This window comes from Pyrus communis, chromosome 6 (assembly GCF_963583255.1).
Source record: "Pyrus communis chromosome 6, drPyrComm1.1, whole genome shotgun sequence".
Lineage (NCBI taxonomy): Eukaryota > Viridiplantae > Streptophyta > Magnoliopsida > Rosales > Rosaceae > Pyrus > Pyrus communis.
In genome coordinates this window covers 16,150,994-16,208,669 of record NC_084808.1, presented here as the reverse complement: position 1 = coordinate 16,208,669, position 57,676 = coordinate 16,150,994, and the positions used below count along the sequence as shown (strand labels likewise).

Below are 57,676 nucleotides of genomic sequence, written 5' to 3'. Positions count from 1 at the left end.
AAAAGGCCATACGCTTACTCCCACATTTATACGTAGTTTGACATCTTACTACTTCCATTTGGAGTCAAGTTCTTGGAAAAACATATTAGTTGTCGCCAACCTCTTCTCCCTAAAATGTTATTTCATGCATAGAGTTTGTAAAAATTTGATCACTCTATTATAACGTATGACCTCATTTTAATCCACAGCATTCTAATTTTTACAAATGGTTGCGATACATCATCCAAGAAAATTTTATTATGGTGATCTCGTATATTCTATGGATCAATATTGTTGGGTTTAAATCTTGGTCATTGGATCTTTGATCAAGAATCTAACAATAAAAAACTGTATTAAATACCTCTAAGCCTGCAACGGGTTCCTACCCCCCCTCTACCTATCTCATTTATTCTACATATCACAAGATGATTGAGATTGGTACGAACCCAGAATATGTAAGTTTACTTCACATTGAGACGCATATACATCTATATATATGTGTGCGTGTGTGTGTGTGTATATTTATGTAGTTGAAAGTTGACAACTTTCGTTTGGAAAACTCTATTCAGGGCCACTTTATCCAATATTTTGTGTAGCTTTTATATCCACGCAGATCAATGCCGCAGTATAGCGATAACGATTGACATAGCCAAAAGAATCCTTGGACTCTCTGTGTAATTTCAGTTGATACAATTCATAGTTTCAACTGCAGAGTGCTCTTCATGTACACACAAAAATATCCAAGGTAAAAATTTCAGAATAGCTATTGTGGATGCAAATATTTTCCTTCTTGTTCTTGAACGAAAATGCACCTACAAAAACAATTAACACCTTAAGTCAAGGCCAAGAGCCTCATGTGCCCACGATGAATTGGAGGGGGGCGGCTTTGGCCAAAGAACCTCCGATGCCAAAGTTAGAATTTTGAGGCAAAAATATTTAAAGAATTTTACAAGAGGATGCAACTTAAGTTTTTAGAGAAAATGAGGTCGTATTTATAGGGGTGTGGCCGGCCCTATTAGGAGAATGGAGACCGGCCACATTTGGTGTTAATTACAATCAATTAGCTAATTAATAAATTAATTGAGTGATAAATCAATTAATTAACTAATTAATATAATTTGGAAGAAATAATTTTGGGAGTTACCTTGTAAGGAAGATTTAATGAGAATGGATGAAATAGGATTTGAATAAATACCTATTTTGATCACTTTTGACCTTGATTGAGCCATGATTGTCTGCTACTTGCACGTAAAAGCTTAGGTATGTTTCGAGGGTAATTTTGTCTTTTTCATCCTAGATACCACGTGTCATCTCTGTATTTTTCTCAATTATTTATGACTCCACAACTATGTACATAAGACTTCCGGCAGATCTTATCACTCTTGATTTTGCAAGAGAAAATTCAAACCAAGTCGAAATTATAAATTCCGAAAACTACAAGCCTAACATTCGTTTTCTCTTTACCTTTTTTTCTCAAATCTTCTTCAGACGGAATATTGCCACTGCCCTTTGAGGCAGCAGACCACCATGCCCTCAGCTCGTCCAGCGATATATGAGGAGGTGAAATCAGCAAGAAAATAGAACATCGGTGACAAGAAAGTTTCTAACATCTTTATGTGCACTTGCCAGGATTACGGTGAATCGATGATCGTGATCTTGTTATGACAAAACCCTAGTTAATAGTTGTAGAGTAGACCATACGTGAGAAGTCCAAAAGAAAGTGACACAATCTCATAAACCATAAAGTCCGAACACAAGCAAGGGCTACAAGGACAACCCAAAATATAGAACGTTTTAAGAAAGGGTCCTCCTCATTAATATCAATGAAATAGAAGACCAAAAAAAAACCCTAAAAGTGGGAATGCATCACACACTCATAGTTGAATTAAGTCGAAACTCGTCGCGAGTCAGATTATAATTACCTGGAAATCGTTGTTGGATGCATACTTGCTCTTAAACCACATATCTGATCCCACCGACACCCACCCACCACCACCCCGACACCACCACCCCCCCACACACCAAAATCAACAATAGCTACGGAGTCTTTTCACATTCTGTGGACAACTCTCTTTCTGAGAGCCTGTGGACCCCAGAAATAAAAATGAACAAAAAAGAAACAACCAATAAAAGAGAAAGGACATGTGTCATTTACTCTAAAGCTGGGTTCAGTTTTTTGTCGAAACCAAAAACCAAACCAAATGTATCGTTCGATTTGGTTTGGTTTAGTTTGTTTTCGTTTCATTTGGTTCCGTTTAGTTTCGGTTCAATTCGGTTTTTTCATTTTTTATTTTTTATTTTTATTTTAGAAATTAGTCATTTGAAAAGAAAAGAAAGGAAAACACATAGAGATTTGATAAATGTGCTCCGAATTCCACATATCAATATTCTGATTTACAATTATTTTGCAGATTCCTTGTCTTTGATACTTTATATTTGTTAACAGTGTATATGTTTTAGGGGATTGGGCAATGCTTGCTTTAGATAATATATATATATATATATATATGTTTAATTATTGATACGTCTTTACACAAAATTTTCAATGTTCTAATTTATGTGAAGTTTGCAGTGGGGTCTATACAAAATTCCAATTCAGGGAGTTGGATGCAAAAATCTCACAAGATCTTTCTCATGGAGTTCACTAGTTTTTTTTTTAATTTTTTTTTTATGACGTTGGCCGAGCTGCTCTAAGGGTAGCAGAACAAGGCGAGCATCTAGCAAAGCAAAAGGGTAAACATAGCGCTAGGAAGGGAAATGTGCAAGCAAGAACTCCTATGAGACGATCAGAAAGAGGGAACACATCAAGAAGTGTGTCCTAGAATTAAATTAAACATACAATGGTGTCATTTTATAGTGTTTCGGTTTGGTTTTAGAATCCTTGAAACAGAAACCGAATCAACAATAGTAGAAAAAATAGCTTGCATGACGAAAAAAATATATTGGTCACGCAAAAATGGCAGGATAAGAAAAAAAAAAAAAAACTTTATGCGATGAAAATATTCGTCGCGTAAGAATACTTTGCGTGATGAGCACGTGTGGTCGTCGCGCAAGAAAAAGTGGGAAATTATTTTTTTCAACCAAATGTTTGCGCGACAAAAATTTCCACATATTTGTCACGCAAAGTTTCATTAAATGGTTAGATACCCTTCAACCACTCCCATTTAGTGTGCATTTATAACACATTTTGCGCGACGAAGTGGTTCGTTGCACAAAGTGTTACAGGTTCTATATAAACACAAGTTTAGATATGACAAAATGTGTGTTGCGAATAGAGAGGTATCGTCGCAAGCTAGTGCTCGACTTTGAAGACAAAAGTATGGTTGATGCGTATGCTGAAATTGGGTTTGATATTGGGGGTTTGGTGCGGAGCCAATGTTTTATAGAGTTTAAGTCTTGAAAAATGGTGCTTGAGGAGTTGAAGAAATCCATGGTGGGGGAGTTATCGGTAAGTTTGTATTAAAGAAAGTATAATTATTTTTGTTAAAAAGTAGTATTTTTAAATTACTAATTTATTATTATTGGCATTGATATAGGTTCATTGGGATGTAGATGAAACCGACGAGAAGCAGCGGAAGTATCTGGATGACATTTTCAAGATGCATTTCCGGCAGTGGAAGTTTGATGTGCTGTGGGATATGGAGCATGGGGGAGTTCTTGATGCCCCTGCTGATGCCCTGGAGGAGGAGGATTGAAGTTTATTTGTGTATTTTTTTTTTTTATGAAATAAGATTTATTTCGACGTTATATTTGACTTTCATTAATAAATTTAAGTTATATGGATTACTATTAATATTCATATAAGTTATAATATGTATTTGGGATAATAAAATAGTTTTATTAAATATTTTGGTAATGTTTAATTAGGTTTGACTTTTTTTTATTTAGATTGAAATAAAATTTTACATTAGTTAAAAAGAAAACGGAAAAAATGAATTTTTTTTTTAAAAAAATATGCATGTTGCTCGACCAATGGAGTATTCGTCGCACAACTTGTTACATTAATAGATTATAAAGCAAAAAAAAAAAAAAAAAAAAAATGTAAACTTGCGCAACAAATAATACAGTAGTTGCAAATATACTTTGTGCGACGAACACTATATTCGTCGCACAAAATCATTCATGCAAAAGTAATCTTTATAATCTGGATTCAACTGCAGAGGCAAAAACTGCAGTAAAACTACAGAATCCACCTATGCACCTCCTCCCCCTTCGTTTTTCTTCAATCCGTAATCCGTCACTTCCATTTTCTCTCAATTTCATTATCTAATACTCCCTCCATCTTTTTCTCTAGGTTGATCGAGCTATCTCGGTGTGTCTGGTAAGCGTTTTTTTTTTGTTAGGGTAAAAGTTTTTATGTAAATTCATACTAACACCATCAAATTCGTTATCTATGGGGATATTGTGTGTGATTAGCGATTAGTGGAGAATGATTTAGAAGGTGTTTTCTTTGTTTTATTTTTAAAAAATATATAATTAATTAAATTATGTGTTGTCATGTACAAAGTTAATTATAATTAACTTCCTACTTATTTATTTATTTTTTTATTTTTATAGTAAAACTTAGTTTCCTGTTTGAGGATTAGTTGGATTTCGCGCATGGATGCGAAAGCATGACTGCGGTCCAATTGATTCTTGAATTGTCCCATTATTTGGACAGTTTAGGAATGCACAGTTATGGCGCATAGTTTATGGTTGAAGGATTAGGTTTCGGTTGTGGAGATTTCGGTGTCATCTCTGTACGTTCTTCGGGTGGCACATAGGTATTTCATATCTACGTCGTCCATGTGAAGAACTGTACCAAGATGCTGTTGAAATTCCTCCATGTCAAAATCTAATCTGATGTAGCCGTAAATTACATGACATAACTTTGCATTCCTGAATGGGATAGGGTTCTTATTGGAGGCATAAGGTGACAATATCATTTGTATGAAGTTGTTGTGATTATTGTACTATTATTGTGGTTGCAGGAATTATGGACAGAACGTGGATACAGAACCCGAATAGATGTGCGGACGAATACTCGGATGGAATCGAGGATTTTATTGACTTTGCATGTACACACATCCCGGGTGCAATTACAATCTGGTGTCCATGTAGGAGGTGTAACAACACGTTAAAGAACACAATTGAAAATGTTCGATTTCATTTAGTAAGGAATGGAATGGTGGGGAACAATTAGACAATGCTTCGTCTTCAAACGCCACAAGAGTGGGCAATGTTGAACCTAATGTGGACCCTAATGAACAAGTCATGGATATTATAAATGATGTTTTTCCATTTACATCGACAAACACCAATCAGGAAGAGGAAGAAGACGTGCCTACACCAATGGACAGTGCAAAGTTCAAACAATATGAAAAACTATTAAAAAATGCCAACCAAGAGTTATACCTGGGGTGCGAGAGCTTTTTAGTTCTCATGGCCATTGTGGAACTAATGCACGGAAAAATAAAGTATCGTATGTCAAACCAGTGTTTCGATTACTTTTTAGGGGTTTTCAAGAGAATGTTCCAAAGGACAATTGTTTGCCGAAAGACCATAGACATGTGCAAAAGGTGTTGAATGGTTTGGATTGGGTAATGAAAAAATTCACGCTTGCAAAAACAATTGTATTTTATTCTACAAAGAAAATAAAGCATTGGATAAATGCTCAGTATGCAATGAGTCGAGGTTCAAAATGACATCTCAGAATATAACGACTAAGATCCCACAAAAGTTCATGCGTTATTTGCCTTTGAAACCTAGGTTGCAATGATTGTATATGTTGATGCATACAGCCACCAACATGAGATGGAATAAGGAAAAACGGGTAGACGACGATGTGATGAGGCATCTTGCAGATGGGGAGGCATGGAAAAGTTCGATTGAACGTTCCTTGAGTTTGCTGCTGATCTCTGGTATGTTAGATTGGGACTCGCCACTGACGGATTCAATCCATTCGGGGTTCTAAACCAACACCATAACACTTGGCCGATTTTTGTATTTCCATATAATTTGCCGCCTTGGAAATGCATGAAAAAAGAATACATGATGATCACTCTTTTGATAACTGAGGATCCTAGTAGGTCAATCGACGTTTACTTAAGGTTGTTGGTTGATGAGCTAAAGGATTTATGGACAAATGGTGTGTGCATGTACAATAAGTGTATTAGGAAGAAGTTCACTTTACGGGCAGCAGCTATGTGGACTATGATCTATTTTCCCGCATATGTAATGGTTTTTGGGTGGAGCACTATAGGTTATATGGCATGCTTTGTATGCAAAGATGATGTAACATCTGGTTGGCACGCCAGAAAAATTTGTTACCTTGGTCATCGGAGATGGTTGCCATGGGACCATGAGTGGCGGGAAAAGGATAAAGAGTTTGATGGGAAAACAGAGCCTAGCCTCAGACCTAGAGAATGGCCGGGTGATCAGATTTTGGAACAACTTAACTGTTTGGATTTTGCTCCGTACGGGAAAACAATGAGTAGGACTAGACCTTCTACACATATGAACTAGACACACAAGTCTATGTTTTTTAAGCTCTCGTATTGGTCGAAACTAAAATTGAGACATAACCTCGACGTTATGCGTGTTGAGAAAAATGTATTTGACACATTAGTGGGCACCATTCTAGACATCGAGGGCAAGACAAATGACATGATCAAAGCTCATGTTGATTTGGAATGAATGGGAATACGAAGGGGAATGCTTCTAATATCGCGCTTTGCGTGAATGTTGATGGGGGTAAATTTGTTGGACTAAAGAGCCATGACTACCATGTGGTTATGCAACACTTACTTTTTGTGGGTATTCGACCCCTATTGCCAGAAGATGTAGTGAAGCCAATCATGTTGTTGTCAAGATTTTTTTCCTAACTGACGTCAAGAACTTTGCAAAAAATGGACGTGAATCAGTTGCGCCATGAATTGTCCAAGTCTTATGCAAGTTTGAGATGATATTTCCTTCAGCTTTCTTCACAAGTATGATCCACGTGATGGTTCGCTTGTCGGAAGAGGCATTGCCTGATGGTCCTGTCAACTATCGTTGAATGTATCCAATAGAAAGGTATATAATCCTCATCATTTGTTTATTCATCATTAATGACGCTTACTAATTTGTATCGTATCATTTTATTTTGGCAAGCTTCTCGGGAAGTTGAAAAAAAGTGTACGTGACAGGGCGAAGCCTGAAGGATTAATTATAGAAGCTGAGGTTCAATATGAGTCACTTACATTTTGTGGAATGTATTTAAAATATGTGGAGACGAATTTCAATCGTCCTCAACGCAATAATGACCGAGGTGTGAGAAATGAGTAACTTTCTATTTTTGCCCCAAACGCAAGACCCTTTGGAGATCCTGTATAAGGCGAGTTGGTTTCCAAAAATGACATGAGGTAGCGCATTGGTTTGTACTAAACAATTGTGACGAGACAATATCATACCAAGTTGAGCATGAAGAGATGATGAAGTGAGAACATCCATCACATTTGTATGCCAAGAAACATCATGAATTGTTTCCACAGTGGTTTCTCGAATATGTAAGTTATAAGTGTTTTGTATTTGACATATATACTGTAGTATTTAATTTTCTCAAACTAATAGGTGTAAGTTTTTGTATAATGTTAGGTGAATCAATTGAAAGCATCGAATTCCCCCACTTACAGTAAAGAGTTATATAACTTGGCGTTCAGACTGATTCGCCCTGATTTGTTCTCGGGTTGCCATGTTAATGGCATCAAATTTTTGGGGGTTGCATGAGATGACAAGTTGTGTACACAAAACAGCGATGTCCAATGTCCCAGGTGGAGGCGAAAGTATAGACATTAATTTCTATGGCAAACTAACAAGTGTCGTGTAATTGCTTTATAAAGACCGATGCCATGTGATCATGTTTAAGTGTTGATGGTTTGATACAAACCCAAATAGGCAGGGAAGTGTTAAAATTGACCATGGCTTACTATTTGTGACACTAACAGAATTGGGTACGATGATGACCCTTAAATTTTGGCAAACATGGCAAAACAGATTGTGTATCTAGATGACCCTAAAGTCGGGAGAGGTTGGAAAGTTGTTCAAAAGATGGATCAGAGGAATGTGTATGCTATACCAGAATAAGACCCTACTGACGATGACGTTGACAACGTTGCTGACCAACGTTTAGAATCTTCAATAGAAAATGATGCGGAAACACTTCGAGATACAAATCTTATCCAAGAACCGTTTCAGATACAAGGAGTGGCTTCAATCGAAATACTGATTCAGTCAATTACAATTGACCTCGATAATCTTCCGCGATACGATGTTGTAGTGGGCCCGAATGACGATGGTGACGTACCTATCGAAGAGGAGGAATGGGAGACTGAAAATGATGATAGCAACGATTGTGAAAGTTATTATAGTTCAGATGATGAATAATGCAATTTATTTGTGGCTTGCTTTGTAAAGCATATTAAATGATATTTTTTGTAATTTATTTATCTTATGTTATAAATAATTTGTTTTTATTTGAATAAATTTAAATTAAAAAAAAATGACCCGGGTAAATTAAATTTTCAGCTCATTGCGTGGTAAACAAAAAGGTATTCGTCGCGCAAATGTTCTTTACATGACGACTACATTCTTTTTCATCGCGCAAGGAGGTGAAAATTTGACTTTTTGGGCAGGCACGAAAATAATTTCGTGAAAATTTGAATTTTTTGCACGACGAATGCCTTTCTATTCGTTGTGCAAGACCCTCGAGATTTAACTGAAGTCGCAAACACTTTCCCCTTAGCTCTTCCTCTCTGTAAACTCTCTCTCATGTAACCTTTCTCTCCTATCTCCCTCCGACAACCCTTACTCTTCCTCCTCCGACAACCCTCTCTCTGAGGTAATTTTTCAATTTACTTAATCTAGTAAAGTTAGGAATTAGGGTTCTAGAAAATTTTAGGAATTTGTAATTTTAGGATTATTTCATGCGTTGATAGTTGCTTTATAATTAGAGTTCTAATATGCTTTGATTCTTATAATTAATTACTTTCTGGTCGCTCGAAATCTAATGCTTTGATAATTGCTTGTTAGTTGTTTGCAATTTTTGGTAACACCCGATGCCCTCAACATATTGGATAGCTTCTGTGATTCTAAAACATTTGAGGGTGAGATTTACATAATCATTTAAATTTGCGGGTTTAGCTTTTTTTTCAATTTTAAAATGTTAAAATTTGAACTTTTTTTGGCCGTAAAATTTTAATTATCTTATGTTGTGAGTTGTGAAGAGAGATTGAATTGGGTTTGGGAGTTTTGATTTAATGAGAGCAGGTGGTTTTTTTCAATGTGTAGAATTTGACAAATGAGTAGGTAGGTAGGAGATTAATTTGATTGCATCAGAATTTGTGATCTGGGATTGTTGATGTGTGTATGCGTGTGTTTTTTATTTATTATTTATTTATTTATTTTTTGTTATTATAACTTGTTCATGGTAGGAGGGAGGGTAGTAGAACATGTCTTGCAGGTTTGCAGCCTTGTAGCCTTGCCGGTGTGGTGTTGTGGAACATGTCTTCTAAGTTCATATAACTTATTCATGCTAGGAGGGAGAGGGTAGTATTACAAATTCAGTTATGAAAATAAACACTTGAAATACACTAAGAACACATTGATAAACCACAACATAAGTAGTTTATATGTTGAAAATAAAATCTTGAAATACACTAAGTAGTTTATATGTTTTTAGCTATTTTTATCCTGTTTTTGACAATTTTGTGCTATGGTTTTTGAGCTTTGTTATTTACCCTTTCATATTTTTGGTTGTACATCTTGGATAGTTTATGTGCTTATAAAACATTTGAGGGTAATATTCGCATGGTTATTTAAATCTGTGGATTTTCTTTCTTCGATTTTAAAATGGAAAAAAATTAATTAACTTTTTTTCTTTTTTTACTGCAAATTTTAATTAGAATATGTTGTGAGTTGTGATGAGGAATTGAATCGGGTTTGATGGTTTTCTTGTAATGAGAGAAGGAACCAGTAGAGAAGGAGGTAGATGATGAGGACATGATTAGGATAGGTTCTATCACCGCTTTCATTTGGTTGATCACTGATCTTTTTTGGATCCATTTTTTGTAATCTGATTTCTAACTTCGTTGTGTCATAATTATTTCAATCTATTGTTTAACATGTTTAGTTTTTTTTTTCAGGGAATTGTCGCTGCACATTTTAACTACTACATGTATACATTGTGACAGTATGGCCGCGCAATCAAGGGCCAAAAGTCATGTCTACAATGGCAAGTCACGACACATCAAGCGTCAGCATAATACTCTTAAGAATTTGCTCTCTAGTGGAATAATATTCATTGATTATGTAAAGTCAAAGGAAAATATAGATGATCCTTTGACAAAAGGCCTACCAAGAGAGCAAATATTATTTACATCGAGGAGAATGGGTCTTAAGACAATTCAAAGAATCGGACTGGGCTGAAACCTAACCTAGTTGATTGAAAATCCCATGGTCTAGGTTCAATAGGAAAACTGGTTGAGTTTGATTCAAAAGTTAAACACACAACTTACCCATTCTTATGATAAAATGTGTGTTGTCTGTTGAAGTTCGAGGGGTTATGTTTTATACATTTAATAACATTAATATCTTGTTATCAAAAGGAATATGGCAGACTATTCTTAATTAATGTAACATATATAGGAGTAAATGAGACCGCATTTAGAGAATTGAAATGGCTAAATTCTCTAAAGTTAATACGAAATCTAGGTATGTTCAGGGCCAAAATTAACATAATTGTATGAATTGATGTGTGGCAGACATGATATGTGTGTAGCATATTATCTCGGTTTACTACTACGGTGAACAGTTCAAGATGTTCCACTGCGTCACCAAGTAAACCCGATATGTTTTCACTAGGGTAAGTTCAAGTCCAAAAGACACTTCACTCGATGCATATCATGCCTATTCTCTTTCAGTTTTAGGCAACCTAGTCATACATTTGCATTTACATTTGCATTCAATGTGGGGTGTTATAAGTAAATTGGTGGTGGTTGAATGAAATTTCAACTCAAATGTGGGGTATTGTTGAAATTTTTGACTAGAAATTTCATTGTCCCACATTGTTTACTACCAAAAGGTTCCCTCACTTTATAAGGCTTTGTCTATTATAAAAAGTGATTAGAGTGATAGACCATGAGGAATAAAATTGAGCTCAACTTTGGAGTTGAGCTTTGAGATGTACTAATTAATTGATAATTAATATATAATTAATTACCAAAAGATGGACCTTGGGCCTTAAGGCTCTTGGACTCAGACTCCAATAATTAAATTCTTTAATTAATTATTTATTTATTATATCAAGACTCATCTTTTCAGATGAAGTTTGAAGTGATGAAAGAACATCAGAAAGCAAAGCACCCTTCTGAGAAGATGTCTTCCAACAGATGCATCTCATTCTCAAACCTGTTGCGAACATCTATAAACCTATTATATATACATCCATCTGCTTGACATTTAGAACACAGAAAAATAAAATTCTTCTTCTACAATCTCAAACATTCTTACTAAGAGAACCACAAAGAAATTAGTCAAGTTTTCCAGTGCTGGAATTCTGACTTAGATCCTTGAATCCTGGTGAAGCAGACATTCGTAGAACTACAAACACTGAGTAGGGACAAAATTTATGTTTCAAGGACATTGCAGTATGCAAACCTCGATCTTCAATTTGTTTGTTTAATATTATTTCGTTTTGTTCATACTCTGTTAAATTATTTATTCGTATTTATTATTTATTAGCATATATAAATTTATCGTTTTGTTCATACTCCGTTGGCTATGCATATATACTAGTGTATTGCTTTACTTCTCACTTAATGAAAAACCATTTCAGCTTCTATTCTCTCTCTCAGAGCCCCTTTTCTCTCTGTCTCTCTGTTTCTCTTTCAATCTTTCTCTACAAGGTTTAATCTTTCGTTGAGATTCATCGATGGCATCATTCCAATTCTGTTAGTAGGGAGAACCATCAACTTAGTTATCAAAGAAGTACACTAAACTACACAGTTATTTATGGTAAAGCTAATAAACAAGCATGATTTAATTCTCGTCATACCAGTTAAGCAAGATACATAGTATGCAGTTCCCCCAAGTCCTTTTTCTCACTTCCAAGCCGCAGGCGCAGGAAAAACCCCTCGAGTTGTGAGAGTGACGTGCGGAAATCCATCCATCTGATTCCAGAAAATACAAATTACACATGAGAACAAGTTAAACAAGGATACAGCTGCTTAAATATTCCTTTTAGTTGGACCGAGTTATCTGTATTTGATTCTTGGTCAGATTTCCCGAAGGTTCATGATCGTATGAGAATATCCAATTGAAGATTTATTTGAACATACGTAGTTTGCATGCTATGTCGATATCTACAGTATATTCATGAAATTTCTTCTTAAAATATTTGACAAGAAAATAAAAATTACTACTGAGAGGCTAGTTGGTACATTGCTTGTCAAAATACAAATGAACAGATGATATATTTTTTAGTATCCCTCCACTTGTATAATTGAAAAATTTCTCCTCTACATCACTCAAAAAAGATGCTAGCAAATTTCTCGAACAATTTAAGGAAGTAATTAGGTTAGTCCCTCCGTAAAATATTGTACCTTTATTTCTTTACTTATCAACATTTCCATTGATCGATTCCGGCCAACGGGACAACCTCATCTGGGGTATTTGTTCGTGCTGATAAGGCCATATATTTACTCCCACATTTATAAGTAGTTTGACATCTTACTATTTCCATTTGGAGTCGAGTTCTTGGAAAAATATATTAGTTGTCACCGCTCAAAACGCCAACCTCTTCTCCCCAAAATGCTATTCCATGCATTGAGTTTGTAAAATTTGATCACTCCATTATAACGTATGATCTCATTTTAATCTACAGCATTTTAATTTTGACAAATGGTTGCAATACATCATCCACAAAAATTCTACCATGGCCTCGTATATTATATACACCAATTTTGTTGACTTTAAATCTTAGTCACTGGATCCTTGACCAAGAATCTAACAATAAAAACTGAGTGTATTAAGCACCCTAAAAGCCTGCAATGGGTCCCTACCCCCTCTACCTATCTCATTTATCTCCTGTTCCTCACGTGACTATATATTACGGGAGGATTGAGATAGGAATGAACCCGGAATATGTAAGCTTTCACACTGGAGGCATTTGGAAGTCGACAACTTTCGTTTGAAAACCCTATCCAAGGCCACTTATGTAATAATTTGTGTACATTTAAGTATCCACACAGATCAATGCCGACGGAATAGCGACACTGATTGACATAGCCAAAAGAATCCTTAAACTTATAATTTCAGTTGAATACTATTTCATAGTTTAAACTGCAGAATGCTCTTCATGTACACAAAAAAATATCCAAGGCAAAAATTTCAGAATAACTATGTACAGAAGACTTCCGGCAGATCTTATCACTCTTGATTTTGCAAGAGAAAGTTCAAACCAAGTCGAAATTTATAAATACCGAAACAACTACAAGCCTAACATTCGTTTTCTCTTTACCTTTTCTCTCAAATCTTCTTCACACGGAATCTTGCCACTGCTTTTTGAGGCAGCAGACCACCATGCCCTCAGCTCGTCCTGCGATATATGAGGAGGTGAAATCAGCAAGAAAATAGAACTTCGGTGACAAGAAAGTTTCTAACATCTTTATGTGGTGAATCGATGATAGTGATCTTGTTATGACAAAACCCTAGTTAATTGTTGTAGAGTAGGGCATAAGTGAAAGTCCAAAAGAAAGTGACACAATCTCATAAACCATATAGTCCTAGCACTACTAAGGGCTATACGGACAACCCAAAATAGAAACCCTAATAGTGGGAATGCATCACACACACAGTTGAATCAAGTCGTAACTCGTTAGCAAGTCAGATTATAATTACCTCGTGGAAATCGTTGTTGGATACATGCTTGCTCTTAACCATACATCTTATCCCCCCAACAATAACAGCTATAGAGTCTTTCATATTCTGTGGACAACTCTCTTTCTGAGAGCCTGTGGACAACGGAAATAAAAATGAACAAAAAAGAACTAAGGAGAAACATCAACTTAGTTATCAAGGGAAGTTTTTAGGCAAAGCTAATAAACAAGCATGGTTTAATTCTGGTCATACCAGTTATGCAAGACACATAGTATCCAGTTCCCCCAAGTCCTTCTTCCCACTTCCCAAGCCGCAGGCGGAGGAAAAACCCCTCGAGTTGTGAGAGTGACATGCGGGAATCCATCCATCTAATTCCGGAAAATACAAATTACACATAAGAACAAGTTACACGAGGATAAAGCTGCTTAAATATTCCTTTTAGTTGTACCTAGTTATCTGTATTTGACTCTTGATCAGATTTTCTGATGGTTCATGATCGTATGAGAATATCCAATTCAAGATTTATATAAACATACCTAGTTTGCATGCTATGTTGATATCTACAGTGTATTCAAGAAAATTTGTTCTTAAAATATTTGACAAGAAAATAAAAATTACTACTAAGAGGCTAGTTGGTATGCTCAACTTACTTCTGAACATCTGTGCGAGACAAGCGAAGCCCTTTCACAGATTCGATGATTCCTTTCGGTATATTTGGAATCTGCATATTGACAAACTGTGACGAGGGCATGATCTGATTTTCTTTCAACTTATTTTCCACAGAGCTTGAAGCACTGTTTTGCATAACTGAATTTGAACGATATGATATTTTCTTAGAGGCTCTCATCTCATTAGCATTCCAGCTCATATTGATACCTGTCTCCATTCTTGAAGTGTCCTCATTAAAACATTTATGAGCAACAGAAGCATCGAACTGACTCTCCTTACCAGTTAGGAGCTTCATATCTCCATCAATTCTTGAATTCAGCTTCGTTTCACTCTGACTGCAACAATAATCTAAACAAGAAACGTTACATTCAATTTGAGGTGGTCCCGTTGAGGGTGCATTAGGTCATGCAACCGCCCAATGACTCTGTTGTAAACATCTAATGCAATAAGGCAGATTTTATGCTCCATTATAGGACTTAATATTACTTAATAATTCCTGAATCTGTCTCTTATCTGTGAACACTCTTGTAAATGGTGACCTTTTATGCCACAAAACAAACACGTCATGATTTCATAGGAAGCATTACCTGATGCACTGGATGGGGTGATGTTCTTAAGGGCATCCAATCTCCTAGCAAAAACAGAAGCCACTTCCGAACTTCTGACTTCAGAGGAAGGTAAGATAGGGCTGAATTCGGACATGGACGCTTGACCATTCTGACCTTTATTTCTATTGAAAGCAGATGAGCCCTCATTGTCAGCTGCACAGTTTTGCAGATTGTTACCAATGACAATAACTAAATCACCAGCGGACTGTTCCTTGTCCCCCACATGTTTGTGGTCGTTGGAGCACTCAAGAACTCCATCAGCACCCTTGTTGTAATGATCTGTGATTAAAGATGGACTGGGTGTTTTTGGAGTGAACCGAGTTATCCACAAGCTTCCCATCAGGTCCCTTCTATAACCAAATTCATCAGTCGTCTTCCCTTTAAATTGTGAGCTAGATTCAACATCCTCGACCCTCCCTTTCTTGAGTTTACACAGAGAAGAATTAGGGCTAACTCTATCTTTCCGTTTATAAAACGGAAAGTTGCATGGATTCTTTTTCTCCTCGGAGCCAGTATGGCCTTTCCCCTGACTGCCTGCTGAACGCACTTCATGTCCTGATGAAGATTTGTTGAACTTTTCAACTGGCAGCATAAATCCTCTGCCTAAATTAATATTCTCCCCATGACAGACTTTTGGAGAAGTAGCTGGCTCGAGTTCAGTTGATATATCTACTAATTTATGATTGTTACTCAATATCTGTGCTTCTTGGCGCTCTGCAGTTGGGCAATACAAGGACTGAAAAATTGTCTGGAAACCGATACTTTTTACCGCATCACCTTGGTTCAAATTGCATGTGATAAGTTTATTATCAGGATTCTCATCTCCATGATCAGGATGTGCAAGGGTAAGTGCAAGAGGCGGTGCCTCATCTTGTATTGATTTTGAAAACCCTTTCACCATGCTTGATATCCAAACCATGAAGGAGCTATCTTGTCTACTAGAGGATGCGCAGATCGGAGTTTCTAGAATTTGCTTTCTGAATCTTTTACTCCCGACAATGAACTCTTCTTCGGAGTTCCATCTCTTCTTGCCCGACGAAAACAATCCTACACTATTACAGCTCTCAACACTTTCATGGCTATCATCCTTATCTTTTGTCATTCTTCCATTATGATCTTCATCAGATAACGCTTTTTCTTTGCCTTTCCTTCGATGCATATGGATGCTGCTGTTAGTAGGAGAGTGTTTGTCAAGAACAGATTTGTTTCCAGGAAGCATCTCCTGACCTTGTTCGAACCTGTCCTTAACCCCTGGGGAAGATTCTGATCCTAAAAACTGACTTGCTGCAGCATAAGCATGTTCATCTTTAAGGTTCATTAAATCATTCTCAGCTGTTGCCTCCAGTATATCTAAAGGCCTACTGCCTTGTACCTTTTTATTCATCACTGGAGCATCTGAAGCTTCACTTTCGTTCACTGGGTGAACTTTGGAGGTCAAAACAAGTTGCATTTTCTGATCCCCAACATCAGCATGTCTGTCCTGACCAACAGAATCCTCCAATAATGGTTCAGTTTGTTCCACAAAAGGTATCTTTTGATCTGATTCGACAAATAAGATATCAGCCCCTTCTCTGTCACCGTTACCTGTGTGAGTACCATCAAATCAATAACTTGTAATGCAGAAAAAAGAAAAAAAGTCAGTTGTTGGCAAGGCAACATATACTTGAAAAACAGCCCTCAGAACAATTTTTCTGTATTTTGAGCATAAGCTGCAGGGAGATTTCTAAATTTCATCTACCGAATTAAATGTGCAACACTGAAAATGTGAATAGCAGGATTCACCTGACAATCTTGTAATGAAATTTTCTCTTGTCTCAGATATTTGAGGTATTTCATGTACTTCGACATTGGCTTGACTGCAATTGCCCTCCTGGTTATGTGGAACAGATACTTCCACAGCCACTTTCACTTCCTCCACATTACTACCATTTCCTGCAAAGAGGAGATCCTCAACAATTCCGGCAACAATTTTCTCAGGAAATATATAAACAAACAACATAACAAACCTATACTACAAATTCATTGTCCTACAACTCAAAGACTCTTCATTTTATACTTAATTAACAAAGTTCTAAGAATAAGGCCTCACCCGTCTCATGGCTTGACCTGCATATTAGCATGACGCCAGCATCGCTTGTGGGAGACATAGTCATTTCTTTACTTGCAACTTCTCTCGTTAGATGAACTGTTGTCTGTGCTGTTAGAAAGTCCACGTCATCAGTAAGCCTGTCAGTAGTAGACCTGCCTATATTGCTTTGTGGCGGTGAAAGAGTGACATTACTTGGACCTGCAACCCAAGAAAAGTAAGATTTTCTGTTTGAAAAGACAGAATCAGCTCATTTTAGCCACAACCTTTATCTTTATCCCAAACTAATTCTGACAGGGGCTCAGGAGCCACGAATGCCCTGTGTATCCTTGAACCTGCATTTGCACCTGCACCTAAATCACCGTTCAATTTTCTCCGAATGCATTGATTCAAATATCCCAGAAGTAGTCCCAAATCAGTCACAGGCTCTATGTTCTCATTGTCTGCATCCATTTTCTGCATGACAAACATGCAAATTGTTCCTACAAGAAAGATAACACTCACTTTCCATTGAAAATCCAGGCTTTTTAATAAAAGATATGTGATGAGTCCCCCTTATCTTCTATTTTGAAAACTGTGGGGACAATAATTATCCAACAAAGGGGTTTGAAAATCTAATGCCCAGAGAAAAGAAGGCACCCTATCATGAGAAAGTAACTATAAATTTTTTTTTTTTTGGGAGGATACAACAAACCAACTGGGACAAAAGAAAGTAGCACATCACAAGGCGCATCAGTCACATTATATCAACTATGAATCCTTTGCTATGAGATAGATGCAACCTACACATTCAGCTGGATCGGCAATGAGGATATTTAACCGCAAATCAGAGGGGTTGGCAGTTGAAATCCATAGAATTCTATTACCTGTGATATTAATACCATCTTCAATCAGGTTTCAAAACTTCATTGATATATAGAGTTTTTGAGGTACTTGATTAGATTCTTCTGTTATTTCTTTTATTTGAATTAAATTAACAAAATACTGTTAGACAACACTGAACTTGAAAAGCTTAAGCTGTAAACGGAATTGACCTACAGCGTAAATCAAGCTAACACCCTCCCTCACATGTAGCCTTATCCTGCACGTGGAGGAGAGGAAGAGAAATACAGACAGAGTGCATCCCCACCCTCTACCGTGTAAACCGACAAAGAAGTGGGGAATGACGACTGGAGTTTTTGAACCCAAGACCTCCTGAAAACCATAGCTTCAATACCATGTTAGACATTGTACCCCAAAAGCTTAAACTGTTAGGGAATGGACTAACAATGTATATAAAGCTAGCAAATTTATCACAGTGCAGGTAAGAGCCATGGGAAACATACGGTGTAAAATGAAAACGCGCCATGATTTAGTATTGTGCAAGAATTTGAGAATTAGACTGAGAAGTTCATTCGGGATTGATAAGTAAAAATGTTCAGATACTAAAACTGTACACCACCAACAGCGATCTTGATGCATGAGCATACTGAAGTTCCAAAGGTTTATAGTCCGTCTAACGGCCCACACCTAAACAACATTAATATTGTCCCCAACTTAACCACAAGTACAATTCAATAGATAGTGAAACCATTCAATATAAACGGGATTTAACTTTATCAGGTTTTAAAAATCATGCATGCAAGAATAAAATTTTATGCCAAAGACAAAAAAATAAAAAATAAAAAAATCAACTACCCTATTGTTATCAGGACCAATTTTTCTAGGCTCATATTATCTGAAAATATAACTAAAGATTGAGATAGAATTTTGGAAAAAAACATGATTTTTTTTTTCAATACAAATTGAACAGACTTCTTCATTTTTCAGGAAAAAACTTCAAAAGAAGTTCCCTTTTGCTGCATGGGTTACAAAAGGGGTGTTCATATGTTCAATAGTTTCTAATCAGCAATTTTAGAAAATAATAATCTCAACGTTTTATCTGTTAACTTAGACAAATCAAACATGAATATATATAAATAAAAAAAGGAAATATACCAAGTTCAAATATACAATAGCATATGTGATCAGAAAATTGCAAAAATAAAAACTTGGGGTTAAAGAATTGAAGCAGCATAAAAAGGCAACAATTTGAATTTGAGAAATGCCCATTACAGAAAAAGCATTTATTGTGAAGACCCATGTACCTGTTGTCCTTTGACTCCATTGATTCTTCTCAAATAAACACCAAGAGAGAGAGAGAGAGAGAGAGAGAGAGAGAGAGACAAGAAGAAGAAGAAGAAGAAGAAGAAGAAGAAGAAGAGAGAGGATGAACGAGAGTTTGAGTTTCAAGTAAATGTTAACAGACAGAGAGAAAGGAGAGAGGAGAAGGAGAAGGGGTTGCAGTTGCAGCTAGAGAGTGCGTGCCAGGCGTCCTTGAAGAAGCAAAGTTCACGTGGAGGCTACTTCCCTTGGCATTTGCTCAGATTCCGAGGTATGAGGTTCAGGGGCTGCCACGTTGACGCAGTGCATGCCAACAACACAGCGTGATGAGTTTAGTAGTTATCTATTCAGTTCATGGTCAATCGCAAGGGCGGCATAAACTTGTTATGGCATACAGTCCACATCTTTGATACTCTCATGCGTAAGAAAAGCACATGTTTTAAGGCCAAACATTTTGATAATAGAATGACTTATATAATACTATTATTGGTGAATTTTATATTAATAATAATGATTCTATGTAAAAAAAAGCACATATTTTAAGTTAAATATTTTGTAAAAGAATGATTTATATGCCATAAATATACTGTTATTTTAGCATTTTATATTAACTTATAATAATGAGTGTATACGTGTCTTTTTGCATTTTCTATTTTTAGTACAAAACCGTATGATTTTCTGTGTGTGTCAGTATCTGCTTTCCTTTTAAAGATATAGTGTATGTTAATTTACAAGAAAAAATCCCTCAAAAAGAAATTTAAAAAGTTACGGCGGTAAAATTCAAAAGGGAAAGTGGGGGATAAGCTCATTTAAAAAAACAAAACTACTTCAGCTGAAATGCGAAAATAAGCTCGTTTTTGCTATTTCACTTTTTTAGCTTTTTTTATCCAAAATTGTGAAAATAAATTATTTTTAAGTGTTTACCAAACACTTTTTTGAGCTTAGATTTGTTTGATACTCACTTTTTATAAAAACACCTCAGTGCCAAACCAATACTTAGATTTTTGCTATATGGCAACTGCGGCCTTATCTGACTTTGAGTTAAAGGACAAAAACAAGAGTCCATTTCAATTTCTTTTTTATTTAAATTATTTTTTCCTTTTCTCTTTTCACTAAAAGTAAACTGGAAGGCTTGATTAGGAGAAATTTTTCTATGTTCCGATAATACTAGCTGAGCCGGTGTTCCTCACAAATAATAACTGGACACATATTCACCACTAATCATCATTTGACGTGTGGCAAAAAACAACACTCCCTGGAGTTAATGCACTTCGGTTTCTAGAAAATATAATCAATGCATTTGTTAATGAACTCCCTTCATTATCCCTAATATTCATTGTTTCATTTCTCAGAAAAGAATTAGATTAAAAAAAAACAAAAACATAAAAAAATCCCAGATTTCTCTTCACACTCCACCACTTCCACTGCCACACCCCTCGCCCCAACCCACCCATCCCTTCCTTCTTCCTCACTTTTCTCTCTCACCTTTCTCTCTCACCTTCTCTCTCTCTTCCACTTTTCCTTTCTCCTCCTCTCTTTCGCCAGGGACAGACAAAAGGGAACGCCGGTGAGTCGGTGAACTCACCAACTCTTGAGTTGTCATCGACCATTCATCGGGTTGATTTTGAAGTAAGAGTGGGATAAATAGAGGGAAGAGGAGATAGAATAATGAGATAGAGTCTCCAGTGATGGAGGTGGATGGTCGCTCTGTGATGGGAGCTCGGCATCAATGGCGTGGTAGGGGTTGGTGGTGAATTTTCTGTATTTTCTTTCGCAGTAGGTTAGGGGTAAATTAGGAAGCTTCAATTCAAAAAGAATCTAGTTGACAATTTTTAACCTGAATAAAATAAAATAAACATGTGTCAAGCCTTTATTTGTTAGGAACACCAACTCAGCTAGTGTTCCCGGAACCCAGAAAAATTTCTCCTTGATTAGGGCATTATATGTGTTGCTTCGCCACTAAAAGTAACGAATGATTATGTATCTTTACGGAGATAGGGAAGCGGACACATCACCATAACCACTCGAGAGGGTAACGAGGTTCAACGGGATGGTCACGTTTTTCGAGAATGGTTTTCTCTTATATTTGAGAGATTTTGAGGAATTTTAAAATTAATAGATTTTGATGAATTTTAAAATTCATGGATTTTGATGGATTTTAATTTTTTTTTTTATGGATGTTGATGGAGTTTAGTTGGTCTGTAAAGATTTTATGTAAATTTTGATTCAATTTATTCGAATTCTGAAAGGGATATGTGAGATTTGTAATGTTTAAAATACACTCTGAATTCTCTTTAATTCTCTCAAATTACTCAACATTTTTAAATTCTTTAAAATCTGTAAAGAATTCAATAATTGTGTATGAATTCATTGATATCTAATAATTCAATATAGAGGCCTATTTACATGTACAATGGTCAATTAATATCCTACAATTATACATATACAAGTTGTTCTTTATTTTATACATCTATATGAAAGGAAAGGAATCAGTCTAGGTGATTGATATCAGATCCATATCATATCATGTTAAATAAGCCTTAATAGGCTTTACTTTCCTCAACACTCCCTCTCAAGTTGGAATGTATGTTAATGATTCCCAACTTGCCAAGTAAAGCTGTGAACTAGAGAAGACTCAATGACTTAGTGAAGATATCAACTGGCTGCTGTAATGTGCGTATGTGTGCTGTTTCGATTATTCCACCTTGAACCTTTTCTTGTGTCAAGTGGCATTCAATCTCTATGTGTTTAGTTCGCTTATGGAACACTGGGTTTGAAGCGATGTGGAGTGTTGCTTGATTGTCACAAAACAATTTAACAGGATTTGAATGTAGAATGCCCAAGTCTCCCAAAATGTATTTCAACCAAGTGATCTCGCAACATGTTGTAACCGTAGACCGGTATTCAGCTTCAGTGCTTGATCGCAACACGATGGTTAGTTTCTTGGTTTTCCAAGACACTAATGACTTTCCCAGGAAAATACAATATCTGGTGATGGATCGTCGAGTATCACGACATCAAGCCTAATCCGCATCAGAAAATGCATTTAATTGAACTAAGCTGTTTGCAGGGAGAAAAAGGCTTTCTCTTGGTGTGTGTTTGACATAACATAATACTCGATAAGCTGCGTCTAAATGTGGAGTTCTTGGTTTATCCATGAATTAGCTTAAAATGTGAACATCATAAACCAAGTCTGGTCGTGTGATGGTCAAGTAGATTAATCTACCAACAAGCCTTCGATAAGAAGAAGGGTCATTGATGTAGTCATCATCATCTTTGCTTAAGGAAAAATTTTGTTCCATGGGAGAAGAAGTTCCAAGAAAACCAGCATCTTCAAGTATTTCAAGAGCATACTTCCGTTGTGAAAATGTGATGCCTTTGGTGGAACGAGCAATCTCTATGCCAAGAAAATACTTCAATTGACCATGGTCTTTTAACTTGAATTTCTGCATAAGAAATGACTTTGTATCTTTAATGTCTTGTAGATTATTTCCTGCCAAAATGATGTCATCTACATAAGCAAAAAGAGCAGTAAATTTTCCAACTTGGTTTCAGACAAACAATGAATAATCTGCCTTGGATTGTCTATATCCAGCTTGTTTGAGGGCAGAAGAGAGTTTAAGAAACCATTGGCGAGAAGCTCGTTTGAGTCCATACAACGATTTATGAAGCTTACATACTCGTGTCTCCCCCGTTCATCCAAAACCAAGAGGTAAGGACATGTAAACATCTTCATCAAGAACCCCATGAAAAAAAGCATTATTAACATCAAGTTGATGGAGATGCCAATTTTTGGTAGGAGCTACAACAAGGAGAAGACACACAGTAACATGTTTTGCTACTGGGGCAAAAGTCTCTGGAAAATGAAACACTATTTCATGAAACAAAACATCACGGGAGATGAAAATTTTACCCGTAGTGAGATCATATAACCGATAATCTTTTGTGCCGTATGGATATCCGAGAAAATACAACATGTGGCCCTTGCATCAAATTTGGTGGGACGGTGATGATGTGAAGAGGCAAAACATAAACACCCAAAAACCTTTATGTGATCATAAGTGGGTTGTTTATGAAAGAGCACTTCATATGGTTTTTTCCCCTTAAGAACTGAGGTGGAATTCGATTAATAAGGTAAGTGGCGGTTAAAATGGCATCACCCCAAAATTTCTTAGGAAGGTTGGCCTGAAACAATAAGGCTCGTGCTACATTGAGTAGGTAACAATGTTTTATCTTGGCTACGCCATTTTGTTGTGGGGTAGAAACACAACTAGTTTGATGAAAAACCCCTTTATCTGAATAAAATTGTGTCATCATGAATTCTGGTCCATTGTCACTTTGAATTGTTTTAACCCTGGAAGAAAAATGTGTTTCAACAAGATTGATGAAGGAAGTAAGATATTGGCATTTATCTGATTTATGGTGCATAAGATAGACTCACGTGCATTGTGAATAAACATTGACGATTGTTAAAAAATATTGTGCCTCAATAATTGTAGGAATATGATAACCTCCCCAAATGTCAACATGAATTAACTCAAAAGGAGCATGTGTATTAATTGAACTTAATGGAAATGAAACACGAGTTTGTTTAGCTAATGGACAAATCACACAACCACCAATATCATAAAATTGCATGTTTTTAACTAAATGAGAGAGAGCACGAAGGCTTTTATTTGAAAGATGACCAAGGCATTGATGCCAAAGCTGAGAAGAAATAGTGGTGATAGCTAAAACAAAATTGCATCCAATCCTCTTCGCAGTATCAAGGTAATAAAGTCTTTCTCGTTCAATTCCCGTCCTAATCATCTTCCCTGATCGTTGGTCCTGAAGCATGCAAAGCGAATCAGTGAATATGGCAAAGCTAGAAGAAGATTTAGCAAGTTTGCTACAAAGCACATTATGTAGAACACGATCATTCGAGAAACGAATGGTTCCAATGTGAGTCGCATTAGCAAGTGCATGATTGGGAAGATGCACTTGTCGATTCGAAATCAAAATTCATGTGGTCATCAAATAAGGTGAGCAAACAATGTGGTCTATAACCCCAATGTCGAAGATCCAACTTGTTTCTTCACTAAAAACTGAAGCACATAAAGCTTTACCTGAGAGATCATTTATGCTCGACACAGAACTGACATGATTTGCCATGTGGTTTAACTTGTTCTTGTCAAGAAGAGCAAGAAGATGATGATATTATTCTGCAGTGAGGCCATATGATGAAGGAGGCACTACTGGACATATTGGATTTGTGTCAACATGGTTTGCCTTTGAAGTGAACCCCTTTCGATCTTAGTAGTCAGCCTTCTCGTTGTAGGAATTTGCCTTCTTTAGCTTGTAGCACTGATCAACAGTATGGCCTTTCCACTCATAATATTTGCATTTGAGATGCGCTCGACATGTCTCTGAGGTGTGCCTTATGGTGTTGCAGTGGTCACAATTAAGATGAGGGTTCTTAGGTGTGAAGTTCCTACCAGAATTCCTTGAATTATCTTGCACTGCAAAGGCTACTACATCGGTGATTGAGGCTTTGATAGATCGTGATTTGAAATTGCTTTTTACTCTCATCTTGTATGATAAGTGAGTAGGCTTTGTTAATGGCAGCAAGGGGATCTATAAGCAAGATTTGTCCCCTGACTGCAGCGTAGGCATCATTAAGACCTATCAGGAATTTCATGGTCTTTTGACTTTGCTGAAACTACAACACTTCCTTCACAATCCTAAATGTACAGTTTGGAATAGAGCACAGTGCATCGTGCTCATCCCAGAAACCTTTCAATTTGGTATAGTAAGCATTGATATTCATATTGCCTTAAATGCAACCATGTATCTCTGTTCAATATGAAAGAGATGTACACTATTCACATGTGAAAAACGTTCCTTCAAATCATTCCAAATCTCATGAGCAATGTCACTATAGATCACACTCGCCCTGATATCTTGGGAAATCGAGTTAAGAAGCCATGATTTGACAAGATTATTGCAGCGAATTGAAATTTTACAGTGGAAGCGCATTCCGGCTTTTTTATGGTCTCGTCAATGAAGCCTTCTTTATTTTTAGCATTAAGAACCATGGACATGGCACGACTCTAGGTGGAATAGTTTTCTTCATTTAGTTGTTGAGTAACCAGGATGGCTCCAGGCTGATCGGAGTGGTGAAGGTAAAGGGGATCACTGGGATCGTCATACTTGTTCATCTCAGGCTTGGCTGAGGATTTTGTTACGACGGGATCTTCAAGCGCCAAGGATGTCGACAAGAAGAGATACAGTTGGTAGGGTTTCTTGCTATGTTGGAACGGCAAAAAGGTTTTGGTTATCAGAGGCCCAGTAGCTCTAGTACCATGTAAGAATTCAATAATTGTGTATAAATTCATTGATAACTAATAATTCAATACAGAGTTCTTTATACATATACAATGATCAATTAAGATCCCACAATTATGCCTATACAAGTTGTTCCTTATTTTACATGTCTATATGAAAGGAAAGGAATCAGTCTAGGTGATTGATATCATATCGATATCATATCACATTAAATAAGCCTTAATAGGCTTTACTTTCCTTAACAAAATCAATTTCTAATTCAATACACCCGAAATATTATAATCTCTTAAAAATGCTAATTGTACATTCGTATTTTTAAGAATTTTAATATCCTATGTAGTTTTACCTGCAAAAGTAGGGATAAAAACAGTTAAAATACTTGCAAGAGTACACGGTAACTGTAGTAAGAATGCTCATACAAGGTCCTTTTCATAGAGTTTGGATGAATAATTTGTACTTAAAACTAATTCCTAAATAATTATTGAGAACAAAATTTAGAAAAGATTTTATGACTTAAAATAAGAAATACAACTTTTAATAAAAAGAATTTTTTTTTTTTTAAAGGACAAAAGGAAATTAAACTAAAGAACATAGTTTTTGAAAATCAAGTTGTAAAAGCATTAGGGTTACGTCGTCACTTTAATAATCCTATGTAGTTTTACCAATTACATAAGTTTACACATGCAACTTTGAAGATTGTGTTTTCCTTATGCATATTCTCCTTGTAATATTCAAGTAAGAACGTATATCTAACATGCAATCCGTTTGTGATATTCATATCAAATATGAGCATGCAAGACTCATTAAACTTTGTGAAAACCTTTTCAAAACATACAACCCTTAAGAGCATGATATTCGCCTTATGTGAATTATAATTAATCACATGAAGCCCTACTCAATTCTCTAGTGGTATTCCGACCGTATTGCATCCAATTACTTACATAAACATCATATTAATGATTGTGAAGCACTAAGACGTAATGACAGTTTAGACATAGTGATTAATAGTTCAAAGTATGCATGCATAATATCATAAGCAATTCAATAAAAACTACATATTTATGCTAAGACTCGTGACCTCGCCCCAGCCAAAAGGATTAGTTATGCATTTTCATTAATAAAAAAAAGCAAAATATTACTAAAAGCATAGATAGAAAGCACCTTGTATATAAATAAATTTGGATCATAAACTCTCTAAACCGAGTTCTCCAAAATAGTGTGTAGAGAACCCTAATGACCAAATACGCCTTATTTATACTACTATAAATCCTTCCTAAAGAAGGTATCTAGGAAACAAAATAAGTTAAAATAAACTAAGAAGCAAAATCCTAATCCCCCTTCAAAGATTAAAGCAATTGCATTAATGAAAAACAGAAGACCTAATACTAAATCTCAGCTCACTAGAAGTCGATCTATCAGATGAATAGATGAATCTAGCCGAGAAAAGCAGCATTAGTGGCACATCTAGACCATATCAAAAACCTAGAGGAAAGGCTAGGCTGCTCAACATCCTCGGATATTGGAGAAATTTTATAGCATGTGAATTATGGTTACGATGAAAGATTGCTTCAAGGCACGTATAAATAAGTTATCCTTTCATATTCTATTCATTACCACATCTAGTGTAGAAATGGGAATATCGAGCTTTAATAAAAAAAGCTTGGGCCAACTTTTTCTTAACAAAAAGCCATGCTAAATTTTTATTTAATAAAAATGACTTAAAATTTAATGTAAAAAGACAAGTAATCAGACTCACTTAGAAATAATTGTGTCAAGGTGCCCACACCTCCCATAGGCTTTTGACATCTTTCACCTATGTGCGTGTGCTACCCACGCACCAACACTGACTTTTTATTTTCCCCATGTAGCAGCTTCTTGTGGCGCCCACCTCTCTCTTTCCCTCTCTCCCCTCTCTTATGTCATCCCCTCTCCCTAGTCCCTAATTGATAAACAAGCAGATTTTTTATTTTTTTTTTTATTTGCGTGGCATCTTTTAAGTTGTCCCTATCCCCACATCTCCCTCCCTCACATCACTTCGTCTCTCTACAGAACCAACTTCTTGTTTGTTTTGTGTTTTTCCTTTTATGTTGTTTAAAAGTCATAAATTAGTGCATGAAACTTAATTATATATATGGATTCACCTTTCTATTATTATTTTTCACTCTATTACGCATTTCATATGGTTTATTATCACATTTTTTACAAGACATACTAACATGATTTATTAATCACATACCAAAAAACAAATAAAATTGTTTTCAACAAAATTTTAAGGAAAAATAAATAAATAATACAACCATGCATCATTTAAAGAAAAAAAAAAGAGTTAATAATATTACAATCCAAAGAAATGAAGAAAACCTTTATTTTGAGTTATACAGGCAGTGCTTATTTTAATTTTGGAAACAATGATTTTAACTTTAGTTTGGGCAAATTTTTTAGTTTGTGTCATATCATCTAAGTTAAACAATACAACCATGCATCATTGAGAACAAACTAAATAATAATATTACAATCGAAAAACAAAAAAAGAAAAAAAACTGACGATATTTAGAACTGAACACTGACAATTTGTAAAACTGAAAAACAGGTACTATTACTATTTCTTGAATTGAAAAGTAGTACTATCACTATTTTTAAACTGAACATTTCTTAATCTGAACAATAGTACTATCACTGTTTTTTAAATTGAACACTGACTATTTCTTAAATTGAACACTAGTACTACAATTATTTCTTAAAATGAACACTATACTATCACTATTTCTTAAACTGAACACTACTAGTATCATTATTTCTTAAACTGAACACTAGTACTATCACTATTTCTTTAACTAAACACCATTACTATCGTTATTCCTTAAACTGAACATTGACTATTTCTTAAACTCAACACTGAATATTTCTATAACTGAACAGGGGTACTATTACTATTTCTTAAACTGAATACTGATGCTATAACTATTTCTTAAAGTGAAAATTGACTATTTTTTAAACTGAACATTAACTATTTCTTAAAGTGAACACTAACTACTTCTAAAACTAAATATGTATACTATCATTATTTCTTACATTGAGTATTTTTAATTTACATGAAATAAAAACACAATTTCAGGGCACCCGCAGATGCAACCCATAGAACTTCATTCACAAATCCATAACTTTATAGAATTTCATTCACTTAGATCTTCCCTAATACATATCCAAGTTTGAAATTTGAATTGTCTTCCCGTTACTCAATCACGAAGGACTTGAGTAGATACACATTTTATGTGTATGGTTTTGCGCATGACTTGTATCAACGACGTATCTCAACCATATTGACAGTATATTGCCGATATACTTTTTACATTAAGGCACATTATCATTACACTATCTACTTGAATTATGCGCATTACACTATCTTCTTGAATTATGCGCACAACCCAGGGGATGGGCAAACTCTTCCTCCTCCATGTATGGTATAAATATTATGACTGGAATGATCAGTCAAGTAAAAAAGATAAAAAGAAAAAGAAAAAGAGGACAACTTGGCATAGGATGATGATATTGGCGCTAAAGAAAGGAGAGATTTTTCGGTGTGATCGTCATACGGGATGATACATTACGTGTTGCTATATAAATACTAGGATATATGTGTTAAAAAGTTAATAACTTAAATAATAAAATTTCACACCAGTTGCATAAAAACACATGGTGTACCACTTGTATTCCTATCACAACTAAAAATCTCTTCAAAGAAAGGGGAAAGCTCCCCCATTTTCCCGCTGAATAAATTAGTCCCATTTCACGACCAAAAAGAAATAGCCTCATTTAAGGATTGATTTTGCACGCGTTTTTAGTTAGTTTTTTTATCCTTCTTTTTTGCTCGTCTTTATTATTAAATAAAATTATATAATTTTTTATTAAAATTCAAAATTTCAAGTTTTTTTCATTAATTTCTCTATAGGAATATGAGAAAGAGGCATGTGAATACAATGAAGCTTAGCAACTGGCTATTGTCGATCTGCGTCTTGCGGTTACGAAAATCAACCCAACACCGAAAGAAGACTTTCAAGAAACTCGAGAATTCTAGTAGCTAACACTGCAGTTTAATGGTTTCCAGATTTGTATTATAAAACTACAAGATAATAATGGAGGTTTTGCTTATATACGAAAAGAAAGAGTGAAAACATATATTCAAAATATGCAGTAATTAACCTCTATTTATAGAAGTTGATGTCCCTCTTCAAATGGGTACTCGTTCGGTTTAATCAATCACAACTGTTACTCTGCACAAATACAAATGGTGGCTGCTGTTAGTTTTTTTAATTCAAAAGATACCAATTGTTTTGGTAACACAAACCAAAACTTCCGTCTTATCTTCCAATCCCTTATCAAAGCAAATACTTAGTATCATGAAAATATTTCTTCTTCTTCTTCTTTTTATGAGTAATGGTGTTGCGAAAAGAATAAGACCAGGCAAGAGGAATGGAAATTCTAAAGAGTTAATTAGACACTACATGATCAACCAGTTTTCCATTGAAGACGTAGGACAACTGTTCTTTCAAACTTAGTAGGCTGCCAACTCTTATTCAAAGCCCAGCTCTAAAATAAACACAGAAGGATGATGCCAAATTATAGGACTTTGTTCACATGAAAGTGACCATAAATATACACCACTTTATGGAATGAGCCCCCTTTTGACATTGACTTGGAATGAGCCCCTATATATTGTCAAAGTTGAAGATTACTGGAGAAAAAATTTCTTTAGGATTGATTGATTGGAAAGCTTGGGCAGTATCCCTACTAATCACACAGAAAGGTAGGACTTAAATGGACAATTTTTTTTTCATGGGTAACCTTCAACTTAGAAAAAATAAAAAAGTTGTTTCCATTTCTTCTTTTAAAATGCCTTCAATATATATAGTCAATAATCATATCCAAACCAATTATCTTTAACGTTGGAGTTCTAAATTTTTAGCTTATTTTTCTTCCATCATCGTATCTGTTCTTACCACTGAGTTAATATGGAATTTATTTATTATTACAAAGTATTTTATTTTATTTTGAGCTTTTTTTTTTCAAAGTTATTGAACAAGTATTTAAATTCACCAAATAGAAAGTAGTTTTGCTCACCAATCACCACCTAAGCGTGGTGATGTAGCTTACTAGTAACTATATGTTGTATTGAGTACTGTTAGATGAGTTTAAATTTTAAAATTTATAAGTAAATAAATTAAATCCCTCTCATCTACGGAGAAATCAATATAATATCAATATCTGACATTGGTGACCCAAAGCCAATCCTTCAGCAAATCCAATACCATATGTGAGAAGACAAGAACCAGTTACCAAATTCACACTTCCTACTGGTGGGTGGTTAAGGCTTTAATTAGCATGAATAAAGTGTGCCATTTGGTAATACGGATGAGACGTTGAACCAAAAAAATTATTAAAAAACTATACATTTATCATCACAGGTAGGCTCCAAAATTCTCTAAAAATTTTCATTTTTAATATAAATTTTAAGTTAGAGTTAGGGTGCTTGGCCGGGCCTGCCAACCACCAGCTTCCAGTTAAGAAAGTGGGATATCGATGGATGGTCTATCTCTTTCAACCTTGTACATCCATTGAGACAGTGCATGAGGACATGTTGTAGAATAGTCCACAGTACCAGTTTCTTTGACAAAAAAAAGTTATCGATGATATTAGGGTTTCAGGAATGGCACTGACAATGACCATTTTCAATATTGCACTGGTCTGAAATCCTGGATTTGGTCCTTAAATCCTGAATTTGAGCCGAGTTGGTTGACAGTCTAGAAAGGAGGCTGCTAGTCTCAACCCAATGGTGAAGCACTGGTGGTTTGGCTGAGTCCTAGGCAGAGTAGAATTGCTTAAAACTCAGGATTGGTTTCTGGCGAGGCCGGGTCCTAGACGAAGTAGGATTGTCTAAAGATCAAGATGAGTTTCTGATAATAATCGTACAATAAAACTGTTAGATATTTGATACACTGTATTCTTATTAATCTTGTGGTGGACCTCTTGGTAATGGTGGTGGTTGTGAGGTTTCTATGGCAGAAACAAAATGATTATAACTTGAAATTGTCATAAATTATTTAGATCCATTAAAACGTGAAAGATTTGAATGAGAAAAAAAAAAAAAAACGTGAACGATTTGAGAGATTGAGACTAATCAACAAACCTGCCACTGATTAGTTAGCAAACCTAAAGTTCGTTATAGTTAGAACATGTAAATCTCTGTGACTGAGCATCACAGTTTAATTAATGTGATATCATGTATGAATTTTCTTTTTGCCATTTTTTTAATCCAAATTTGAATTGTTTTAGTTTTATTCTGTTTATTTGTAAGAATCAACTTATATCTTGTCTTACATCAAACTCGTTTACTTTGTCGATCTCAATTTCTCCCTGATTATGGCACTTGGGCCTCAATGACCCAACACTGCTCAATTATTGGCTTAATAATTATGACTTGATCATGCACGTACAGCTAGTTTAGTTGCAACCATCTTTATCATTTTTTTTTTCTTTGTGGGATTTCAATGATCCAAAAAGAAACGTTCTACTTTATCTATTTCCCCGCGAAAATCTTTAACATACAAACTTTTACTAAGAAAAATCTCCAATATCACGATGTTGTTCGAAAATTTCTCAAGCGTGCGTTCCCCTTCAATGTTTTATACTCTCTCATGGCGTAGCTAGAAATTATTCGATGAGTGGGCTAAGCTAAAATTATTACTACGAAATCAAATTTTTAATCTTATGTTGCCTACATAAAGTTATAGGGTTGTGATTTTCACACCTTTAACTACTTTTCCCACATCCCTCCATATTTTTTAATACTTAATTTGTATCATACTATTTAATCTTCCATATATACCTCTCCCTATTTAATCTTTCATTAATTACCATAAAAAAGTAGGAAGGGTGTATATGGAAGATTAAATAGTAGGATACCAATTAAGTATTAAAAAATAGGAAGGGGTGTGGGAAAAGTAGTTAAGGGTGTGAAAATCACAACCCAAGTTATATAATAGTAAAAACTTGAATGTAGTAATTTGAAGCAAGAATTTTATGCTATGTTTTCTAGGTTTCTAGCCTTCAAAGCTTTCAAGTGAACAAAATAAGGAACCATTTGTAATATGGAAGTTTTAATTTATTACTATTAAATATAATATTGGTTAAAATGATGAGTTTATTTAACATCTATTAGCTCTTATTATTCTTAAAAATAGGCTTACTAATAAAAAATTTCATTTCTTATGTGAAATATGACAATTAAAAATCATAAACTAACCTAAAAATTAATATTTTTAAACTTGAAGAACCAAACTCTTCCTATGCTATAGCCTAAAGGAGCCTTGTACTTGGCTCCGCCCTGTCTCTCACGACCAACATCGTTGAGTTTTTCATTTCTCCTAGTCTCGGTTACCATCACGCAAATATAGATTAACATAAAATACTTTCTTCATTAGTCTTGAAAATGAACAGTAAAGGTTAACTCTAAGAAATCAAAGAAAGAAAATTGTTTGAAAAGCCATATATAATATGCATACTCGTGTGCTGAAAAAAGGCATACAAATTGGATCCCCAAAGCCATTAAGGTGCTTTACTTCACTCGATGTAATTTTTCACAGCTCGTAAGATGTGTCGATAAGGAATAAGATTAACGAACATAAAGTACATATAGACATGATGTTGAAGGCTTGAAGCCAATACAAAAAATTTACCGTATAATTTTATCATAATTTGTAACAATTAATGGGTCGATGTGGAAATAAAATTCAAGAATATAGAAACAGAGTGACAGATTACGTGTGCGATTGGCTGGAATAAGTCTTCGCACGGTCCTCTCATGTCCTTCGGGCGAATCTCTGCCCTGCTCCAAGTAACAACCCCTTCCCTATTGCACCTGTGTGAAGTCCACAAACCAGAGCCACAGATCCACCTATAACTATCAATTTCCAATCAATGCCGTTTCCATTTGGTCTTTTATTGTTTGGGATTTGACCTTTTTCCTCTTCTCCGGGTGTCGGCTCCAAATAATTCATGCTTCCATGGGAGGATACCTTTGTGGTGATTTTGGCCATCTGGGCACTTTGCGACAGACAAGCCTCTGATTTCCTCGCATTCTGGTATGCTCTCATACCAGAGTGTAATTTTTTGACAGTGGACCACATCCCATGACGGACGCCCAACTTTGCCACATCTTTGGGGATGCCCATGTCTTCATAGTGTACGAGGGTAACCTCACATGCAGTTAACTGTCCATCTCCTTTCCGAGACTCCACTGCATTTGTTTTCCAATTCAGCAAATGAGTATTCGCCATTACATTGTTACCAAGATTGACCAAATTATTGTTGCAAAATCAGGTTTTTGATTGAATTCTTACCAGCCTTGATTATCCAACTAGAGAAATATTGTTCCACACGTCTGGGCTTGTCACGCTTAGGCAAACTTGGATATGGAACACCCTGCAATATTGTAGCTCATAGAATCAGACTCGACTATATATGAATTTCAACATGATCATATTTTTTATCTGAACACTGTAATAGAAAAGATACGATGCTCAAACCATGAAAAAAACTCAAATGCACGGCATGAGAAGAGATGCAAGATTATACTGCAAAAGAAAACAAAGATACAATATTTCTTGCTTTTAGTTTCATAGTTTTATTATGCTCACCTTGCAAATGTAACTTGGGCAAACCTGACACCTTTTTGTATTACTTCAAGAGTGCATGCCAACCAATTCAAATTATATTTTAAGTTATGTTGGTTCAGCTTTTCTGATGACAAATTAGATTCTACCCAACCCATCTCAGTTCTATTCTACGTTTGACTCATAACTGAAACACAATCCAGCCAATTTCTCTAAAGTGAAATATATGGAATCGCTACGATACAAGACAATCTCCTGTTCAAAAAGAAAGTAAAAGATATAATTATGGAAAGAGGGCTACAATACAAGCATCAATGAGTATTTTCTTCGAAAAGCACCTTTGTCAAACAATAATAAGTTTTTCCAGCCTCCCATATTCTTCGACCAATTAAATATTCCCGATCACTGCAGAAAAAAGGGAACTGCACAACAAAGGATCAAGTGGGAAGTAATCATTCATATTTTCAACTAGAAAGAGATATAATGAAAGTGCAGAATCAGCATATAACCGGGTAAATCCTTTCTTTCACTGACCTTTTTAATCCAATGAACGATCATTGTTCCAGTCTGTGGGCATTCCTCCAATATCTTACAGTATGTGAGCATCGGATCCCATTTAGGTCGAAACTCATCATCCCAGAAAAAATCTCTAACCAACTCCGGAGTTGCATCCTCAAAGACAGTTCTGCTACAGTATACAGTGGGACCTGTCTGATAAACAAAACCACTATCAGATACTAAAATACTATGTATGGTACTAAAAATTTGATATTTCACAGTACTAAAACAAGAATCAGGGTAACTGGAATAGCAATATGAAAAATTTAATTTTGCAATAAGAGAAAGGATATTTTAGACGACAAACTCTTTGGTCAGTTTGGTATGGAAAAAGGAATAACATATGTGGTTGTGCAACAAGGTTGGGTAAAAGAGTATCATTCATGAAGTTAATAATGATGTCAAATGTCAATTGAGGATCACAAGAAATATATGTGAATGAAACCGGAAGGTATAAAAAATAGACATCCCAATCATTAACAATTTCTTGATAAATATACATCTAACACATCAACAGCTTTCAGACGTATGTTTTCAGCACATGAAACACAAAAATTAAAAAGTTAAAAGGGTAGAAAAAAGTCAAGGTCAGCATCTACCTCAGGATCATGGCGCCATGCTTTGTATGCCATGCTTGCAGTCGACCTCTCCATCAAGCTTTGCCACTCCACTTCTCCCTCTCTCCCTCCAATTAAACTCACTAGGTGCTCCAAATCAGTTTCTGTGACAACATCCTGGACTCTCTTGTCACCTTTAGCAATGAGTCTGTGAGGAAGTCAAGGCATCATGAGGCAATGAATCAATAAAAGAGACATCAATATTCTAAAGAATCTAAACACCAAGTTTTTCAAGGCAACACTAAAACACTAAGACAAAAAAACAGTAAAATTACAAGGTCTGCAACATATATACAACAATTAAAAAGGCCAACTACTTGATTTCAAGTGTCAACCCAACAAAAGCGGGTCTTTCTTCTTCCCCAAGTGAGTTAAAGAGTCCATGTAATATGAAATTTCCAGTAATTGAACTAACATAGCAGTAACTGTAAAAATCGTACCAGAAACATGAACAACTCTCAAACCCAAATAGAAAGGAATCATTTCTGCACAACTTCCACTCTTCTTAAAAACTAAAACTGTTTTCAAAGGTTGGCAAAGTTCCATCACCAGAAAGAAACAACCTAGGCTGTGTAGAAACAAAAACTCCGGTTCAGAAAGACCGCATGTACATAACTCCAATGCCATAATGTCACCACATTCAAGATGCCAACTTTATAATGACCAATGATTCCAATCTTAAAAAGCAATCTCATGGAAGTAAAACCAAAAACCGCATAAAAAATCGCTGAGTTCCATCCACTCTTCTTAAAAACTAAAACCGTTTTCAAAGGTTGACAAAATTCCATCACCACACAGAAGCAACCTAGGCTATGCAGAAACAAAAATTCTGGTTCAGAAAGATCACATGTAAAGAACTCCAATGCCATAATGTCACCACATTCAAGATGCCAAAACCAATGATTCCAACTCTAAAAAGCAATCTCATGGAAGCAAAACCAAAAACCGCATAAAAAATCGCAGAGTTCCAGTGGTTCCACAAAATCCCAAAAGTGATGTAACCCTAATCGGTAACCATAAGTACGGCTTCTTCCATCTCCCGACAAAATATACAAGTCCTTTACCGTGGCTTTATCCATATTTCTGCATTCTGAAAGCCCTTAAATTTAGCTCACATGTTTTCAGTCCGCTGGAAAAACTAACAGTGTCCTCTCTCCCACATGAATTACATTTTAACAATGTTGAACTATTAATATCAAATATCCAAATGCACTCGCACAAGAATCCCAAAACATCGAATTCCAAGGAAAACAAAATGTTCTTTCAGTCGGTGCCAAACCCTTACACAATTGACTATTTCATATATAAAAAAAGAGGAAATTTTACTATTAGAAGCTGATACAGCTAGAAACTCACCCAACAATCTCGATGCCGCTCTCGGCGGCGGCTGCCGAACCCGAAGCCGCCGAGTCCCCAGCAGACGGCGGCGTTACTTTCCCTTTCCCCTTGAAAGTGGACCAAATCGTACGGCAAAGGGAGAAAGCGGAGAGCGCCGTGAAGGCGAGCCAGAGGCGGCGGGCACCGAACCCCGGCGGCGCGGTCCAGAGGAACCGGAACTTGCTCCGAAGGCCGAGGTACAGGAGACCGGTCCACCTGGGCCGCCATGACCAGCCGATCACGAGGCCAATCATCACGGCCAACCATATCGGGACTGCACAAAGCAATATGTCGACGAATGTTTCGGTTATCGAGGGTTTTACGAAGAACTCCATCAGATCGGACAATATTTCCTCCATCCTGTCTAAAACCGAGATTTTCCGTGAAAGTATTATTTTCCCGAGAAAATGAGAGCTCAAGAAAACGGAATCACATCGGCGTTCGATTATCCGCCCCCTTTCTCTCTCTGTCTCTCTCTCTCTCTCCTCGCTCCTTTCTGTGTATCCAATTAGAATTAGGGAAAGAGAGAAGAAAGTTCTGGAGAGAGAGAGAGAACGGCGGTTGTTAGATCAGAACCGTTGATGGAGGTTGGTAGGGTGTGAGTTGTGTTTTCGTGGACGTGATTTTTTGGCGCGTGGATTCGCTGGCATGCGGATTTATCTGGAGGTGGGGTACACGTGTGGAAGGGAGCGTGGTGAGGGTGGGGGTTTAGGTTAACGGGCCACGTGAAAATTGAGGGTAAGATTGCTGGTTTTTGTGATGCTTTTCACTGTTGGGGAGTAAGAGGGAGACATTCCTTTGTCCCTTTTTGTGAGATTGGGTGCTTCAGGAAGATGACAAACGGTGAAATTGTCACAGTTTTTTTTTCTTTTTTAAAAATGGAATAACCAGTAACAAGTCATGGTTATCCATCTTTTTCGGAAGTCAGAAAGGCTCATAGAAGAATTTCAGTCTCCCTTGGCTACAAGTTTGGCTTCCATACCAGCAACAGGTTTCGAACACAAAACCTCCAGTTCTTAATGCAAGTGTGCTCCACTTTGTGTTACCAAAAATGATTTAAGCACTCTCATCTGCTAGAAATTCTCTTGTGTATGTTATATGTTCAATTCTTCATTTAATAGGCGACTAATACGTGATAAACTGGTTGCATGAGAGAATCTCTCATTGTCATCTCTTTCTAAGTTACCACATTTTATTTGCCACCTAGACAAAATATAGTTCAATGACAGATGACACATCCCGACCGAAGTTGAGGCATGCGGGCCAACACCCGAAGGTGATGAAACCATAAGGAACGTGATATAAAAATATGGATAAATTTAAACTAAAGCTAACATTTATTTAAGCTAATAAGTAGAGTGCGCAGTAGTGGAAAGAACCCATAAAAACATAAGTAGTCAGAGCATAGATGACAGTACGATATAAGTAGAGAAGTCAGATCTAGTTAAGGTACTTATTACATAACTGGAAATATGCTCCTATATTTATTTAGGGATATGGCAAAACCACTGGAGATTCCTTGTACGCCACAGAGAATTTAACTAAGTCCTAGAGGGGCAAAAACAGAAGGTGTGACTGGGCAAAAACAAAGGTTTATAAAACACATTTATTTTCTGAACATACTAACCTCTCGCCGTAAAACATATATAGTTTTCAGAAAATCATACTACGTATAAGTATGAAATCAAATGTAAATTAACAATAATTCCAGACATACGCCCATCATAATATCTTAACTGTAGCATAAGAAAATCAGGTGCTCATCAATTTATGCTAACACATGAGTTTGTGCAGAGGGTGTTCTATGTTCATAGGCTAAAAAAATGGCATAAGCTAATTGTTGTTGAACTGTATAGGTTGGTTTAGTGGATTTTTCTGTCCCTCAAAATGTAGGCGATGATGCACAAGACATAGTTGGACTGGTACTTATTTCGGTTATGTTGCGTAAACAGATGCCTTAAAGGAGGGAGTGACAACCATAAAAGCTCAGCTTGTGGCCCAGGGCGAGCAGATGAGGGCCCAGGGTGAGCAAATGAGTATGATTGTACGGGCCTTACAGATGTCCGACCTCTAAATCCTGATGCCAGCACCTGATCTTACTCCACCTTCGACCTCCCAGCCACTTCGCCCAATTGGTACCCAGTAGGATGATGTATAAAACCTAGAAGACTACTTCTTGTAGTTTTTTCTTTTTTGTTCGGAGATCTTGTATGTACATTTTTAAATATTTTATAATTAAATACTTTTTTTTTTGTTTATTAATTATTGTTTAGAATTTAATTACAATATTTATTAAAAATTAAATTAAAAAAAAAAGGGTTTGCGCAACGAAGAAGTAACATACGTCACGCAAAGATACTTTGCGCGATGCACTCCCTACGTCCCGCAAAGATACTTTGCGTGATGAATAACATACGTCGCGCCAAGTGGTTTTGTGCTCATTGCGCAAACCCTGCTTTCAATGCCTTGGCGCGACCATTGGTGCACGATGAAGGTTCGTTGGACTAATTTTTGCGCGACGTTTTTTGACTTTACGCTACGAAGGACCTGCATCGCGCAAAGTATTTTTTGTACTAGTAGCTATATATAAGTATAATAGGTCAAAGTAGGCTAATACATAAACTATTAGCAAGAGTTCAAACTAAAGCTCCCTATGCTACAACCTACCTTAGTCGTGGGTGTAGCTCCAGCTCCACCAGTGATATAGTTGTGCATGGAAGAAAATACAAGTGAATAAATAACGTGTTTATAGGGTTTTTCATATGGATTTGGATCCTCGGTTTGTTTTTTTGAGTGAATACGATACAAGACTTCTAATCCAAATGGTTAAAAGAAATATAATGGCTTACATTTCTTTATTCCCCATTGATTCCATCCTGGCCTTTAAACCATCAAAATCGTTTAGCCTCCTCCTCATTTCCATGGTTGTCTTGGTGCGATATCAGCGACGGCCGGCCAATGATGGCTGGTAGCCTGGTACTCAATTTCCATGGCTGCCATGGTATGACACTGGTGACGGTGGGCTAGTAAAAACTGGTACTCGAATGGTCGAGAGTGAACAATTTCTTATTTTCCCTAATATTGCTTCATAGAAAATCTTTTTATTATTACTTTACCTAGGTTCTTCAAAGTCCAAAATCTGCTTCAATAGGAAATGGATTCTAGATGGAGCTAATCTTCTAAAAAGAGGCATGACTTGGAGAATTGTTAGGGGAGAGAGTGTGAAGTTTTGAAAGGATTTGTGAGTTCTAAATGGCCCTTTAATTGAAACTATTGGTGATGCTCACATTTCTAATGTTGATTGTGTTGTTTCAGAGTTTTTCGAAAATGGCGTTGCCTGAAGATATGGTGCAGAAAATTATACAGAGATGGATTTCTAGAGGTGTATTCACCGTCAAGTTAGCTTATAGCCTCCTTTTTTTTCTTTTGTTTTTTTTTTTTTAAGGAAATGATTGATCTGATACAGGTTGGGATTTTACGAGGCGGTCTCCTTTTGAGATTTTCCCAAAGCATGAAAGCCCAAAGCACGAATAGTAGCAATGATGTCTGGCATGGCATACTCTTCCAAGTTCTCTTGGCTTTCCTGTTGCTGCTCCTCAAGCTGAGGTTTGTTCAGCTTGGGAGCAGCCTCACCTGCTTCCTCTGAGACGTTGTTACTCCCGGTAGTGTTTCTTGTAGATCTTAGAGTCATTGAATCAGAGTTGCGACCTGGTTCACAATGGAGCCACCAATATGTTGGGGACCTTTTGGTCGAGTTAGATTTGGGCATCAGTGGTAACTATCCCTACAATCTTTCAATCTCTATCATGTAGGCATATCTATCAGAATTCTCAATCCTTATCTTTCAACCCTCCAACTCTATTACGATTGCAATCTTTTAATTTCCACCATCTATTATAGTAAAAACAAATTAAAATAAAAACAACAAAAAGTTATCAAAATTATCCTTGTCTAATCTTTGATTATTTGTTAAATTCAAGTTTTGTATATCCTCATGAAGATCCGTAAAGCTATATGAAATGGGTGGTCTTTGGTTTGTCGAGGATCTGGAAGTCTAGGAATTCCTTAGTATTTGAAAGGAAAATTGTGGAGCCCATGGAATCTATAATGCTATTGAGAAAGCAAAGGTGTGAGTTTGAAGATTTGAAGAAAGGGGAGGTCCCGTGTATAGACAAGGTAAGGGGTGCTCCGGTGAGTACTTTTCTACTTGCCAGTTGGGCACGACCACCTTTTCGTACAATTAAAGTCAACTGTGATGGAGCTTGGATCAAGGAGTCAAGACGAGGTGGCTTTGGATGGGTGGCACGAGATTTTGCGAGCATTTTTCAGGGGGCAAGTGGCGGAGGTGACTTGCTTTATGAGTCTAATTTAATGGCAGAGACGAAAGTGATACGAGTGGCGATGATGGCTTGTATTGACAAGGGCTTTGAGGTTGTCAGGTTGAGTCAGATTCCAAATGTCTCATGGACATGCTCAATGGTAAAATGCAACTTGATGTTGTGATTGAAGGCATGCTCTTTGATATTCAGTTTTTGAAGCAACAATTGAGTTTAGAAGAATATATCTTCGACACATTAAGCCACTCTTGTTGTAGTGCCTGAAATACTTCAAAAAAAATTAGCATATCTTAGAAAGTATTCCTGTTGAATTAATGTCTCCAATTTAGCAATTGATTGCATGATACATAAATTGTAACTTGTATGAGAAGCATGGTGTGGAAACTAAAAATTCACTAGTTTAGCATGAGAGAGAAAGCATGTGCTTACTTGCATGGTTTAAGGGTGGCTAATCTAGGATTCTTAATACTCAGGAAATATTTTGTTGTGACTAAGGAAGCCTACTGGAAACTTAAAGAAATCCCATAACGTGAGGAAAGCTTCTTCCTCAAGAACTAAGGTTTTCTGCACTTAGAGAAAGCTTGCTCTGTTTGGTGCGGTCTTGCCTTAGTCCCCTCTCCTCCTCGTTCTTGTTGTGTCCCCTCATTTTATAGGCGGAAGGATCCTTTCCAGTTTCACCTAGGAATCCCTTGGTTTCCTTTCTTCTATTTTTGGCCAAGTCTTCTCTTATTCTTTCCGTGGGTGCAGCTATAGCATTCCTCTTTGGTGTAACGTCAAAAAATGTTACTAGCCTCGCGAAGACTAGGTTAAACATATTGCCCAGAGCGTCTTCTTCTAGCGTTAGTGTCCACAAACTCCCTTTTGGCAACCCTCCTCCTTAATTTCCTTTCTTGTTTTTCTATAAGTTTGGAAAGGAAAGGGTTCCTTTTTCCCCATTAATGAGGCGCGTGGCTCTATGTTTGAACGTAATCATATAGACAGCTCAGTCGTGGGTTTTGGGTTTTCTTTTTCCTTTTTTTTTTTTTTCCTAAGCATCCTATTTGGTTTGTAAGGGAAAGAAAAGCTTGATTTGTTCTATCTCAAACTTGCCTGCCTGAAGCCAAAGACTATGAGTTTGGACTTTTGGTGCAACCACGATCCACTTGGCATGCCCTAATGTGGCATAGGCCCACTTTAGCATGTAGCGTGGTTGACATTATTTATTTACAATGTTAACATCGTAGAATGACTTAGCATGATAAATATGCATGAATTTGCATAGGTTTGTGGTGATTATACAAACGTCAATTTATAAATATTTATTATATTGACATAGCTGATCGTAAATTCACATATCTCTCGATTTCACACTTTTATATAGATTACGATAATTGGAAGTTGAGATATGACTGGACTTGTAAGTAAGATTTTTGGGCCCTAACACAATTCAACCGTTGAAAAGAGGTTCTAGGGGCGAAAACAACCTTGCGTTTTCAAAAAAATTATGATAGTGATGCTTAACAAAATTCTCTCTTTCACTCTATTAAAATTGACTTTTCAAATAACACTATAGGATTTTTAAATGGTCAATCACAAAAAAGCACACAAAAGTATATGGGAACCCATCTTCCAATTAGGGCAAAATTTCCAAATGGCTTTATCGAGCATAGGAATTACTTTTTATCCTCGCATACTCAAGATGTCTCTCCTTCTCTTTTGACCTCCTCTGGGGATTACAAAGTACATCGATCATAACACAATGTATGAATCTATGATTTTGTTTTGTGACACTGCCATCGTATCTAAGGATTCAAATTGTAGTAATTCATGTTAATTCTCACGATTGTACGGATGAATTATGGGATGCCAAAATCAATGAAAAGGTTAATGCATGATTATTTTTCCTATCTGTTGATGCCTGATGATTGTCTACAAAATCTATGATAGTACATTGAGACTTGAACTTTCATGTGATGATAGAACTAGAAGCTGATTACGTTTGAAATGACTAGCTAATTAGGGATAGGTAAGAATTAAGGAAAAAAAAAAAAAAAAACTAGTGTGTTATCACAAACTATCTGAGTGGAGCACATTATATACAGTAAATCTTATATCTAATACTTTTGAGAGAGAATTTGACGTAATGTGTCAGGTGTAAGTACATTTTTTTGACATTTTTTTTAATTTTTTATAATCAAGCATTTTGATATTTAATCCCACACATTGAGTGCTTCAATTTGGAACTTTATTATTAGGAAGTGTACACACGCACATACATGGCCAGATCTATTAAGGGACCTAGCTGGTCCTGAGACCACCTGGAAACCCGGATAAATGGTTGTGAAGACCTCCAAGAACCACTCAAGTTCGAGCATGCAATGGAGGAGAAGAGTACTGAAGGCTGCACTGCAGGCTTTGCAAATCATAAGGAGAAGAAGAAGACCTCTTTTTTTTTTTAAAATGACTTGACCATAATGATGTCATTTTTAACCAAACCATTTAAAAATAAAATAAAATAAAACCCAACCTTCTTATTAAGCCATGTGCGAGCCTCAACCTTTAAATTCAAACAAATAAAATAAAAAGAATTAAAAAAAGAAAGAGACGTTCGAACGACTGTTTCTATTACCCCTGACCTCCAGACTTCACTTCACCCAATCCAATTTCATTCACTTTTCCAATTTCAATTCCCTAATTGGCTAATTGGTTATCCCCACCCAACCAGCCCCCAAGCCACCACCAGTCTTTTCTCCGCCACCACCACTTGTCTCCTTTCCACGACTACCACCTGATTCACTTTTCTCCACCACCACTTAATCCCCTAATTCTAAATATAAATAAGTTTTCTATTTTAGTTTAAGTTAATCATATAGAATACTAAATTAATAATAGATTGTAGTTATTGTTAATTTGTTATGATTTTTTATATTGTTTGCATCATGTGTTGTTTAGTTCATATATTTTTTGGCTTCATCAATTGATATAGGTTCTTGTTTTGATTAATAGATATGTGTAGAAATCAGAACTATAGAACGATGTTACAAGCCAAAATCATCATTGATTAGCATACTGTTCAATTTTTTTTTTTAAACTTTTATATTGGCATCACCCAATATTAAAATCCTGAATCCAACACTACACACATACATACTCCCCCAGCAGATAATATGGCAAATTATTGTTCTCACAATATTCATGTGGCTTGTGAACTTCAAGGTTCGTGCCAGACCACTATGACAATTCCCAGTTTCAGAAACATATGAGTACAGTTTCATGAGTATGGCTTTTAAGTCTAGGATTTGTGACGGTATTAAATGAAACCACATGGTAAGTGCAGAGCATATAATAGCTATTCATTGGTGGGGTGAAGCTGTTTATGCGTAGTTGGATCGTTTGAGACTGAAACTTTTTAGGTTTGCTCTATCTTCTATATTTTTTTTCCTTTGCTAGTGACGTGGACTTTGTAATAAAAAAGGGACAACTGGTGACAAATCACGGTTATCCATCCCTTTCGGGGGCTGATATATTTTCGCCCTTTAAAAAAAAAAAAAAAAAAAAAAAGAACAACTGGTGGTAAGCCACAGTTATCGGGCCAATATATTTTCGCCCTTTGGGTTTGTTGTTGCATTATTGTGCTTGGTGCTTTTGTTGTTTTATGAAGTTTTTGTTGTATTGTTGGAGTTTGTGTGTTTTATGCTCTCTTGGCCTAGGCAATCCAATTAGTTTCTATTTAACAAGAATGTACTGTCTATGAGGTTTGAATTTAGGACATCTGAAGATACAATTAGTTGTTATTTTTATTTTAAAACCGCCTCCAATAAAATAAAGTATCACTAGACAAAATGATAATTAGGTTGTAAACATACATAACAATTAGTTTGAGTGTAGATTTTTTTCATGCACAGATGGGATCTGATGACCCACACGGTTTTATGAAAAGTGAGAAACATATATATATATATATATATATATATGGTGTAAGACAGAAAGACTAGAAGGGAGCTGGGGTTATGATGACAGTCAGAAGGTGAAAAAGGAGTGAATTCAAAGCTCATATATCTTTGATGTTTACTCTTTCATCTCATGCAACACATGATAAAGTGAATATTAAAGCTCTTACTTGGATTATATTCTTTGTAACTCCCTACAAGCAAAGCCACATTGGAAGAAAGAAAAAAAAGTTCAACTGCTAAAAGATGAAAAAACATATATATAACTTTGTTTTTTGTATCTTCCTTTCCAGTCATATTTTCACACCCACACCCCTCACTTTTTTTCGGATTTGGTAGAAACATATAGAATATGCAGAAGGATTGCATTTGGAAAGAAGAAAAAAAAAACAGCTGAAATAGCAGGAGGCAAGGGGCTTGTAGTTCAAGGGATTACAAACCTCTGCACTCGAGGTTCTAGGTTTAATTCCCCACTCCTAACTATTGCTTGTAGCAAATAAAGAAAAAATGAAAAAGATGTAGCAGGAGAAGATATTGATCCTGCAGCTCTAATCTTAGTAATAATAATATATGAACAATGTTTTAACTAACAATTGCACAATTTAAGTATTCTCATGTTCTCATGTCATCAAATGCTTCACTCTGCTGGCAATGTAAACCATAATAAAGTAGTCACGCTTTAATGTATATTCCTCACTAAAACCAGGGTTTCCATGGTTGGATTTGCTTTAAAGAACAGACTGTAAGTCCTGTGATACATACCTGCCCGGACCAAAATCTTCTTCTTCTAGTAAAGTATTCTCGTTTTCCTTCAAATCCAATTATTGATGCAAAACAATGAATGGAGATTGTTAACAAGAAAATTATATGAATGGAGATTGTTAACAAGAAAATTATATGATGTATACTTACATGATCGATGATATGGAACAAGCAGCGAGATTGTCTAAAACGCTCGGAATTCAGACATTGATGATCAACGATGGATAAAAGGGTATATCTAACTGATCAATTGCCATGAGTAGGAACGTACTGCATTTTGTGTTGGGGGGAATGAAGCCTGGTCCGAGATCATTTGATGTTCATGTTCTTTGTTTCAGAGGAATGGTCTCGAACCAGACAGCATTCCCCGCAACATGCTGTGAGACATCTGATCCACCGGGATGGAGAAAGAAAGAATGAAGAGAGAAAAAGAGAAGGAGAGAGAAAGAATGTAGATTTTGATCTGGCCATGCATCAGGTTTTCATGGGCCCTTTTATACGTGCAGGAGAGGAGTGTCTGATGTGGTCAGCTGACATGGTAGTGCTACTTTCAATGGCTTCCCTGCCTTGTTTACATGCTTTTCACAAAGCATTGCAAACCAATTTCAGGCTTCATTTGCTGTTTTTGTACCTCTCAGCCCTCGCTTGTATAAGTGGCATCCTGTTTGTGACTATATGCTAGTCATTTTTTGGATTCTTTGTTAGACCGTCTTTGCACGATGTGCGTTTGGACTTTGTTAAATGAAATAATCACTTACTGACCAAAAGGAAATAAAAAAGAAAAAATTGCTCTTTTTTTCCCACCTAATTTTATTTGCTTTAAAGACAAGAAAGATATTTCAGAACGGCTGAAACCGAAAGCACTTAGCTATGGTAAAATCAGAATTGTTCTTAGGAGAAGAACATGGATAACTTTTCAAAGAGATTGACCATTTGATATTGTTTGGTGATAAAGATAGACCATTTGTTATTGGTAATAAATGGCCTCAAATTAATTAGGGATTATGATTGTGGTGCACAATTCAAGTCAAAGCAAAAGCTTCTTTTAGCATCTAATTAAAGAGTAAGAAATCTCTTCTACCTGCCATTCTCTTTCTTGTATCCAATGTTATATATCATTATTCAATATGGACGAATCACGACATCCAATTTTTATTTTGTCGAAGACTGGAAGTTACTGAGTTCGAATCTCGTGAACGACTTGTTGATAAAAAAAGTGACACATAGCTTGCTTAATCAACCAACATTTTGCTCCTATGCTTTTATTAGATCCCTACTATGCAGAATGTGACTAAGCATACAAAACTATATAGCATCATGGATCATGGTTATGTTTCCATTGGAAGTGAATGTCAAGCCTTCTTATTCCACAGGGGGAAAAACCCTAAATTTAGTTACGAACAATAGAGAAATCCGAACATGTAAACTTAGACATCCTACATTCGACCTCTGACGGGTGCACAACCCCTAAAATTTACTTAATACCAATGATTTGCGAATGATTATTCATAGCTTGACCTTATTTATGGTCATGTTCTAATAAGAAAGTGAATCGTATAAGATTTCCTTGTTACCCTTGAATAATTTTTTTTCATTTTTTGAATCACCATTTTTTGCAACACCATTTAAGATTCAGAAAAGTGGGTGTCTAATTGCATCACCATAAAATATGATTTGTGGCCAAAATGTTTTCCCTTAAATTGATCAAAACTAGCTGTCTGAAGCAGCACCCTGTAATGGCATGAGGTATGTGTAAAGTTGTGAATGACAATGAATCATGTATTGGATTACTTTTGTTGTAAGCCATTTGTTTATCGAGTTGTTAACAGTAAAAGTAATCTAATAGTCTGAGTGAAATAAGGATTATGGAATCTTAACCTTTGCAATTGAACTCAAAGAAATCTAATAGGTTTCGCTACAAAGATATAGAATCATGGTAGGACTAAATCACTTAAGTGATAGGGTTTGATTTTCACAACCAATAATAGGCCAGTTGTGATTAAACCCTAATGATATAAATACTATGGTTAAGTCCCTGCTTCCATACGCTTAATCTCTCAAATATGCTGAAACCCTATTCATATAGTAGAGAGATATTATTGAAGTACTGGAAGTAGAAGACAACCTAGAACTCTGCAATGGCTTCTTCTTGCGCAGGTAAGTTTTATGTAGACCTTATATTTTGAATATCTGCATGTAGTCCTTCCTTGTTACATATAAATAAAGTTCATGTAATCCTATAACCTTATTGTCCCATTATCACATGCATGTCTATACATGTGCATGTTACTTTTGGAATCTTTACATCTGGTATAAGAGCCTTCCAATAAGGCAAGGGTTCGTATTAAAGCATATAATCAAACTGACGACACTTATACTAATCACTTTAATTCTTCTATTGATCACTTGTACGTGAAAGCCATATTGTATTTGTAATGCTATGGTTTGTTCAATGCTTCCGGGAAGGATATTCTACAAGAAAGCTAGAGAACAACAAGAAGAAATCATGGATTCATGTGTTACTATAACACTAAATCAAAAAGTATAGTATGAATTTTAAACAAAATTGCAATGTCTAATCTGCTCAAAAGTGTTTAGATCATTATTTTGGTTTATTATTCAAAGAATTTAAAGGTGATTTGTTTGAAATTAATGGATAATAATCAGCTCAAGAGTGTTTATTATTCAAGTCATTCAAGCAACTCAATGTATAGTGCTACATGAATCTGCTTAAAAGTGTTGAAGACATGTAAATTGACCTTGTATTTTATGTATTGGCTATGCAACTCTAATATAAGCAATATCTGTCCAAAGATGATATACTGTGTTTATATGTAATTGTTGATGGAAAACATTCTGTGAGAGTTTTCCCAATTATGTTAAGTACTGTAAATTCTAGAAACCTATTGATTGATAAATTTGTGTGCACATGTTTCAACCCTTCGCATGACTTCTCTAAATTTTCAAAACATCAAAACCCTGACTGTTCCAACTTCAAGAAATGGAAAGAGGATGTGCAAATTGTGCTTGGAATCATGGATCTCGATTTGGCGATTAAAAAGGATAAGCCTGCAGATCTCACTGACACTAGCACGGCAGACCAAAGGATCAAGTTTGAGAAGTGGGAAAGGGCAAACAGAATGTCCTTAATGATCATGAAGAAAGCAATAACTTAGTCAGTCAAAGGAGGGATCCCAAAACAAGACAATCACTACAAGAAAACATGGCTTAGGTGGCGATAGACCCTTGTCACATAAACATGAAAATTCGTCACATTTGATTATATATGACAAAAATCCAGCATCACTATGTTTGTCACCTATACAGCGTCACCTATAGTCTACGTGATGAATTTTACATTCGCCACATATTTTTAGTATTTGTGACGTCGAATTCATCACTTAATAACTTTAACTGTGACAGAATAAGCGCCACAAAACACAAAAGTAAGTGACCTATAAGTTCGTCACATAACAAATGTATAAATGAGGAATTTATCATCACCCAATCTGATCCTAGAATGCTATGGCTGAGGATAAGTGAGACTGAAAGCGTCACTTATTCCTTTGGCATGTGGCGCAATTTGTGCCACGTGTCAAAATCATATACCTATTAGGTACAATTCGTGATGAACCAATTACCACTTATTCCCTGCTTCATCATCTAGAATTAGAATTCATAACAAATATAAGGCAATACTTTGGTTAATCATATTTCATTGATCAATAAGTTAGGTTACATCCAATATATACATTAAGTGTATATCCCAAAAGCTAACATAAGCATCCTAACACCTCTAAACATATTGAGATGCTAACAAGATTCTTAAGGCATTGAGTCGGTAACAAAACAGGTATACCGTGTGCATGTTTGAAACCAACAACAAAATACATAATATAAGTCATCAGCCATATCATGGTCTTTAGTTCAGCATAAGTATCATTGTCATTTGAAAGATCACCATCACTATCTCAAGCGCTTCTTTAATACTTTCTCTTAATACTTTCTCCTTTAACTCCATCCTTCCTTTTCTTCATCTTATCCTTACATAATAAAAGAGAAAAAAATAAACATTGGTGTCTAGAGAATAGCAGGTGCATTGAGATTTGAATAACAACAAAAGAAAAGAAACTAAGAATTGAAGCAATAGTTACAGTAAGAAGAACGAAACATAACAGACAAGCCTATCTAAATTACACAATGAGTTTTATATTCACTTTAATTTCATTACCTTGTGAGCCTTCCTTGCATGTTGGATGAAATGGTTTTGCCCCTCCCTTGTGGTAATACTTTTGTTTCTTACGATTATATAAATTTTGCTTGAAAACATCCTACATTAAAAGACCATTAATTAACAAGAAAAACATATATAGTTTCATACCATAAACTACTTATTCACTGTAATTTTAACATTCAACTTTTATAAAGATCAAATTGATATCACTACTAATGAAGTATATACTGATCAATTCTTGACTCTCATATGAGTGATACAAGTATTACACAAGCTACATGAGTAGATAAGCATCCATGATGCGTAGTATAACAAGGTAGAACAACATAAAGATAAACATTACAGTTGGGAGCATTTATATGCTAATAGCTGATAATTCCACAATAGTCCCAATCTTAATCAACAGTCGATTATGTCTTAAATTTCTAATTTTGTCAAATGTTCTTAAGGTAATAATACTCAAGGACAGAGCATTTACTGTTCTGGATTCCAATAGAACCTCACATAATAAAATCACTTCTCTGGAAAACATAAATGATAGTTCTAGCAACTGACTGCAGAGTATAAAGTGGTAACTTAAACAATTATGTATGTTTTCATTCTGCATTAAAAACAAAAGCATTCTAGAAAATAATTTCATCCTACAAGAAAAATAGAAGCATTCCAGAAAAATAATCTCATCCGACAATTCACAGTAAAAAGAAAAATACGAAAAAGTAAAAAGCAAATGGAAAAATTGATTATAGATCCTCCATATATAATAATATATCTAGTTGAAAATGCTCAATCATAGAATTAAACAGCCAGACACAAATACATATAGACCTAGAAAAATCAAAACCAAAATTTACCCAAATTAGAGGCTGCAGAGTGCGGATGTGCAAGCAGAGGGCTGCTGGAGGCAAGTACCTACAAATTCAAAACCAAATTTAGAAAAAAGAAATGATAGAAAAAAATTGAAAAGAGAATTCAACCTATTAGATTGGGTTGAGCGTATGAAGGTGATCTACACTCTTTAACATTCATCCAAAGAGTTCTGTACTTCCCATGTCCATTTGCTCATTGCCTTTTTTGGTCGCCACTAACAATGACAAAAATCAAAGGCAAAGAAATAGTAGCAAATTAAAATTAAAGTTTCACATTTTGTGGATCTGTTAAAATTGGGTGTCTAAGCTTGGCAACCAAATAACCAATTGAAGAAGAAAATCCAAAAGACAATTAAAGAAATGTAGGGAAACAAATAAGTACCTTGTTTTCGCCTGAAGAACTCGATAGAAGACCGAATCTCTCTTTCCCCAATTTAGGTCTTGTTATGTCAGAGAGAGGAGAGAGTTAGAGAACGAGCAGCAGAGGATACTGAGAGAGTAGTTGAGAAAGGTGGTTGTTGCCGTCACTGGCAACCACTAATGGTTGGTCATCAGAGTCGGGGTGAAAGAGTAAGCAAAGGGGAGCTGAAGACGATCGGAATGGGTGAGAACTAAATGAAATAGGTTTTACAATTTGGGGTTTTGATATTATTTCTTCGGTATATTTTATTTTTTATTTTAATACTATATGTGACGAATGACATAACGTGGCCTTCTCCTTTGTTATGTGATGAAATTTAAAGATTCGTCACATATTAACATTTCATTCCGTGGTAAAATTTCCCACCCAATAGTTTGTGATGAATTCAAAAGTTTATGTGACGCAAAGTATTTTGGTGTCTAGTGAAAATTATTATGTGACGATTTCTAAAAAAGCGTCATTTATTTTACCCAAATGTGATAAATTTTTCCGTGCCACAAAAAATTTCATCACCTAATCCATGTTTTCTTGTAGTAAATACTAAAAATTTCTTGGCTGCAGTGGGAGAGAAATTCAAAGAGTCAGGGAAAGCTAAAATAGGTATTTTTCTTACACAGCTTACCTTCATAAAATTTGATTGAGTTGGCAATGTAAGAGAACATATTCTCAAGATGGTGGATCTGTTTAAAAAACTGAAGGATCTCTAAGTCCCAATGACTGATCTATTTCTAGTTCACATTAATTCTTTACCATCCAAGTATGGACAGCTAAAAGTTTCATATAATACACTGAAGAAAAATGGGGAATTTATGAGTTGATTTCAATGTGTGCACACAAGAAGAAGATAGACTCAAGGTAGATAAGTCAACTAAAGTAAATATCATTCAAGTTGACAAAAGTGTCAAGGTCACAAATGCTGGTTCATTGTTCACTACTCGTAAGCTAAAGAAGAAAGCATTTTCTTCTTCATTTAAAAGTGCTAACACCTCTAAAGGATTTCACAAACTCAAACATGTGAACACTGAAATCGAAAAAGAAAAGGAATACTATTTTTGAAAGGAAACGGGTCACTTGAGAAAGAACTGTGTTGGTTTCAAAAACTGGTTTTCCAGAAAAGGTAAAATTTTCAATGTCTTTGTGTGTGTTGAGTCAAATTTGGTTTACATTCCACCAGAGAGTTGGTGGTTTAACACTGGATGTTTTATTCACTTCACTAATTCTTTGCAGGGCGTCTAAAAAACAAAGGAGATAAACAATGAAGTCTACAATGTCTATGTTGGGAATGGGAGCAAGGTTGCTGTCGAGTCAATAGGGAGTGTCCAACTAGTATTATCTTCTGGTTTTATTTTAAAATTGAGTCCAGTGCTTTATGTGCCTTCCATGAGAAGGAGTTTGATTTCAGCTTCTAAGTTAGTAGAGTCTGGTTTATCCTTTGTTGGTGACCAAGAAATTGTACATTTTTATGATTCAAATAAATTAAACAACTTGCTGGCATATGCAGTTCTTAATATTGATATGTGGCAAATGAAATGTTCATATATAAATGAGTGCTTTAATGCTCATCATGTTGGTTCCAAGAGAATGCTCACATTTGAAAAAACCTCTATGCTATGGCACAAGAGGCTAGGGCACATCTCTAAGGAAGGGATTGTTAAGTTAACCAACGAAAACCTATTGCCACCACTGGATTTCAATGATTTTAAAGAGTGCATAGACTGTTACAAAGGAAAACTAACCAATACAAGAAAGAAGGGATCAAATCGAAGTCAAAACCTACTTGAAATAATACACACTGACATTTGTGGACCATTTCCAAACAAAACTATATGTGGAAAGTCATATTTTATAACCTTTATTGATAACTTTTCATGATATACTTATGTCTTTTTTATGTCAGAAAAGTCTGAAGCATTGGAGTGTTTTAAGATTTACAAGCTAGAAGTTGAAAAATAACTAAAGAAACACATTAAAATCGTAAAATCCGATAAAGGTGGTGAGTACTTTGGCAGGTATTCTAAAGCTGGACATCATAAAAGTCCTTTTGCAACCTTCCTTTAGAAGAATAGCATAATGGCACAATACACAACCCCAGGTACTCTCCAATAAAATGGGGTTGCATAACGAAAGAACATGACCTTCAAAGACATGATAAGATCGATGTTTTCCGACTCTAAGCTGCCAATCTTTCTCTGGGGTCAAACACTAAAAACTGCAAACTATATCTTGAATAGGGTACCAAGTAAGTCAGTTGACATGGTGCATTTTGAAGCATGGACTGGAAGAAGACCAAGCTTCAACCATTTCCAGATATGGGGTTGCAAAGCTGAGGCAAGGTTTTATAATCCAATTGAGAAGAAACTAGATCCCATAACCATGAGTTGCAGATTTATTGGATTTTTTGAGAAATCCAAAGGGTACAAATTTTATTGGTCTCATGGTCACTCCAAAATAATGGAGACCCACAATGCCAAATTTGTTAAAGAATTGGATGAAGTTCAGTTAATTGAAGGTGTGTCAACATTTCCAGAATTCAAAGAATTAGCTACTGATAATAGCTTGAGTGGTTTCCTTCCTCAACAAGAAACTGTGCTATCTATGCAAATACATATATAACTTGAGATTTCCACTGTAGATTTCAACCTTTTGGGGACCGAAACATAAGTACCTGTTGCTAATGATATTATAAAAATGGAAGTGGACCTTACACTTCCATTGGATGATCTAATTTCAGATGTTGGCACTACAATGGAAGCAGCAACTCAAGATCAAGTTCATGAAGAAATAGTGAGTGTGAGAAAATCACAAAAAGCAAGGAAAACAGTCATTCTTTCAGATTTCGTATACCCGAATGAAGCTGAGCACAATATAGGAGATGAAGATGATCTCATCACTCATCATCAGGCTATCACTAGCATAAGATCCAAGCTATGACAGGCTGCAATGGATTAGAAATTGAAGTCCATGTAAAAGAACTAGGTATGGACTCTAGTTTCAAAACCAAGTGGGGTTACTAAAACAGTAGGTTGCAAGTGGGTTTACAAAACTAAAAGAGACTCATTTGGTAACATTGACAAACATAAAGTCATATTAGTTGGAAATGGGTTCACACAAAGGGAATGAGTCAATTATAATGAGATTTTCTCTCCTGTTTCAACCATATACTTTATAAGAGTCATTTTGGCACTCATTGCACACTTAGACCTAGAACTGCACTAGATGGATGTCAAGATTGCGTTTCTCAATGAAGACCTTAAAGAAGACATTTACATGACTCCACCACCAGGATTTGTTGAAAAGGGGAAGGAGTCAATGGTATGCAAATTCTATAAGTCCATTTATAGTTTGAAGTAGGCTTCCAGACAATGGAACAAGAAGTTCGATACTGTAATGTCAAAGTTTGGTTTCCAAGAAAACAAGTGGATGAATGTGTGTATCTTAAGGTAAGTTGTCAAAAATCATCTTCTTAGTCTTATATATGGATGACATTCTACTTGCTAGTTCGGATCTCACCTTGCTGCAAATTACCAAAGACATGTTAGCTACAAATTTTGACATGAAGGACTTGGGGGAAGCCAAGTTTGTGCTAGGCATAGAAATCATTCGAGATAGAAACAAAAGAACTCTTGGTCTCTCACAAAGGCAATATGTTGACAGGATCACTAAAAGATTTAATATGCATAAATACACTGGTAGTGAATTACCAATTAGGAAAGGGGACAAAATGAGTAGTGAACAAAGCCCCAAAAATGAATTAGAGAAGGAGAGTATGAAAGACAAGCCTTATGCATCACTTAGGGGAAGCTTGATGTATGCTCAAGTGTGTACAAGACCAGACTTGGCATTTGCAGTTAGTGTACTAGGCAGGTTTCAAGCAAATCCTGGTCTACCTCACTGGATTACAGCCAAGAAAGTCTTGAGATATCTCAAGAAAACCAGAGATTAAATGCTCACTTATAAACATGTTGATGCATTTGAGTTATTGGCTTATACTGATTCAGATTTGGGACTATGTGTTGATGAACGAAGATCAACTAATGGATACATATTTATGTTTGTTGGTGGTGCTGTGTCATGCAAAAGTGCCAAACAGAAATTGATTGCTTCATCGACTATGGAGGCTGAGTTTATTAGATCTTATACTGCAACCAAACAGGCAATTTGGCTCAGAACTATTGTAAAGGGATTAAGTGTGGTGGACAACATTGAAAAGCCACTTAAGTTACTGTGACAACAAGGCAGCAATGTTTTTCTTGAAGAATAACAATAGATCACTTACAAACAGACTTATGAATATGAAGTACTTGAAGGTAAGGGATGAAGTGAGGAAGGGAACTATTGATATTCAACACATAAGCACAGAACTTATGGTTGATGACCCTCTTACAAAGGCTTTAACAATGGGAGTATTCAAGAAGCACACTTTTGATATGGGAATGAGAGACTCTTTTGATTTAGTCAATGAGTGGGAGTAAGCACTCAATTGATTCTTATGTGATACATTCAATTGTTGGCTATTGTTCTTTGTCAATTTCTTTTGTTATTTGAACTATGTATGAGTTTATCAGTATGGAAATTTCATAACTGATATACTATTCTTAACAGATTTCATACTGAAGTTAATTTTAGTTTGTTTTGTGAACTAATGTTTTGATTATTAGTTCTTGACACCATGAATTTGTTAGCAACAAAGTGCTTTAATTTGAATGTGTATGTGATCTTGGAGTGCAAGGAACAGACCAAGTTGTTCTTAGTTTTCTTTGGTTATGCATTCGATTCAAACTGACAGGTTGCTAGGAAAGTTTGTTGCATACTTATGAAGACTCAGTGATCACCATGAGTTCTTATTTCTTAGGATAAACCATTGACATTCAAGTGGGAGAATGTAAAGTTGTGAATGACAATGAATGATGTATTGAATTACTTGTGTTGTAAGCCACTTGTTCATCGAGTTGTTAACGACATAAGTAATCTAATAGTCCTAGTCAAATAAGGATTATGGATTCATAACCTTTGCAATTAACCTCAAAGAAATCTAATAGGTTTCGCTACAAAGATATAGAATCATGGTAGGACTCAATCACTTAAGTGATAGGGTTTAATTTTCACAACCAATAATAGGCCAGTTATGATTAAACCCTAATGATATAAATACTATGGTTAAGTCCCTGCTTCCATATGCTTAATCTTTCAGATATGCTGAACCCTATTCATATAACAGAGTGATATTATTCAAGTACTGGAAGTAGAAGACAACCTAGAACTCTGCAATGGCTTCTTCTTCCTCAGGTAAGTTTTATGTAGACCTTATATTTTGCGTATCTGCATGCAGTCCTTCCTTGTTACATAGAAATATGGTTCATGTAATCCTATAACCCTATTGTCCCATTATCACATGCACGTCTATATATGTGCATGTTACTTTTGTAATCCTTACAGCATGTCCTCCTTTGATCCAGTGAGGGTTTCAAATTCAATTTTAATAACCAATTTCAAGCGTGTATCTTGTCGCGTTCATGTGATGTCGTATTAGATAAATGTTCTGAATGACTATGAATAGAAAACCCCAAACCCCTTTTCACGGCTGAAACTTACCTACAACAGAGGGTATAACATTCTGCTTCATTTATTGGGGAAGGGCATTTATAAGACTGAACTGCATCCAGTGAGAACGGAAAACGAAAACACCATGATCAAGCCAACAACATATAAAAAAGGACAGGACATCCACTTTAGACCACAACCAAATAACCTAAGGTGCCCACTTTGGAAAAAGCCTTATCCTTGACATTTTATTTCCCAAAAGTTTATCATTTCTGTTAAGCTGCAATTTTTCTTCAACAGTACGTAGTACTGAAGTTTAGTAGGAATGGGAGTTTAAATGAGATAGGAGTGAAGATTTGAAGATCATGAAATACCAAAGAGTGAACGCTATCGCTATCTTGGATCTATCATGAGATCTCAACCATATAATACAAGTTAGATGGATGAAGTAGAAGGGTGCATTGGGTATGTTATGCAATCGTCGTATGTTACTAAAGCTCAAGGGAAAATTTTATTGGCCGATAATAAGGCCAACAATGCTTTATGGCACGAAATGTTGGGTGGTCAAAAATCAACACGTGCAAAAATGAGTGTAGTAAAGATGAGAATACTACGTTGGATGTGTGGGCACATGAGAAGGGATAAGATTAAGAACGAGAATATC

General features: G+C 35.8%; 2 protein-coding genes across 2 annotated transcripts; both read right to left on the bottom strand.

The window, feature by feature from the left end:
• Positions 1-11,881: 11,881 nt before the first annotated feature.
• LOC137736972 (uncharacterized) lies at positions 11,882-19,477 on the bottom strand. Its single transcript, XM_068476301.1, has 12 exons — positions 19,362-19,477; positions 18,270-18,429; positions 18,018-18,101; positions 17,502-17,717; positions 17,239-17,436; positions 16,932-17,081; positions 15,129-16,733; positions 14,523-14,889; positions 14,125-14,240; positions 13,894-14,006; positions 13,514-13,591; positions 11,882-12,164 (listed from the first exon to the last, which is right to left on the bottom strand). The coding sequence occupies exons 4-12, from the start codon at positions 17,704-17,706 to the stop codon at positions 12,096-12,098; spliced, it is 2,901 nt and encodes a 966-aa protein (XP_068332402.1). The 5' UTR covers positions 17,707-17,717; positions 18,018-18,101; positions 18,270-18,429; positions 19,362-19,477; the 3' UTR covers positions 11,882-12,095.
• Positions 19,478-33,352: 13,875 nt separating this feature from the next.
• Positions 33,353-37,437, bottom strand: LOC137736961 (uncharacterized). Its single transcript, XM_068476288.1, has 6 exons — positions 36,902-37,437; positions 35,528-35,693; positions 34,905-35,081; positions 34,709-34,792; positions 34,098-34,179; positions 33,353-33,994 (listed from the first exon to the last, which is right to left on the bottom strand). The coding sequence occupies exons 1-6, from the start codon at positions 37,279-37,281 to the stop codon at positions 33,558-33,560; spliced, it is 1,326 nt and encodes a 441-aa protein (XP_068332389.1). The 5' UTR covers positions 37,282-37,437; the 3' UTR covers positions 33,353-33,557.
• Positions 37,438-57,676: the final 20,239 nt, after the last annotated feature.

Coding starts and splice junctions, on each gene's coding strand:
- LOC137736972 (XM_068476301.1), bottom strand. CDS start 17,706: ATGTTTGTCATGCAGAAAATGGATGCAGACAATGAGAACATAGAGCCT. Junction 17,437..17,501: donor AGTTTGGGATAAAGATAAAG/GTTGTGGCTAAA, acceptor CTTGGGTTGCAG/GTCCAAGTAATGTCACTCTT. Junction 14,241..14,522: donor TCTCGCACAGATGTTCAGAA/GTAAGTTGAGCA, acceptor TTCCGGAATTAG/ATGGATGGATTCCCGCATGT.
- LOC137736961 (XM_068476288.1), bottom strand. CDS start 37,281: ATGGAGGAAATATTGTCCGATCTGATGGAGTTCTTCGTAAAACCCTCG. Junction 34,180..34,708: donor CTTATTATTGTTTGACAAAG/GTGCTTTTCGAA, acceptor ACAATATTGCAG/GGTGTTCCATATCCAAGTTT. Junction 33,995..34,097: donor TAGTTGGATAATCAAGGCTG/GTAAGAATTCAA, acceptor AAACAAATGCAG/TGGAGTCTCGGAAAGGAGAT.